This window comes from Pristis pectinata, chromosome 7 (assembly GCF_009764475.1).
Source record: "Pristis pectinata isolate sPriPec2 chromosome 7, sPriPec2.1.pri, whole genome shotgun sequence".
Taxonomy (NCBI): domain Eukaryota; kingdom Metazoa; phylum Chordata; class Chondrichthyes; order Rhinopristiformes; family Pristidae; genus Pristis; species Pristis pectinata.
Window position 1 is genome coordinate 57,477,422 of NC_067411.1, and position 72,089 is coordinate 57,549,510.

The window sequence follows — 72,089 nt, forward strand, 5'->3', positions numbered from 1 at the left end:
CGCAAACAGGTCAGTGAGTGGGCCAGGACTTGTCCGCACTGCCAGACGTCAAAAATCCAGCGACACACCAAGGTCCCACCACAGCAGTTCGAGCCTACCCGTAGGAGGTTCGACCACATACACGTCGACCTCGTGGGCCCTCTGCCGGTTTCAAGAGGAGCCCGGTACCTCCTTACCATCGTGGACCGGTTCACGAGGTGGCCTGAGGCAACCCCCCTGACTGACATCACAACTGATTCCTGCGCCCGAGCGCTGCTCACAACTTGGGTCTCACGTTTTGGCGTTCCGGCCCACATCACTTCAGACAGAGGCACCCAATTCACTTCCAGTCTCTGGGCTGCATTAGCGAACCTGCTAGGACGCAGCTGCACACCACCACGGCCTACCATCCTCAATCAAACGGGTTGTTGGAACGTTTTCACCGCCATCTAAAATCGGCTTTGATGGCCCGCCTGAAGGGTCCTAACTGGGTTGACGAGCTGCCTTGGGTCCTGCTCGGCATACGCACTGCCCCCAAAGAAGACCTCCGCACTTCGTCAGCTGAGTTTGTATACGGGGCGCCACTAGTTGTCCCCGGGGATTTCATACCTGCCCTTCGGGACCAAAGGGAACAACCCCCAGCAGTTCTACAAAGACTGCGCGAGAAGCTTGGCGCCTTGGCCCCGATTCCCACCTCATGGCACGGTCAAGCCCCATCCTGCCAGCCCAAGGAACTACGGGACTGTAAGTTTGTTTTTGTTCGCAGGGGCACACCTCGGGCGCCATTGCAAAAACCATATGAGGGACCGTTCCGAGTCATACGGAATAACGGATCCACTTTTATTTTGGACATTGGAGGCAGGGAACAGGTTTTCACGGCGGACCGCCTCAAACCGGCCCATTTGGATCTGCAACAGCCTGTCGAGGTTGCCACGCCACGACGCAGAGGCCGCCCCCCTAAGCGGCAGCTGGCACAGCCCACGGACGTTGGGGACTGTCTCGCCGGTTCTGGGGGGGGTTGTGTGGCGACTCACCGTCTAGTCGGGCGAACCGGATCGGCAGTCGGGTCGCGCGGCGTCGGAGCGACGAGGCCCAAGATGGCGGCGGGCCTCGTCTTTCCGAGCGACGGGGAGAACCCGCGCGCGGGAAAGTCCTGATGACGTAGGACTTACGTCATTGCTGGTTTTTTTTGGGCGGGAGTTTTTCTCCCTTAAAGGGCCCGCACAAGGCGGGAAAATAAACCAGTTCTGTTTGGCAATCCTCCGAGTAGAGTCTTGTTTTATTCCGCGGTAGCAACCGCTACAGCATGATGATTTGTTGAATGTACAGGCTGGAAAATAAGAACAAGTGAACCATATTTGGGAGGGAGGGGAAAATGTGAGGACTAAAATGTTGGAAAAAATAGGTGCAATCAAGGACCTTGTTGGGAGTGGGGTAGTTGCTATTCTCAGTTCAGTACATACAGGAAGCACTGGTTTGGAATCTCACATTATCACTACAGATCCAATGGATCAAAGAAAATGGGACAGTGGAATAAAATCATTAAAGGAAGTGAGCAGGAGGAAGTGCAGTCAAGGTAACTGTGGGAGTCATTGGTTTCAGTGTGGATGGAGATTGGCTGCCTGTGCCCAGGAAATATAATAGAGAAGAAGAGGACGGAAAGGGGTTGGAAATATGAAGGCCAGGTTGGGGTGGGAACATAGAACATAGAACAATTACAGCACAATTCAGGGCCTTCGGCCCACAAAGCTGTGCCGAACGTGTCCCTACCCTAGAAATTACTAGACTTACCCATAGCCCTCTATTTTACTCAGCTCCATGTACCTATCTAACAGTCTCTTGAAAGACCCTATCATATCAGCCTCCACCACCATTTCCGGCAGCCCATTCCACGCACTCACCACTCTGAGTAAAACACTTACCCCTGACATCTCCTCTATATCTACTCCCCAGCACCTTAAACTTATGTCCTCTTGTGGCCACCAATTCAGCCCTGGGGAAAAGCCTCTGACTATCTACCCTATCAATACCTCTCATCATCTTATACACCTCAATCAGGTGCTCCCTCATCCTCCGTCTCTCCAAGGAGAAAAGGCCGAGTTCCCTCAACCTGCTTTCATAAGGCATGCTCCACATTCCAGACAGCATGCTTGTAAATCTCCTCTGCACCCTCTCTATGGCTTCCACATCTTTCCTGTTGTGAGGTGACCAGAACTGAGCACAATACTCCAAGTGGGGTCTGACCAGGGACCTATATAGCTACAACAATACTTCATGGCTCCTAAATTCAATTCCCCAATTGATGAAGGACAATACACCATATGCCTTCTTAACCACAGAGTCAACCTGCGCAGCCGCTTTGAGCGTCCTATGGACTCGGACCCCAAGATCCCTCTGATCCTCCGCACCGCCAAGAGTCCTACCATTAATACTATATTCCGCCAACATATTTGACCTACCAAAATGAACCACTTCACACTTATCTGGGTTAAACTGCATCTGCCACTTCTCAGCCCAACTCTGCATCCTACCTATATCCCTCTGTAACCTCTGACAGCCCTCCAAACTATCCACAATGCCCCCAACCTTTGTGTCATCCGCAAATTGGAAAATTTTTTTGGAAAAAATATTTTCAGCAGGTGCCAATCAATATTTCCCAAATATTGATTGGCACCTGCTTAGTGCCAAAGGTTTAGACGGGGCAGAGTTTGTTAAGTGTGTCCAGGACAGATTCCTGTCACAGTATGTTAACAGGCCGACTAGAGGGAATGCCATATTAGATCTAGTTTTAGGTAATGAACCAGGTCAGGTGACAGATCTATCGGTGGGTGAGCATTTGGGGGACAACGACCACTGCTCTATAACCTTTAGCATTGTCATAGACAGGGATAGGAGCAAAGAGGATGGGAAGATATTTAATTGGGGAAAGGCGAATTATGAGGCTATAAGGCGAGAACTTGAGAGTGTAAATTGGGATGACATTTTTGAAGGGAAATGTACTGTGGAGATGTGGTCGATGTTCAGGGATCTCTTGCAGGATGGTAGGGATAAATTTGTCCCGGTGAGGAAGAGAAGGAATGGTAGGGTGAAGGAATCGTGGGTGACGAGAGAGGTGGAACAACTAGTTAGGAAGAAGAAGGCAGCATACATAAGGTGCAAGAAGCAAGGATTGGACGGGGCTCATGAGGAATATAGAGTAGCAAGGTAGGAACTTAAGAAAGGGCTGAGGAAAGTGAGAAGGGGACATGAAAAGGCTTTGGCGAGTAGGGTTAAGGAGAATCCCAAGGCTTTTTACTTGTACGTGAAGGGCAGAAGGATGACTAGAGTAAAGGTAGGTCCGATTGAAGATAAAGGTAGGAAGATGTGCCTGGAAGCTGTGGAAGAGGGTGAGGTTCTCAATGAATACTTCTCTTCAGTATTTTCCAAGGAGGGGGGTCTTGATGACGCTGAGGACAGTGTTGGTAAGGGTAATGTTCTAGAGTATGTAGCTATCGAGAGAGGATGTGTTGGAGCTGTTAGAAAATATTAGGACAGATAAGTCCTCGGGCCCGACGGAATATTCCCCAGGCTGCTTCGTGAGACAAGGGAGGAGATTGCTGAACCGTTGTCTAGGATCTTTGAGTCCTCATTGTCCACGGAGATGGTACCGGAGGATTGGAGGGTGGTGAATATTGTCCCCTTATTCAAAAAAGGTAGTAGGGATAGTCCAGGGAGTTACAGACCAATGAGCCTTACATCTCTGGTGGGTAAGTTGCTAGAAAGGATTCTAAGAGATAGGATCTATGATCATTTAGAGAATCATGGACTGATTAGGGATAGCCAGCATGTCTTTGTGAAGGGAAGATCTTGCCTCACTAGCCTGATAGGGTTCTTTGAGGAGGTGACCAGGAAGATTGCTGAGAGTATTGCAGTAGATGTGGTCTACATGGATTTTAGTAAGGCGTTTGACAACGTTCCACATGGTAGGCTTTTTCAGAAGTTCAGAGGCCAAGGGATCCAGGGAGGCTTGGCCATGTGGATTTAGAATTGGCTTGCCTGTAGAAAGCAGAGGGTTGTGGTGGAGGGAGTGCATTCGGATTGGAGGCCTGTGACTAGTGGTGTCCCACAAGGATTGGTTCTGGGACCTCTACTTTTTGTGATATTTATTAATGACTTAGATGACGGTGGGTTAGCAAGTTTGCAGATGACACAAAGATGGGTGGTGTTGTGGATAGTGTGGAGAACTGTCGAAGCTTACAGAGGGATATTGATAGGATGCAGCGCTGGGCTGAGAAGTGGCAGATGGAGTTCAATCCAGAGAAGTGTGAGGTGGTACACTTTGGAAGGACAAACTCCAAGGTGGAATGCAAGGTAAGTGGCAGGATTCTGGGCAGTGTGGAGGAGCAGAGGGATCTGAGGGTTCATATCCACAGATCCCTGAAGTTGCCACACAGGTGGATAGGGTAGTTAAGAAAGCTTGTGGGATGTTAGGTTTCATGAGTCGTGGGATCGAGTTCAAGAGCCGCGAAGTAATGATGCAGCTTTACACAACTCTGGTTAGACCATACTTAGAGTACTGTGTCCAGTTCTGGTTGCCTCATTATAGGAAGGATGTGGAGGCATTGGAAAGGGTGCAGAGGAGATTTACCAGGATGCTGCCTGGATTAGAGAGTATGGATTATGAGGAGAGACGAAGGGAGCCTGGGCTTTACTCATTGGAGGGAAGGAGGATGAGGGAGACATGATAGAGGTATACAAAATATTAAGAGGAATAGATAGAGTGGACAGTCAGCGCCTCTTTCCCAGGGTACCAATGCTCAATACAAGAGGGCATGTCTTTAAGGTAATGGGTGGGGAGTTCAAGGGAGACGTCAGAGGGAGGTTTTTCACCCAGAGAGTGGTTGGTGCATGGAATGTGCTGCCTGGGGTGGTGGTGGAGGCTGATATGTTGGTCAAGTTCAAGAGATTGTTGGATAAGCATATGGAGGGATTTAAGATAGAGGGATATATGGGAGAAAGGGGTTAGATAGTCTTAGGAGTGGTTTGAAGGTCGGCATAACATGGTGGGCCGAAGGCCCTGTATTATGCTGTATTGTTCTATGGTTCTATGGTTCTACGTAATTTTTTTAGTTCTGAGTTAGAACAAGAAGCAGCACTAAAATATTCATCAATGTACTGATAATATACATGAGAGAATGCCCATAAAAAACAGGCATTCCCAGGACTCTCACACTTATCCATTAGCTGCACTGTTTAAGAAAGTTACAGGGTTGCTTAATATAGAAATATAACCAGGCAGTTGGAGAATGTTGGTATTTGAAGGGGTCTAGCTGGTCCTCCACTAAAGGAAGGAATAGATAGTTTGCATTTTGTTCTTGTCGGGGATGGATATGTAAAGGGATTGGATACCCATGGTGAAAAGGGAGTAGTAAGGGTCAGGAAAATGGAAACTGGTTTGTTGATATTTATTCATGAGATATCGTTGGAGAGGATCACTAATTGAAATTGAGAGCTATCTTCTTGAGCTGCAGTTTATGATTTGAAGGTTTTCAAAAATGTCTTTTGTTGAAAGCTCCAGGATTTTGCCCTGCAGCAGTAAAGGAATGGTAATATACAGTGGCATTCTGCTAATGTGGCAAGCTCAGGACTTTGGTGGTGCAGGACTAGCACATTCTCTGGGCTATTGCATGTTATTTCAAGTTCAAGTTACAAGTTTAAGTTTATTGTCATAGGCATATATACCCAGGATATAAATGCCATAAAAGTTAGCCTTTTGCAGCAGCAACGCAGTACATTACAAACATGACAAACATAAGTTAATGGATTTAAATTAACATAAATTATACATAATAATGCTTCATAAACTTCAACACACTTTTAATTAACTTTTATCAGATTTTACACAAAAGTAATATATTTTCCACTGAACCCACTAAGTTTAAAGGGAGTGCAGGAAATAGAATCGGGCCCTGGTGTGTGAAAAGGAATGTGGTAACCTGGGCCCCGGTGGATGGGAATGGAATGCAGGAACCGTGGCCTGGTGAGTGGAAGGGAGTACAGAATGTGACCCCCAATGTGTGAAGGGGAATGTGGGAATCAGAAGCCGGTGAGCCAGATGCCAAACTGTTGGGATTTCTGGATAGTGAATATCCAGAAGTTGAGTGAGCTGAGGGGTACCTGCAGGTGAGGGTGTTCCTATGCACCCTGTTGCCCTTGTCCTTTTTGGCAGTGGGAGCTATGGGTTTGGGAGCTGCTGTCAAAAAAGCCTTGGCAGGTTACAACGTCACATATTGTAGGTAGGCTGGAACATGTTGAGCTGGTGGAAGGATTGAGTGGTTAGGGAGATGAATGAGATGCCGCACAAGTAGGCTGCTTCATCCTGTATGGTTTTAAGCTTCTTGAATATTTTCAGAGTGCACTCTATCAGGGAAGTGGGCAGAACTACTGACATGCTTTGTACATAGTGGAGAGAAATACATTCAGGAGCTGAGATGGAGAATACCCCATTTCTAGTGATAACCATACCCACTCCCACAACCATTCTCATCAATTCCCCACCTGCTTTCTATCCGAGGAGATGTGCACTGCCCACCTGGGTTCACTTTGAATGTTTGCTGCAAATCCCTCCTCACTGCATAATTGATGGTTTATTTCAGAGGCTGGATCATTCTCCCACTGTGTAAGACATGGACACACCAATATACAAAATAGGAGTAGGGGTAGGAGCAGGCCCCTCAGTCCCTTGACCTGTTCCACCATTCAATAAAATCATGGCTGATCTGATGGTTCTTTCAACTCTGTATTCCTACCTACTGCAGTAACCTTCCATCCCATGTTTATCAAGAATCTATCTACCTCTGCTTTAAAAATATTCAAAGACTCCTTCCATCACATTTTTGGAAAGAGGATATCAAATATTCATGACTCTCTGAGAGAAACTACTTTGGCCTTATCTTTGCCTTAAATGGGTGATTATTTTTTAAATAAACAATCCCCAGTTCTAAATTCTCCCATAAGAGGAAAAATCCTCTACCATATCCACCTTCCAAGGCCCTCAGGTTCTTATATACTTCACTCAGACCAGTTCTCACCCTTCTTACCTCCAGTAGATAAAAGCGCAGCCTATCTCATTCCCTTTACTCATGAGGGAACCTGCCCATTCCAGGTACGACTCCAGTAAACCTCTCAGAACTACTTCCAATGCATTTACATGCTTCCTGTATTGTACTTCAGTTATGGTCTCACCAATGCCCCCTTTAGCTGAAGCATTCCCTCATAATATATGTAACATTTTGTTAGCTTTCCTAATTACTTGCTGTACCTGCATATTAGCTTTTTGCAAAGCATGCACCAGAGCAACCAGACCCTTCTGTTCTCTGAAATCACTTCCATTTAGGTAGTGTTTCTTTTTTAATTTGTATGGCAGTATGAACTATTTGGCATTTTCTCACATTATACTCCATTTGCCAGTTGCTCCCAAACAACTCATCAATGCCATTACTTATTATAGTCCAATATCTATTGGAATGGAACTTCTGTGGATTTTTCCAAATTTTCTGAAGTGAGGCAGATTTGGGTGTCTCTGATGCTGACCCTTACTGATACCTCCAAAAGGCGCCTCAAAGCATTAGATCCTCCAAACACCACATCCTCCAAATCTAATGTCAAAGTCCTCTCTGTGGTCTATGTCCCCAGTATTAAGATTCCTAATTATATTCAGCCAGCTGGGTGTGCCACATGACATGTATGCCTGACATTAGGCTCCTGCAACAGACACTCTAATCTGAAGTTTATTGTGGCAAGAGTATACCAGGTGAACAGACGAAATGCTTCAAGAATGTTCTTAAAAAATGTTTGAACAACCTCACTGACTCGTGAGTATCCCTCAACTGTGACCAATCAAAATTGAGAAGAGCATCTGGGAAGTTGCATAAAACCTGGAGTACCTTCACAAAGTTCTGCGAAAATGGCAGAAGTAGTGCATCACCTTTCAAACTGCCCACTTCTCTCATTCCCCAGCCTTCCACTCAGTCAAGTAACACCTGCCCCTCCTGTGGCAAAAAGTGCAGCAGCCGTCTCAGAATCTGCAGAACTGAAATGGAAGCAAGTCATCCTTGAGCCTAAGGAACTGCTTAAGAGAGGTCCTGAGCAGCAGATCTTTACAAAAACCTGCAAAAGCTGCAAGTCTGAAACAAAAGCAAGCCTGGAAAATTACTGGAAAAGCTCAGCTGACACTCAATATTTGCGCAAAGAACAGATGAATCAATAACAGCCAGGAATTTAGGGAGAGCTGATTTGAATTTCCACAAATAAAGCATGACCAATAGCCAATGACTTCACTGCATAGATTGTATCAGGTCCCCAAACCTCCTTTCATGGAAGAAAATCTTCCATTTATGTTGTGCAATCACGACCACGCACTGCAGTCTAGGGATGAATCAAGCTGACAGCCAGCAGCCTGTAGGGAACCTTTAGCTGTCAGTACTTTGTGGTTCAGCTGGTCAGCTTTGCCACACATGGACAACTAGGGCACTTCACATCTAATCTGTCAGCATCAGGTCAGTGATGGCTGACATTCAAACAGTGGCCCTGTGGTGAGTGAGTTATTTTACCTGTTTTCCAATACTTTTAATTAATTTAAGGTGTATTCAATTACTGTTTTTACTGTTCTTAATGATTTTTAATAATAATTCTATCAGAATAATTTAGGACCAGTTCAAAGGCCTTTGAGAGTGGTTCACCATATCGTTAGGGTATTCAAGGGGAAGGTGTGGGGGGCAGGAAAGGGATAGAGCACACAACCTGAGTCCCGCCCGTAGATCAACATCTGCTACACCTCACAGAGCAGTCCTCATGAGCAGAGAATCAGCTCACTTGGCCGGCCACATCTGGAGCTGTGTCCAGGTGCAGCAGCATGGCAGATGCTGAATCAAAGCAGCAGGCTGGGTCCAGCAGGGTTCAACCCAGAGAAGCACTTTTTACTGTCTAGTCACAGTCGTATAAAGAAATGAGACAGCCCAGAAAGGTTCCACAAACAACGATTGCCAAATAATTGTTTGGAAATGCTAGTTGATAGGACAAACGTTAACCAGGATATCAAGAAGACTTTTCTGTTCTTCAAGAATAGTGGAATAGGATCTTCCAAATCTACTTAATGCCCACAACGTACCCTAGAAGTTTGATTTTATTCATTTGCAGTGTGCTGTATGGATGCTACATTTGCCCTAATGCAATGAAAATCACCCAAAACAGTAACAAATTGGGACAATCTTCCTTTTAAGAAATTGCCATCATAGTTTTCTCCCATCTGGAAGCAACAGCACATGATTTGCAATTTCACAGACAATAGCTGCTTGCCATATAGGAAAAAATGAACAGGGAGATGTAAAAGGATGGGGGGGGGGGTGGAGAAACAAGTGTTGGGGGGGAATCAGGGCAAGGGAGAAGTTGCGAAGGGGAAATTAGAGGGGGAGGGGTCAAATGACACACTAGTCCTTGATGGGATTCCCACGGTATGGAATGGTAGGTTAGTCCCCTGTGCTGATATTGATCCACTGTGACTGCAACAATTGGGCCACAGGTTGCAGTGTTTTGCACTGAGGTGCACATAAACTACAATCTTTTATTAGTGTGCAAAGGGGCAACACATCAAAATGAATGTGGGGAGAGTCAATGAACATAAAATCGCAGCCTCACTGAGAACCTTTTACATCATGTTAGTTTCTCATTTACTGTATGATTTGCTTCTTGTTTAAAAATGAAGTTTGAAGGTCACAAACTTCTGATCTAATTTCTGAACGTATGTCAATTCATTATGTGCAAACTATGATAGGGAAATGAGAGCCACACATAGAAGGATACGGACATAAAGTGAGCAAATAAGATTTGTCTACGTGGGCAAAAAGGTCGGCATGGATGTAGGGAGCCAAAGGGCTCATTTCTGTGCTGTACAACTCTTTAACTGTCTGGTTCTATAAGAGTGCTGCCATCTGAGTTAAGATTAACACCAAAAAATTAAAGGTATACCAAAAAGGAGGACTATTTCTGTATTGCTTCATCTCTGAGAATAAAGATTTGTTATTACCTGTGGGCTTGTGGGAGAACAAACAAAAGGAGTTGAGGTCTGCGTCAACTCTCCTGTACAAAGCTCCAATGCATGACCAGACTTGATCTCCATATCCAGGCCTTTGGCACGCAGCCTGAGCCATTCTTTAAAAAAGTGATTAGCGTTTGAGATCATGTGATGTCGTGCTGGATTTAGCTCTCCAGTCTCTATGGCTTACTCCTGTATACAAAGGTTTAAAGATTTATTACTTTAGCAAAGGCGGAGGTAATGTATATAATTAGACATCAATTTCTTTACTTTTTTTTAACTTTTGGAGGGATCTGGGCATTGCTGTCCTTATTTCCCATCCTTAAGTGCCCTTGTCAAGGTGGTGGTGAGCTGCCTTCTTGAATCATTGCAGTCCTTCTGCCAAATGTGTAATGCTGAAAAACAAATAACACTGCTCAACATAACCAGAAAATGCTGGAAATACTCAGCAGGCGGGCAGCATCTGTAGAGAAGAAACAACGTTAATTTCAGAACTGGAAAAGGAAGAAACACAGAGAGGGTGGGAGAGGAATGGATAGGACAAAAGGAATATCTCTGATAGGGTGAGGCCAGGGTTGTCATGGAGATAAGCTGATGATGAAGTTTTGTGACTGATAGGTTAGTAAGGGTTGTTGGAGAGAATGAACACAAAGAAAGAAAGGAATGCAAACCAGAGGTGTAAAAAAATGCCCAGCATGTCAGGTGGTGCTAGTGGAGAGAAAAACTGACACAAATACTATAGATGGATGACTGTCCACTTCTGACAGAGACAATAAAAGTGAGTTACCTGACATTGTTGAATTCAATATTGAGCCTAGAATGCTGCAAATTGCATAGAGGGAAGATGAGGTGCTTTTGCTCAAGCTTCTGCTGAGCCTTGTAAGAAAAGTTCCAGAGGTCATGAACAGATCAGTCAGAATGGGAATGGGATGGAAAATTAAAGTGGCAGGCAACTGGATGCTCAGGGTTGCCTCTGTGGATGGAATAGAGTTGCTCTGCAATGCAGTCATTGCAAGCACTTCCATTCAGTCGCAGGGTTAATCGAATGTGAAAGGCAGATGGGTAGATTTTCTTGTTTTGAGGTGGTCATTGCCCAGCTTTTCAATGGCCTAATTGTTGCTGGCCACTTCTTGGTCCATGCCTGAATGAAGTCTAGGTCTTGCTGCATGTAGGCATGGACTGGTTCATCTGTGAACGGAATTGAACATTGTGCAATCATCAGCGAACACCCCCAGTTCTGACCTTTTGCAACAATGCAGCAGCTGAAGATGGTTGGGCCCCAGACATTGCCCTGAAGAACAACTGCAGTGATGTCCTGGGATGGGATGATTGACCTCCAATAATAACAACCATCATCCTATGTGCAAGGTATGACTCCAGGCACAGAATGTTTGCCCCTTGATGCTCTTTGACTTCTGTTTTACCAGGGCCACACTCAGTCAAAGGCAGTCACTTTTCATTACACCACTGGAATTCATATTTGCATCCAAAGTTGTGGTGAAGTCCAGAACAGCATGGTCCTAGTGAAACCCAAGTATTGGTGAGCAGGTGCTGCTTGACAACACCTTCTACTGCTTTGCTTATAATAAAAATTAGAGTAATTGTGTGGTAACTAGCCAGATTAGATTTGCCCGTATTCCTATGAAGACAAAATACCTGGGCAACCTTCCAAATGTGTGTGAACATTGGTTATGAGTACTGCTGATGGCTGATGATCTCACCCACATCTTGTGCTATTGACCAAAGATGAACTTCTCCACTATAAGCTTTGTCCAGCATTTCGGTCAGTGCTTCAGGAATGTTTGCAGATGTGTATGCAGATGTCAACATCGGTCCATGTTGTGCATGTGGTTTGGTGTGACAGGAATGCTTGTCTCACCAGTGTAGAGAAATGAAAACAAGAATTGGTCATCTCAATAGGCTGAGCGTGGTGAAGGAATAATTGGAGGATAGGCACCAAAATCTACATTCACTTCAGTTTCTTAGGGGTTTTAATGCTGCTAAAAGGGACTTAGCCCAAGTTACTAGAGAAAAGGCTAGGATTTGTTTTCAACCACATTAGGGACTGGCTTTTATGAATAAATTGATTGTGTGGTTAAGCTTCCAATATTAAGGAATATAGCTGTCTAAGTACTTAATACAGTTGATTATTCCAACCACGAGGGAGATTTTCAATGTCCCAGAAAATGAATGTAAGCTCATGATTTAAGAAAATCCTGTTTCCGGAAGCAAAGTCTGAGCCTTGGTCCCCCCTCCCGCCCCCATGTAAAACACTTCCAGTTGCTGGACAGTCTGCAGGCTGTATACCACTCCCATAAGTGGGAAGTTGACCTTGCATTACATAGTGAAGTCAGTTAGGTGCAAGAGTGCCTGAACAACTGCAGACCCTTGTGACACCAGAGCGTGGATGTTAGGCAGCACAGTGGGCACAGCCAGTAGAGGCACTGCCTCACGGTGCCAGAGACCCGGATTCAATTCTGACCTTGGCTGCTGCCTGTGTGGTGTTTGCACATTCTCCCTGTGACTGCCTGTGTTCCTACTGGGTGCTCCATTGTCCTCTCACATCCAAAGACATGTGACGTAGGTGGAGTGGTAGAATCTGGAGGGAGTTGATGAGCATGTGGGAGAATAAAAAATGGGATTAATTAGGGTGGTGAATGGATGCTTGATGGTCTGTGGAAACTTGATGGCCCAAACGACCTGTTTCTGTGCTGTATCTCTGTATGATTCTATGTTACTTCTTACCTCATCACAAACGGTAACTGACCTGTGTAGCGACTCACCGTCCGAGCAAGCGAACCGGCTCGGTGGTCGGGTCATGTGTCGTCGGAGCAGCGAGGCCCAAGATGGCGTTGGGCCTTCGTCTTCCCCGAGCGACAGGGAGAACCCGCGCGAGGGAAAGGTTTGATGACGTAGCGTATACGTCATTTCTGTTTTCGGTGGGCAGGAACAGTCTCTCTTAAAAGGCCCACGCAAGGCGGGAAAATAAACCAGTTCTTGTTCTGCAACCCATCGACTACTGTCTTGTTTTCACATCGTGGTAGCAGCCGCTACATTGGTGACCCCGATGGTCCAAACGGATTTTGGACCCTCCACAATGGACGACAACGCAGCAGCCAATGCAGTGACACTCAAGCTGCCCACATTTTTGGGATGCTTTATCCCAGCATCTGGTTTCGACCAGGCCGAAGCGCAATTCCACCTTCGGCAGATCATCTCCGACTCCACAAAGTACTACCATGTGGTCAGCTCTCTGGACCAGGAGACAGCCGCCCAGGTCGGAGACTTCATCCAGTCTCCTCCGGAGGAGGATAAGTACCCAGCTTTCAAAGACCTTCTGATTCAGACCTTTGGCCTCTCCCGTCATGAGTGCGCCGCCTGCCTGCTTCATCTCGACGGCCTGGGGGACAGGTCCCCATCCGCCCTAATGAATGAGATGCTGGCATTGGCTGAGGGACACAAGCCCTGCCTAATGTTCGAACAGGCCTTCCTCGGACAACTACCCGATGACATTCACCTGCTGTTGGCCGAAGCCGATTTCAGCAACCCACGTGAGGTAGCTGCCCAGGCAGATGTCCTGTGGAAGGCCAAACGCGAGAGTGGGTCGTCTGTTGGCCAAATCGCCAGGCTGCGAGTCCAACGCCTGCTAAACCAGTCCCAGCAACCAAGCGACCACACCCCAGAAACACAGATGACGACACTGGCGACCAGCTATGATTCTACCATCAGAGGTGGGGCGCAGAGGCCCATCGATGCCGCCCACCCTGCAAGTTTCAGGGAAACGTCAGGGCCAGCCGCCGCTGACGGCTACGATGGCTGGCCGCCAACACAGCCTCCTATTCATTTAGGACAAGCAGTCCGGGCGGCATTTCCTCATCGATACTGGAGCGGAGGTCAGTATTTTGCCCCCGACCGGCCGCGACACTCGTAACAGGCAACAAGGTCCTGTACTCAATGCCGCAAACGGCACAACGGTACAGACTTTCGGTACCCGTACACTTCAATAATAATTCGGCGGCAGCCATTTTACCTGGACCTTTACCCTTGCTGCCGTTGCCCAACCACTCCTGGCAGCCAATTTCCTTCGGGCCCACAGCCTGTTAGTCGACCTGCGAGGGAAGCTGCTAGTGCACTCCAGAACTTTCCAAACCTACCCCTTGGGAGAAGCCAGCCTACCAGCCCCGCGCCTGGACTCCATTTCCCTGTCTGGCAACGAGTTCACCAAGCTCCTAGCTGAGTTCCCATCAGTTTTGGCACCTCAGCTTACAAATTCAATGCCCAACCACAGGGTGCAGCACCACATCATTACCACAGGGTCACCCCTTCATGCCTGAGCACGACGACTACCTCCAGACAAGCTCCGCCTGACAAAGGAAGAGTTCCGTCGCATGGAGGAGCTAGGGATCATTCGCAGGTCAGACAGCCCCTGGGCCTCCCCCCTGCACATGGTCCCCAAAGCCACCGGTGGGTGGGGGCCCTGCAGCGACTACCGCAGGCTGAATGACGCCACCACCCTGGACCGCTACCCCATCCCTCACATCCAGGACTTCGGGGCAAACCTACATGGGGCCCGCATCTTCTCCAAGGTGGACCTCGTTCAGGGATACCACCAAATCCCGGTCCACCCGGATGACGTCCCCAAAACTGCGATTATCACCCCATTCGGCCTCTTCGAGTTCCTTCGAATGCTGTTTGGCCTTAAGAACGCCGCACAGACTTTCCAGCGGCTGATGGACGCGGTAGGCCGAGACCTGGACTTCGTGTTCATTTACTTAGATGACATACTAATCACCAGCCGTGACCGCCAAGAACGCCTTCCCCACCTCCGCCAATTGTATTCCCATCTCTGTGATTTTGGCCTCACGATCAACCCAGCCAAGTGCCAATTCGGACTTGACTCTATCCATTTCTTCAGCCACAGAATCACCAGCGACGGAGCAACGCCCCTATCCGCCAAGGTAGACGCTATCCGCCATTTTGCCCGTCCCAACATAGTCAAAGGCCTGCAGGAATTCCTGGGGATGGTCAACTTTTACCATCAGTTCATCCCTGCAGCAGCCAGTATCATGCGCCCTCTGTTCTCGCTGATGGCTGGTAAGGGCAAGGACATCGCCTGGAACAACAAGGCTGCGGCTGCCTTCGTTAAGGCCAAGGACGCCCTGGCAGACACCACGATGCTTGTACACCCTAGGACAGACGTCCCAACCGCCCTCACGGTGGACGCATCCAACACCGCGGTGGGTGGGGTACTGGAACAACTAATCAAAGGCCGTTGGCAACCCTTTGCATTTTTCAGCAGGCACCTTAGACCACCCGAACTGAAATACAGCGCTTTTGATCGGGAACTTCTAGCGCTGTACCTGGCGGTCCGGCATTTCCAGTACTTTTTAGAAGGCAGGCCTTTCACTGCTTTCACTGACCATAAGCCTTTGTCCTTCGCCTTCTCCAAGGTCTCAGATCCCTGGTCAGCTCGTCAGCAGAGACACTTGTCCTACATTTCCGAATTCTCAACGGATATCCAACATGTCTCTGGAAAGGACAATGTCATTGCTGACGCACTTTCCAGACCAACCATCCACAGCCTGTCCCCGGGTGTCGACTACACAGCCCTGGCTGACACACAGCAAGCTAACGACGAGCTACCCAGCTACAGAACCGCAGTCTCGGGCCTGCAGCTCCAAGATTTCTTAGTCGGTCCAGGTCAGCAGACCCTCCTTTGCGACATCGCAACAGGTCAACCCTGCCCTATAGTTCCTGCGGCCTGGTGGAAACGCGTTTTCGACTCGATACATGGGTTGGCACACCCGTCCATCAGATCAACTGTCCGGCTGGTCGCCAGCAAGTTCGTCTGGCATGGCCTGTGCAAACAGGTCAGTGAGTGAGCCAGGACTTGTCTGCACTGCCAGACATCAAAAACCCAACGACACACCATGGTCCCGCCACAGCAGTTCGAGCCTACCCATAGATGATGCAGAAGGGAGGGGGGTCTTGATGATGCGGAAGGGAGTGCTGGTAGGGGTAATGTTCTCGAGGTTGTAGATATCAAGAGAGAGGATGTGTTGAAGTTGTTAAATAATACTAAGACAGATAAATCTCCGGGGCCTGACAGGATTTCCCCAGGCTGCTTCGAGAGGCTCGGGAGGAGATTGATGAACCGCTGGTAAGGATCTTTGAGTCCTCGTTGTCCACGGGGATGGTGCCAGAGGATTGGAGGGTTGCGGATGTTGTCCCCTTGTTCAAAAAAGGTAATAGGGATAGGCCAGGGATTTATAGACCGGTGAGTCTCACGTCTGTGGTGGGTAAGCTGTTAGAAAGGATTCTAAGGGATAGGATTTATGAACACCTTGAGAATCATGGACTGATTAGGGACAGCCAGCATGGCTTTGTGAAGGGAAGATCTTGCCTCACAAGCCTGATAGAGTTCTTTGAGGAGGTGACCAGGAAGATTGATGAGCGCAGTGCGGTGGATGTGGTTTACAAGGATTTTAGTAAGGTTCCTCACGGTAGGCTTGTTCAGAAGGTCAGAGGCCAAGGGATCCAAGGAAGCTTGGCTGTGTGGATTAGGAATTGGCTTGCATGTAGAAAGCAGAGGGTTGTGGTGGAAGGAGTGCCGTCGGATTGGAAGGCAGTGACTAGTGGTGTCCCGCAGGGATCGGTTCTGGGACCTCTACTTTTTGTGATATTTATAGATGACTTAGATGATGGAGTGGAGGGCTGGGTTAGTAAGTTTGCGGACGACACTAAGATAGGCGGTGTTGTGGATAGTGTGGAGGGCTGTCGGAGCTTACAGAGGGATATTGATAGGATGCAGAGCTGGGCTGACAAGTGGCAGATGGAGTTCAATCCGGAGAAGTGTGAGGTGGTACACTTTGGAAGGACAAACTCCAGGGCAGAGTACTGGGTGAATGGCAAGGTACTTGGCAGTGTAGAGGAGCAGAGGGATCTGGGGGTTCATATTCACAGTTCATTGAAGGTTGCCTCACAGGTGGAAAGAGCAGTTAAGAAGGCCAATGGGATGTTGGCTTTCATAAGTCGCAGGATTGAGTTTAAGAGCTGTGAGGTGATGATGCAGCTTTACAAAACTCTAGTTAGACCACACTTAGAGTACTGTGTTCAGTTCTGGTCGCCTCATTATAGGAAGGATGTGGAGGCGTTGGAAAGGGTGCAGAAGAGATTTACCAGGATGCTGCCTGGATTAGAGAGTATTGAATATGAGGAGAGGCTTAAGGTGCTAGGGCTTTATTCACTGGAAAGGAGGAGGATGAGAGGAGACATGATAGAGGTATACGAAATACTGAGAGGAATAGATAGAGTAGACAGTCAGCGCCTCCTTCCCAGGGCACCAATGCTCAAGACGAGAGGGCATGGCTTTAAGGTTATGGGTGGGAGGTTCAGGGGAGGTGTCAGGGGGAGGTTTTTCACCCAGAGAGTGGTTGGTGCATGAAATGCACTGCCTGGGGTGGTGGTGAAGGCAGATACATTAGACAGGTTCAAGATCTTGTTGGATAGGCATATGGAGGAGTGTGGGATGGGGGGATATGCAGGAGGAAGGGGTTAGGTAGTGTGAGGGTGGTTTGATGGATGGCACAACATGGTGGGCCGAAGGGCCTGTTTTGTGCTGTAAGGTTCTATGGTTCTAGAAGGTTCGACCACATCCACGTTGACCTCGTTGGTCCTCTGCCAGTTTCAAGAGGAGCCTGGTACCTCCTTACCATCGTGGACCGGTTCACAAGGTGGCCAGAGGCAACCACTCTATCTGACATCACAACTGATTCCTGCGCCCGGGCGCTGCTCACAACTTGGATCTCATGTTTTGGTGTTCTGGCCCACATCACTTCAGACAGGGTCACCCAGTTTACCTCCAGCCTCTGGTCTGCATTAGCGAACATGCTGGGGATGCAGCTGCACACCACCATGGCCTTCCACCCTCAATCAAACGGGTTAGTGGAACGTTTCCACCGTCATCTAAAATCAGCCTTGATGGCCCGCCTGAAGGGTCCTAACTGGGTCGACAAACTGCCTTGGGTCCTGCTCGGCATACGCACTGCCCCCAAGGAAGATCTCCATGCTTTGTCAGCTGAACTCGTGTACAGGGCGCCCCTGGTCGTCCCAGGGGATTTCATACCCGCCCTTCGGGGCCAAGAGGAACAACCCACGGTAGTCCTGGAAAGGCTACGCGAGAGGCTTGGCAACTTGGCACCGATTCCCACTTCACGGCATGGTCAAGCCCCATCCTGTGAGCCCAAGGAACTACGAGACTGTAAGTTCATTTTCGTTCGCAGGCGCACACCTCGGGCACCGTTGCAACGACCATACGAGGGGCCGTTCCGGGTCATCAGGAATAATGGGTACACCTTTATTTTGGACATTGGGGGCAAGGAAGAGGTCTTCACGACGGACCGCCTCAAACCGGCCCATTTAGATCTACAACAACCGGTCGAGGTTTCAGCACTGCGACGTAGAGGCCGACCTCCTAAGCAACGGCTAACACAGCTCACGAACTTTGGGGACCATATCACCAGTTCTGGGGGGGGGGGGGGGGGGGGGGAAAGTTGTGTAGCAACTCACCGTCCGAGCAAGAGAACCGGCTCAGCGGTCGGGTCGAGCGTCGTCGGAGCGGCGAGGCCCAAGATGGCGTTGGGCCTTCGTCTTCCCCGAGCGACAGGGAGAACCCGCGCGCGGGAAAGGTTTGATGACGTAGCGTATACGTCATTTCCGTTTTCGGTGGGCAGGAACAGTCTCTCTTAAAAGGCCCATGCAAGGCGGGAAAATAAACCAGTCCTTGTTCTGCAACCCATCGACTAGTGTCTTGTTTTCACATCGCAGTAGCAGCTGCTACACCTGGAATTTTATCCATAGCAATGGTCTCGCCCCTCCTCATCCCTTTGCTCCCAGCTCAGCACCCCTGCCTCTGCCCTCACTTCACTGTGTCAGTGTCACTCTCTCCCCTGAATCGGTAGATTCTACCCAAAAGCCTTTGCCACAACGCAAGCCTGACACTCTAGTGCAGTATGGAATCCATCTGCTTTCTGTGATGGCAGAAAAAGATCTCACTGCATGATTTTAAAGAAGCAGAGGGCTTCCCCACACTGTCCTGGCCAATACTGATTTACCAGTCAACAAACTAAGACAAATTTCTGGTACAAACTGGCTGCAGTGTTTGCCAGCACAACAGTGTACACAGTTCTGAAGTTCTTTGACTGTAAAGTGTTTGGGATGTCGTAAGTTTGTGAATGATGCTGCATAAGTACATCTCTCTTACTCTTAGCAGACCCTGTTGCAAAAACTATTTATGTCTGCACACTCTGGAACACTTCAGCCTTAAGGAGAACATACATCACAGTTACTCAGAGGCAAGATTCCATTTCACGAAGTGTCTTTACCAATCATTTATTTTTAATTATATTTTCCTTTCAAAAAGAAATTACATAAGGTCATCGAAGTACCAACCAGTCAGCCCCAAAGCTGACAGGTTACAGACATAGGTTTGTATGGATTGTCAATTTTTAAGCAGGTGCTTTGGATTTGATTTGTTTTCCTCCAATCAGAAAAGTTGTAACACTGCTGCAAAATTTTTAATGATTGCACCCACTCATATGGAAACCTTTCAGTGTTTGTATGTATTGATATGAACTAACATTCCCATCACTTGGTTTTTCTGACAGAGCTGACTGTTCAGGAATCATTTTAATCCAAACCACCCAACAAGTGGAGGGCTAAAATGTCCCAGTGACAGACCCTTGTATCAGGTTGTACTGAGCAGGTGGCAGTGGAGCCCCACCTGAATCCTCTGGGGTACTGTTGTGTATTTGTAGATTAGAGCTACTGAAGTCATTGGGCCCTGACCACAACTCTAACTGGACCTGGCAAAAGCAGGTTTAAGGTGGTTGCCCCTTTCCCTGTTGCTATGATCTTTGCTGTTGGCCTTCTACTCTGGAAACGGACTGACAGAGTGTTAATAAGGCTCATTGGCTCATTTCAGCACAGCCTTGTGCTGTTAGTGGCAGGCAGGAAATGACTTTAGGGAGGGCAGGCCTGGATTCTTCTACTGTCCAATGAGTACAGGCCCAATTTTCTCAACCTCTCATCATACATCAACCCCTCCATCCCAGGAATCAACCTTCCTTCCTTAAATCTGAGACTGATATTGGTGCAGTATTCCAAGTGTGGCCATAGTGTAAAATTGCATTGAAACCTCCCTCCACACCCTTTGCAGTAAAGATCAACATTCCATTAGCATTCCTAATTACTTACCATATCTACATGCCAATCCTTTGTGCTTCATGTACTCTGACCCCAACTTCCCTTGTAATGAAACATTTTATAGTATTCACTCCATTTGAACAGTAATTTTGTTTTTTTCATGCTTCCTTCCGAAGTAACGAAGCTCAGCTTCTTGCCCATCCCTGATCTTAACCACTCAAAATGGAGCAAGAGTATTCAGGATGACACTGAATGCCCTCAAGCCCATTATCAGGACCACAGAGAAGCCCAATGTAAGCAGCAGGAAAAGCCCCCCAAACTACCCAACCACCTGGCCTGCCTTCTGCCCCTCTGTGCAGAGTCTGCGGCTCCACATTGGCTTCATCAGCCACCTCAGAACCCATGGAACTGGAGTGGAAGCAAGTCATCCTCGTTTCTAAAGGGCCACCTGAGAAGAAGAAAAAGAGGGAATGAACTCACAAAGTAACTAAAAACAAGTAAAGCTGCCAATGCTGCTCAGTCTGCAGGGGTGATCCTGAGCTTCCTGTTACATGCCATTTTAATTCTCAATCCCACTCCTGTCTGTTCGAGGCTTCCTCCACTGCCATAGAGAGGCTCAACATAAACTAAAAGAATGACATACCTTCTATTTGAGCACTTTGCAATTCTCTGGAATAAACATTGAATTCTCTAGCTTTAGGTAAATTGTTCTCTCATTGTTTCCAACTATCATGCTGAAGCCCCTTTCCCACTTTGGTTCTTTAAAATATCCTGTAACAGTCATTACTTATGCTCCTTATCACTAGTTCAATCTAACAAATCCCACCTATCTGCACATGGTCTATATCCCTCCATTCCCTACTTGTTCATGTGTCTGACTAAATACCTCTTAAATGTTGCTATCATATTTGCTTCCACAACCTCTCCTCATGTCCAGCCTCTCCTTATAGCTGATGCACTGAAATCCAGGTGAACCTCTTCTGCACCTTCTCCAAAGCTTCCACATCCTTCCCATAGTGTGGCGACCAGAAGTGCACACAGTACTCCAAATGTGACCTAACCAAAGTTATATACAGCTGTAACACGACTTCCTGACTTTTATAGGCAACACCTTGACCGATATAGGCAAGCATGCTGTACGCCTTCTTTACCACTCTATCCACTTGTGTTGCCACTTTCACTTCCATCCCAAGATCCCTCTTTACATCAATGCTTCTAAAGGTCCTGCCATTTACTGTATACTTTCCTCTTGCATTGACCTCCCAAAATGCAACACCTCATACTTGTCCGGGTTAAGCTCCATCTACCATTTCCCTGCCCAAATTTGCAACTGACCTAAATCCTCCTGAATCCTTTGACAACCTTCCTCATTATCCACAACTCCACCAATTTTCATGTTGTCTGCAACATTTTTATCCAAATCATTTACATATATTATGACAACAGAGATCCCACCACTGATCCTTGTGGAACATCACTGGTCAGACCTCCAGTCAGAGAATCAATGACTAACATGATTGGTCTTCTTGGTCTTGGTCTTCTATGACCAAGCCAATTTTGAATACAACTTACCGACTCCCCCTGGATCCCATGTGACTTAATCCTCTGGACTATGATTTTCTTTCCTTTCTTTTATATTATATTCATCTACTAAGAGATCGTGAGATCTAAAGATTTTTTTTTATATTTTATTATTTTTTATGATTATCTAATGCCATGATTGTTCTCTTGATCTCTTTGTATTACATGTACAATCATCGATGTTATATATTAATCTGTATTAATTTGGAAACCAATAAAAAGATTGAAAAAGAAAGAAAAGAAAATCGGCCATATCTATTCTATCTGTTATAGACGACAATCTTAGAGACTTAGGCAGTGTTCCCTTCTGGTAAGCTGCCACTTAATATTCGATTTGTGTAGTCAGAGTAGTCAGTAGTGTTCACTACTCACTACTATTCTGTTGTGCACTGTAGTGTTAGTGAGACTGAGTGACGTTGTTGGTGTGCCTTAATAATATTGCTTACTTACCGTGCATTTACGCCACAGTGACGTCACTGTTAAACGAAAAGTGCGCAAGCGTGTAAATTTTAGATTAGTTTTAATGATTTTGTTTATCAGTAACGGTAATTAAACTGTCCAGTGTGTATTGCTGAGTATGGAGAAATTTCTGAAGAGAAAAGCTGACCAGAAACCGGAAGATTCTGATGACGAAGGGGATAAGGGTGACCGAAAGAAAAAACAACGCAAGTACGATCCAGAATACATTTCATATGGCTTCATCACAGTGGGGACAAATGTGGACCAACCTCTCTGTGTTGTGTGTTTGCAAACACTGTCCAACGATGCAATGAAACCAGTGAAATTGAAGCGCCATTTAACAACAGGTCATCCAGATATTGCCAGTAAGCCGAAGGAATATTTTGAGCGGTAAAAGGAGTGTACCTCAAGCAGAAAGGCAAAATGACAGCCTGTGCTACTGTAAATGAGAAGGGTCTTCACACATCATATTTGGTAGCATTACAAATAGCATGTTCCAGAAAGCCTCACACAATTGGAAAAGAGCTTATACTGCCTGCAGCAGTAGATATGTGCGAAGTTGTACTGGGAAAAGAATCCAGTCAAAAACTGAAAGCCATTCCACTGTCTGATAACACAGTAAGCAGAATAATTGACGATATGGCGGAAGATATACAGAGCCAGCTGATAGCACGTCTTCAGCAAGTCAGATTTGCGATTCAGCTCGATGAAAGTACTGATGTTGCCAGTGCTGCGCAGTTGTTGGTTTATATTCGATATTGCTGGGAAGGAGAGGCTTTGGAAGACTTTTTGTTTGCAAGGCGCTCCCAGGGCGTACAACCGGTGAAGAACTTTTCCGTGTGCTTGACACTTCTTTTGTACAATCGGCATTGGCGTGGACACAGTGTATTGGAGTATGCGCGGATGGTGCTGCCTCAATGACGGGACGGAAGTCAGGTCTAGTCGCACGAGTGAAAGAAGTAGCTCCACATGTAGCAGCAACCCACTGCATGATTCACTGTGAGGCTTTGGCTGCAAAGGATATGGATGAAAATCTTGCGGATGTGTTTTCCATGTGAATTAAAATCATTAACTTTATCAAATCCAGGCCGCTCAATCATCGTTTGTTTGAAAACATATGCCGTGAAATGGAAGCCGAGCATAAGCATTTGTTGCTACATACAGAAGTCAGATGGCTGTCACGAGGCCGCATTGTGCAGCGTGTATATGAATTGCGAGATGAACTGCTCATTTTTCTAAATAAGCATAACGGATCATTGACACAGTTCTTGACAGATGAGACGTGGGTTGCCAGATTAGCTTATCTTGCAGATATTTTCAACATTTTGAACAGCTTAAATCTATCATTGCAAGGACCTGGCTCAAATGTTCTGAAAACGCATGACAAAATCAGTGCCTTCCAGAAAAAACTCAGTATCTGGAAGGGAAGATGCGAGCAAGGCGTCTATGATATGTTTCCATTGCTGGCTGACTTTCTGACAGTGAACGAGACTAAGACAGGGACCATTGTGAGCACTGTTTTGAACCATATTCAACAGCTGTCACATTATTTCCATGAGTATTTCGGCGACGATGACACGAACATGTTTGACTGGATTCGAAATCCGTTTGAATGCATGTTTACTGATTTAACTGGACATGAGCAAGGAGAATTGGCTGAACTGTCATCTGACAGGACTTTGCGCTTGCAGTTCAACCGAATGTCACTGTTGTCGTTCTGGATAGCATGTTCCCAGGAGTATCCACTGCTGTCCAGCAAAGCCGTCAATGTTCTGTTACCATTTGCAACCACTTACTTGTGCGAAATAGCATTTTCTGCAGTCACTGCCATGAAAACCAAATACAGATCAAGACTGAATATTGAGGATGACATACGCGTATGTTTGTCGCACATACCACCACATTTGAACAAACTCTGCAGTGCAAAACAGGCACAACCTTCACATTGTACTGAACACTGAAAGACGCCGCTGGTAATTATCGGTGATTGAAATAGTCACCATTTCAATAGGGCCCATGTGCAGTAATTTAAGTATTGTATGCATGAATTATCGATTGTTTGATTTTGTGGGCTTTGGGGGTCCGCCATCTAACAAGGACATGTTCTGGGAGGCCGCAGCATGAAAAAGGTTGAAAACCACTGCTCATGACCATGCATCAGGAACATTCGGAAGCCCTGTGAATACAGCAGGAATAGAGCACTGCCTCAGAAACCCTCCACCTCTTTCAACCACCTCCTGCCTTGTCTGTTGAAAAGTCTGCAGATCCCACCTTGGCCTCATCTGGCACCTCAGAACACACACTAGAATAGAACTAAGTCATCCTTGATCCAAAGGGAACGCCTAGAAAGAAGAATTACAAAGAGTGCTGACATGCTCACTGGTATTTTGAATTACATACCTGGCCAATGTCTGTTGGGACATTGTTTATTGACTGCCTCACGCGTGACATTTGACCAAAATTGTCTGTAAACTGTTTAGTGAATCCACACTGACTCTATTATTGCAGTCAAAGAGGTTCTTGTGAAGAATTATTGGCCAATTGCAAAATTTATCCTATGATTATTTATAAATTACATTATTACAATTTGCTGAAATGTGTGTATAATATTTTTATTTCTAATTATGTTTTTGTTTCACGCTGCACATTTGACCTATCTGATGAACTTTTGAGTATTATGAAATAAGCTTGGTAAAGTAGTGTGAGGTTATATTAAATCCAGTGCAAGTTGCTCCAGATGGAATACTTTCTAATTTTGTGCATATGCCACATTTTTTTTTGTTAGAGTCAACACCCATTTAATGGATTGCAATGAGCTGATTCAGAGCAGGTTATTTTAGAAGAAAAATTACAGCACAAGCACTTGTTTACAAGACTCAAATGGAAAAAGGTGTCTCAAAGCTCTTTGCTATAAGGAGAAAAGGAATCCAAAGGAAAGCAATATATAAAACAAAAGGAAACTATGATCCACTACTGAAGGATAAACAGGAAGTTTTTAGGAAGATTTTCAGCTGGAGAACTTGTTTGACCGTTCTGGAGCAGCAGTTCCCTTTCAGGTATGATGAGTGTATTTAAAAAGCTTGTGTGTTTCGTGGGCTTTTCTTTTACAGAAGGAGCCCGGCAGCCGTTGGAGCAGCAGTTCCCTTTCAGGTACAGTGAGTGTATTTAAGAAGCTTAATAAGTGGAGGGCAACTTGAAGGGTTAAACAGAGTGTTGAGTGTCTGATTAGAGGGAGTTTGTACTTGAGGTAATTGGCAAGGACAAATATAAGGGGGAGTAACTGAAGAGGAGTGGCCAGTGTGTCAGTGGCTCAGGGTAGGAGTGGAGTTTTGAGGCTTTGGTGGGCAGGGGCAGGGGCAGGGGCAGGGGCAGAGGCAGGGGCAGAGGCAGAGGAAGAGGAAGAGCTTGCTCCCAGTGAGGTAAGGCTGGTAAGTTCCTTCAATTTAGTTAACTTAGGAGTAGGTAGTGATGGCAGCAGTTAGGGCAGTTGAGTGCTCTGCATGCAGTATGTGGGAAGTCAGGGACAACACACTTGTCCCTGATGACTACACCTGTAAAAGGTGCATGCAGCTGCAGCTCCTGACAAACCAAGTTAGGAAACTGGAGCTGGATGAACTCTGGATCACTCTGTGAGGCAGAAATAGACAGGAGTTTCAGGGAGATAGTCACCCCAAAAAGTCAGGAGGCAGGTAGCTGGGTGACTGTCAGGGAAGAGGTATAGACTGAAAGAGCAGAGCACCCCTGTGGCTGTTCCCATCAACAATAAGCATACTGTTGGTGGGGATGACCTACCAGGGACAAGTTGCAGTGGTTGAGTCTCTCCCACTGAGATGGGACCCTTGGCTAAGAGGAAGGAGGGAAAAGAGAGCAGTAGTGATTGGGGATTTGATAGTTGGGGGACAGATAGGAGGTTCTGTGGGAGAGATTGATAATCCTGGATGGTCTGTTGCCTCCCTGGAGCCAGGGTCTGTGATATGTCGGATTGAGTTCTCCACTCTCAGGAGGGAGGGTGAGCAGCCAGAAGTTGTGATCCATGTAGGGTCCAATGATGTGGATAGGGAAGAGGAGGAGGTCCTGCAAAGAGTTTAGAGAATTAAGTGCAAAGTTGAAGAACAGGACCTCCAAGGTTGCAATCTCAAGATTGCTACCCATGCCATGTCCTAGTGAGGCTAGAAATAGGAGGATCATGCAGCCAAATATGTGGCTAAGAAATTGGTGCAGGAGGGAGGACTTCATGTTTCTAGACAATTGGGCTTTCCACCAGGGAAAGTGGGTCCTGTTCTGACTAACATTCTTGTGGGTAGGTTTGCTAGTGTTGCTCTGGGGGGGTTTAAACTAGATTTTCAGGGTGAGGGGAACCAGAGTGTTAGAGCAGATAGTGAGGTGGAGGAGGAAAAAGGTCATGCGAGGACTGCAGCTATCGACAGAAATCAAAGGTTTGTACATGATAGAAATGTTCTCAGGTGTATCTATTTCAATGCAAGAAGTATTGTAGGTAAGGCAGATGAGCTTGGGGTGTGGATTGGCATGTGGGATTACGACATTATTGCTATCAGTGAGACCTGGATGCAGGAAGGGCAGGACTGGCAGCTTAATGTTCCAGGGTTCCGTTGTTTCAGACGTGATAGAGGGGGAGGGATGAAAGGGGAGGAGTGGCATTTCTTGTCAGGGAAAATATCACAGCTGTGCATAGTAGACAAGCCCTCTGGGCTGTCCTCTCTGACTCTATATGGATGGAGCTGAGGAACAGGAAAGATGTGGCCACACTAATAGGGTTGTATTATAGACTGCCCAATAGTCAGAATTGGAGGAACAAATCTGTAGTGCGATAGCAGACCGATGTAAGAAACAGTTGTAATAGTAGGGGATTTTAACTTTCCACATATTGACTAGGACTCCCACACTGTGAAAGGGCTGGATGGCTTGGAATTTGTCAAATGTGTTCAGGAAAGTTTTCTAAATCAATATGTAGAGGTACCAATGAGAGAATGCAATACTTGATCTCCTATTTGGGAACCAGACAGGTCGGGTGACAGAAGTAGGTGAGCATTTTGGGTCCAGTGATCATAATGTCATTAGTTTCAAGTTAATTATGGATAAGGACAGGTCTGGTCCTCGAGTTGAGGTTCTAAATTGGAGAAAGGCCAATTTTGTGGAAATGAAAGGATGTAGGAAGAGTAGATTGGGATAAGTTGTTTTCTGGCAAGGGTGTGCTCAGTAAGTTGAAGGCCTTCAAAGGCAACTTTGAGTGCAGAGTTTGCATGTTCCTGCCAGGATTAAAGGCAAAGTTAACAAGCATAGGGAACCTTTGTTTTCAAGGGATATTGGTGCTCTCTTTAAGGAAGAGGTGTATAGCAGGTATAGGCAACTAGGAACAAAAGAGGTACTTGAAGAGTATAGAAAAAGTAAGAAAATCCTAAAAAAAACAGGAAGGCAAAGAAGACATGGGGTTGCTTTAGCAGATAATATGAAGGTAAACCTGAAGGGGCTTCTACAAGTATAAGAGTAAAAAGATAGTAAGGACAAAATTAGTCCCCTAGAAGATCAGAGTGGTCATCTGTGTGGAGCCTCAGGAGATGGGGAGATCTTAGTTTTTTTGCATCAGTATTTACTCAGGAAGCTGGCATAGTGGATATGGAAGGAAGGGAAACAAGTAGTAGTGTCATGGAACATATAGACATTAAGGAGGAGGAGGTGCCTGCTGCTTTACAGTGAATAAAGGTAGATAAATCCCCTGGGCCTGACAAGATATTTCCTCAGACATTGAGAGAGACTAGTGTAGAAATTGCATGGGCCCTGGCAGATATATTTAACATGTCCTTAGCCACAGGTGTGGTGCCAGAGGACTGGAGGGTAGCTCATGTTGTTCCGTTGTTTAAAAAGATCAAAAAGTAAACCAGGTAATTACAGGCCAGTGAGCCTCACATCAGTAGTGGGTAAATTATTGGAAGGTGTTCTGAGATCAGATATACAAGTATTTGGACAGCCAAGGGCTGATTAAGGATAGTCAGCATAGCTTTGTGCATAGTAGATTGTGTTTAATGAATCTTGTAGAGATTTGAGGAGGTTACCAAGAAAGTAGATGAAGGAAAGGCTGTGGATGTTGTTTACCTGGACTTTAGTAAGACCTTTGAAAAGGTCCCACATGGGAGGTTAGTTCAGAAGGTTCAGACACTTGGTATCCATGGAAAGGTTGTAAACTGGATTTGAAATTCTCTGTGAGAGAAGAGAGTGGTAGTGGATGATTGCTTCTCAGACTGGAGGCCTATGACTAGTGGTGTGCCTCAGGGATCTGTGCTGGGGCCATTGTTGTTTGTTGTCTATATCAATGATCTAGATGTGGTAAATTGGATCAGCAAGTTTGCTGATGATACTAAGACTGGAGGTCTAGTGGGCAGCGAGGAAGGTTTTCAAAGCTTGCAGAGGGATCTGAACCAACTGGAAAAATGACCAGAAAATGGCAGATGGAATTTAATGCAGACAAGTAAGGTGTTGCATTTTGAAGGAAAAATCAAGGTAGGACATACACAGTAAACGGTAGGGCACTGAGGAGTGCAGAGGAACAAAGGGATCTGGGAGTTCAGATACATAATTCCCTGGAAGTGGTGTCACAGGTAGACAGGGTTGTAAAGAAGGCTTTTGGCATCCTGGCATTCTTAAATAAAAGTATTTAGTGTAGGAGTTGGGATCTTATGGTAAGGTTGTATAAGACATTGAGGCCAAATTTGGAGTATTGTGTGCAGTTCTGGTCTCCTAACTATGGGAAGGATATTCGTAAGATTGAAAGTGCAGAGGAGATTTACTAGAATGTTGCTGGGTCTTCAGGAGTTGAGTTACAGGGAAAGATTGAACAGGTTAGGACTTTACTTCTTGGAGTGCAGAAGAATGAGAGGAGATTTGATAGAGGTTTACAAAATTGAGGGGTATAGACAGTTGATGCGAGTAGGCTCTTTCCACCTAGATTAGAAGAGATAAGTATGAGGACAAGGCTTTAGGGTGAAAGGGGAAAGTTTAAGGGGAACTTCACTCAGTGGTGGGAGTGTGGAACAGGCTGCCATCTGATGTAGTAAATGCAGGCTCACTCTTGAGTTTTAACAATAAATTGGATAGATACATGGATGGGAGTGGTCTGGAGGGTTATGGACTGGATGCAGATAAATGGGAATAGTGGAATACTGTTTCAGCACAGACTAGAAGGGCCAAATGGCCTGTTTTCTGTGCTGTAGTGTTCTATGGAGCAACCAGCCATGGTTCACTGAATGGAGAATCATGGAAATAAAAGAACAAATTCACAAACATTTTATAAACATAATTAAATGTAAGGCAACTGTTGTTCAAAGGAGTCAGACGTTTATCAATTGGCCCATAATAGGTCACTGAGCATCAAGTTTACAACTACTTAGGAGAATTCAGGACATGTAATAAATCAGCAGCTCTTTGGAAATGTCTGAGAGCTTGAATTGTTGGTTTCACTCACAGAAAAATCTAAGTATTATGCTGGAAAGATCAAATAAGTCAGATTCTTTGGGTGAATTAGCAGTGGTATTCCTTGACTTGAAATAAATCATTTATTCAAGACTCTGATTATTTATCTTTAAATAATTTTGATGTACTCCAGAATAATTTATTCATTCCCAGAATGTGGGTGTTGCTGACAAAGGCAGCTTTTATTACTGTTTGCACAGAGTTGGTATGAGACTAAATCAGCATGGCAAGTTTCCTTTCCTAAAAGGCACTAGGCTTTTGGTGGTGGTGCAGTGGATAAACTAGTAATCTAGAGATCTGAGTTCAAATCCCACCACAGTAGCTGAGGAACTTAAACTCAGTTAATTATCTGAAGTTTAAAAAGAACAGCTGGTCTGAGTGATGTTCATGAAACCATCAAATTTTTGTAAACATCCATCTAGCTGCCTTTCAGGGAAGGGATCTGTTGTCCTGCTGAGTCTGGCCCTATCTGCATACAGACCCACCAATGTGGTTCCCTCTTTAAATAGCCTTAGAAATGGCCTCGGAAGCCATTCTGTTGAGAGCAATAAATACTGACCTTGTCAGAGCTGCTCATCTCCCAATGTTTGAAGTTTTTTTAAATGGACATACAAACAACCTGAATTTTATGATCCTTTTACTGAAACCAGAATGTATTCCAGTTTTAAAAAATACCAAATTAAAATCTTCAAACACTTGAATTGACATAACATAAATGTGGCAAGCTATAGACATAATTTCTATTCTGGCCTATCAGTGTCTCCAAACACCCTACATTCCAGGAGGTTTTTTATTAAAGTTCTGAGCTGCAGAATTCTGCCACTGATGACATGTATGGCTAGAGAGGGCTGTCAAACTACCTCAACAGTTAAAGTTTAGCTCTCAGACAGTGTTGTAAGAGAAAAAAACACATCCAAGCAACATAACACACAAGGTAATTCAAATTTCTTTGAACACTTTTGCTTGTTATTTATGAAGATATCTCCGAGGAAAAGTGGCTTTGACTAGATGGGGTTGTGATATCATGTAATCAGCAAGAATACAACCAAGAAAACCTGGCACCCTGGGGTAGGGCCTTTAAACCAGTAACATCACCCAGGTAAATTATCAGCTTCAATGGATCTAATTCCAAGTTCCAATGTTTTGATCCTGTATTAGTTCAGCTATGGAATTTCTGATCTGAAGGAATACTTTATATTCCAGGCAGGAAGGAGTTGAGGCCAAGATTGGATTAGAATATTAAATGGAGGAGCAAACTCAAGGGGTCACATAGCCCATCCCTGAACATATGTTCTGAGTTCACTTCAACATTAGTTAGGAGCTGTGTTTTCCAATTGCTAACTAAGATATCTCTCTTAGTCACATGTACATCAAAACACTGAAATGCGTCTTTTGCGTAGTATTCTGGGGGTAGCTTGCAAGTGGCACCATGCTTCCAGTGCCAACATAGCATGCCCACAACTTCCTAACCCATACATCTTTGGAATGTGGGAGGAAACCAGAGCACCCAGAGGAAACCCACGCAGACATGGGGAGAACATACAAACTCCCTACAGACAGTGGTTGGAATTGAACCTGGGTAGCTGGTGCTGTAATAGCATCACACTATCCACTACACTACTGTCTGCAAGCTGTGCCAGGAAAAGAGCTGATAACATCCTTGATTTACAAAGGGGATGATCCTGAAGAACATCTTGGTAAGTGAAATTTCGTAAATCAAAAAGGTTAGGAGAAATGCACTGTGGGTCTTTCAATACAGTGTCCCTTTGTGAAGGGAATAGCATCGTATTCATTACAGCAAAACGTTGTTACATAAATCAGACACAAATATGGAAAAGTCAAAGGAATTATAGCGGAAGTTCATAACTCAAACATTTTGTAAATCAAGTAATTGCCATTATATGAACCAAAAGTGGTGAAATTATTTGATTTAGTAATAAAGCATAGTCTTCAAAATAAAAGACATTCTTTTAAATACCATCACTTGCCTGTCCGCTGCAAGTTTTTATTTACACACTTATGTAAGATATGGAGGTAAGAATAGTAAACAGTCACCGGAGTCACACCTCCATCAAACATTGTAAGAGCTAAGTTTTATAGGTTCCTCCTGATTAGCCAATAGTACTTCTAATGCAACAGCATTGGAGAAAATGTGTTATTGTAGGTCATATTTTTTCCAGGGATCTTGGGCTCTTCCTCCAAAGTAACGGCAGACAATCAGGAGAAACCGCGGACCCCCACTCCCCCCGAGATAAATCTCCTTCCTCCCCCACCGCCCACAACTCCCCTCCACACCCCACTTGCTCCATTGAAAGTGCCAAAGGAGGCCCTTATTCCCTTGAAACATCTCAAAGATCTATTCAGAAGAGGTTACGGATATGAGGTTAAATGTTAGAGGTTTAGAGAATAGGTGAAACAGGACAACATTGTGAGGTTATGGGCTGTACAACCAGAGTTAGTAACTGAAGTCAGAATAAAGTCAACATTCAGGAATATGTTGGATAGGTGATTGAATTTTTTGCCTTTTCAATTCAATAGGCAAGGAGCTAATGACCACTGTATGTGGAGGCTGACAACCAATATTCCTGGGCCAAATGTCTCTTCACTTGTTATCATTTCTATGTAATCCTTTGGCTGGAAAACTCCTTGGCGCTTCTTCCACTCCTCTGACATTACCTTAGTAAATTTAACCAGGGTTTCCTCTGCATTCCTGACAAAGCTTTGCAGCCAGAGCCATAACAATTCCCATCCTGTTATCCCAATTTTAAGTTCTCACTCCTGCCTGCTGCAAAATCACAGTGCTATGGATTAATTCTGTTAAAACACATTTATTAGCAGTATACTGCCAGGGAGAATTCTCCTGACTCTCACATAGTCTTTATCAGAGGTCTCCACAATACAGAGGGGCAGACATAATTTATACAGTCCTTGTCACACACTTAAACAATACAACTACATTGATTTCAAAGAAAACCATCACACTTATTGTGTAAGACAAACCTCACACTTATTGTTTAGTATAATTGGCTTACAATCAAGTTCCAGACACAGTAATTACCACCTGGTCTTGAGTCAGGCTTGCGTGCATGGTAGTTTTATTAGTTATATGTACAGTCACAATTTCTTAACCCTTTACTTCCTCATTCCCTCCTTTTATCATATGATAACCTAGAGGAATGCTGAGAACAGGGTCGAGAGCTTATTAATAAAGACCTTGCAACAAGTATTTAAACAGGTCAGCACCACACAGCATGCTATAATAATAATGATTAACACTACTGCTCCATGCAGCAGGTATGATGTCCATGATCCTCCTAGCAGCCACCTCAACCAACCCTCCCCTCCTGCAAGTACCTGCCTAAAGCTATCTACTTGCTTCTGAATGGCATGGGAAATGTTGTAGGACTCATCCCTAACATTGGTGACACATTTGTCCCCTACTATGGCACATACTCCTCCTTGCTGAGCCATCTGGTAGTCCACAGCATACTGGGTCTGTTGGGCATAGTTGAAGTTCTGCCATTTCCTGGTTCACTGCCTCCAGGCCCTTTATGGTACTGTTTCCCAGCATGGTCAGCCCACAAGTAAGGTAGTTCCAGTTTTTTGCAGCTATAGTTCCTGCTGATCCGCATCCCCACCCACCCCGCTCCCCCCCCCACCGCCGAGAGAGAGTACTCAGAAACCCATAGCCTAATGACGATAAGGGAGAGCCCATTGTAGCAAGATCCCTCCGATCTTCACAGAACTCCTCACTTACTGACTGCACCACAAGTCTTCAGACATGATCCTCCTGGGGGCAGGGGACCGTGACCGGCCCAATCGTTCCTATTGCAAACCAGGCTGGCAGAGTGGGGGTGGCAGTAGTATAAGTACCATTGAAAAGGAACACATACCCTTCCTTGGCCCAGTAACAGGTTACATTACCTGTTTGCTGTGGACTGGGCATCTGAGAATACCAAGAGATTCCAGCAACATTCCTTCCATGATTTTTCAGATAATTTTCCCTGGTTTGCCATTTCAAAGAGACATTAGACAATTTCACATGGGTTCCGTTCCCTTCCCCGCAAACCCATCACTCCCCTGCAAGTAATTTAACACACCTAGTGGTGGCACATTCACACCTAAAACATCCTCCCCTAAATTCACATATTCTCTCTATACAGGTGGTGTGCATGATATCGTGTGCCGTACGATTGCTATCCCACAACCCCATCCTTTACCGTCGAAGCAGTGGGGGAAGGACTGGCAGCTAATTGTGCTACTGGGATCTGTTATCGTTCTTTGCAAACATTTACCTGGCAACACCCTCCCGTAAGTTCCCTTCTGCCCTATACACTTTGTTTCTGAATATTCGTATTTTAAGAGAGACCTGGGGCTCCAACTTGGTGTGGCTACAAAAAGACCTTCCATTGATTCTGCCGTGGGTAGCAAACAGTGCGATTTCCATGTAACTGCATATGTGCTTTGTAAAACAAGTTTTCCTCTAATGCCAACGCAAGAGTACCAGTAATGGTAAGGAGTCCAAATCTAAAACGTCATTTTCCTTCCGGTGGCCATCGTTTACAGTCACTCAGATGAATCCAGCGTTCCTGGCCCTGCACTTTCACAGCTGTAGGAGTTTGGAGTAGTATCTGGAAGGGGCCTTTACACCGAGGTCCCAATTTAGGGCGCTCCCAATCCCTTTTCAGTACTGAACCTCCAAATTCCAGGTCAGGCAACTCCACATCCTGTCCTTCCCATGGTTTAAAGGCGCTCTTCACCTGAGAATGAAGAAACTTTAAAGAGGACGTAAGCTGTCTGAAATACCTTGGTAGTTCATTCCCCATGATATTAAGGTCAACCTGGGCGGGGGGGCTGGATGTCAGCATCCCATGGGGTTCTTCCTGGATGCCCATAGACAATTTTGGCAGCCAACACCCCGGTGGCCAAGTTGGGGGGGGGGGGGGGGGTTAATTCTCATGGTATAATGCTAATGGGAGAACCTTCAGCCAATTTAGACCTGTCTCTGACACTAATTTAATTAATTTATTTTTCAGGGTGCCATTGACTCATTCTACTATACCTGCTTCCTGAGGGTGGTAGGTGCAATGGAACTGTTGTTCGATATGCAGTGCCTCGCACAACTCATTTATTCTCCCTATGAAGTGGGGACCATTGTCTGAACTTATCTGTCGGGGTACCCCAAACCTTGGTATGATCTCTGTAAGCAATAACTTTACCACCATTGAGGCCTTATTGTTGGTGGCTGGAAAAGCTTCAATCCATCTATTAAATCCATCAATAATAATAAGACAGTGCTTAGAGCAATGTACACGTGGTAATTCAATAAAATCAAGTATGCATTCAAAAGGACCCCCTGGCAAGGGGGTTTTGCCTGGGGTGAACCTCACCCCTTTCCCAGCATTGGTTTGTTGGCATATTAAACACGATCATATTTTGCCTTGTGCTGCTTCCTCCAATCTGGGGTGCCACCAGGTACGTATTAAAATGTTACTCATTCCCTCCTTGCCAAGGTGGGTGTCAGAATGCAGGCAGTCAATAAGCATTGGTAACAAGATATCAGGTGTACATACCTGACCGACTGGAGTAGTCCAGAGGCCATGTGGCGCAGAGTGCGTACACCCATGCGCCTTCCATATTTGTTTTTCTGAGTCAGGGGCATTCCCTTGTAAGTGCTGTACAGTGACTATGTCTGGGGTCTCCTGCGTTGTTGTTATTGGCTTACAAGCAACCGCCTGTTTTTCTGCAGTCGAAACGATATTAGTCCCCTGGTGTGCTGCCAATTTAGCCTCTGCATCTGCCCTGTTATTGCCCTGTGTTACTAGGGAGGCATCCGAGAGGTGAGCTGAGCATTTAATGATGACCAATTTATTAGGGAGGAGGATGGCTTAGAGGAGGTTCTTTACGTAAGCCTCATTCTGTATGGGTCTACCTGTGGAGGTCAGAAATCCCCTGTGCGTCCATAGTTGGCCAAAATCTTTTTCTTTTTCAATCTTTTTATTAGTTTTCAAATTAATACAGATTAATATATAACATCAATGTTTGTACATGTAATACAAAGAGATCAGGAGAACAATCATGGCATGGATAATCATAAAGAACAATAAAATATAAAAAATCTGTAGATCCAACGATCTTAGTAAATGAATATAATATAAAAGAAGAGAAAAAGATTTATTATACAAATATAAAAGAGAAAAAAATCCCCAAATCAATAAGAAAAATTATAAATAATATATCAAACTAAACAAAAAAAAATAAAAAAAACAAACAGGAAAAAAAAACTGGACAGAAATTTCTCAGTAGAAACAGAGCAATATTATGTCATCAACTCTGTTCCTCTAAGTTGAAAGGTTATTACAAGGGGATCTATATCATGTGAAAATATTGAATAAATGGACTCCAAACTTCCTCAAATTTAAGCGAAGGACCAACAGTACCACTCCTAATTTTTTCCAAGTTTAAACATGATATAGTTTGAGAAAACCATTGAAAAGTGGTAGGAGGTATTGGATCCTTCCATTTAAGCAAAATGGATCGTTTGGCCATTAATGTAACAAAGGCAATCATATGGTTAGCGGAAGCAGATAGATGGCCAGGCTCTATCCTTGGTAATCCAAAAATTGCGGTGATAGGGTGAGGTTGTAAATCAATCTTCAATACATTTGAAATAATGTTAGAAATATCTTTCCAATATTTTTCCAAAGGAGGACAGGACCAAAATGTGTGTCAAAGAAGCCACATTCGATTTACATCTGTCACATATAGGATTTATATTTTGATAAAAGGCCAAAATCATGGGCGACTCCAAAAGCATAGTGGGAATCAGTAAAGATATTAGCTACTTTGTCCTTGGCTAAAATACAAGCTCTGGTCTGGGCAAAGAGTTCTGCTTTTTGGGCAGAGACTGGGGGCTGCAAAAACGCAGGCTCCACAACATGGGAGTCGTCTACTATGGCGTAGCCGCAAAGGCGGATTCCCTGTTCAGAAACGGAGGAACTACCATCGACATACAGGTTTAAGTCTGCTGACTGGAAGGCTTTACCCGAAAGGTCCGGATGGGGTGTAGTCAAAAAGTGGTTACGCATTAAACAGTCATGTGGTGGATCTTCAAGATCCTCAGGTGGGGCCTCTAGAAAGGTGGCAGGGTTAATGGTGGTGCAGTATGCAAAAGTGAGGAGTGGGTTATTCAGGAGCGCTACCTCATATCTGTTTAAGCGGGCCTGGGTAAAGTGTTGTGTCTGATGGGAGGTCAGGAGTGTCATTATGGTATGGGAGGAATAAACAACCACTGACTGTTGCAGGGTTGTGTTGGATGGTGCTGTTACCAGGCAGTAGATCACTGGAAGCATCTGTGAGCATGGCTGAAGTCCCCTAGGAACAGGGTCCAGCTGAGTAGAGTACTATGCCACCGATCTTTTTCTATCCCCATGGGTTTGAGTAGGGATGGCTGTAGCGCAGTCCTCCAGGACATTCGCAAAAAGCTGAAATGGGCGATCATATAGAGGTCATCCCAGGGTCGGGGTGCTGGCAAGGGCCTGTTTGAGCTGATCAGAGGCCTCCTTTTGTTCCCCTAAGTTCAAAAGGTCCCATAGACTGGCTTGAAGCCAGGGGTGTGAGGTGCTTAGTAAGGAGGGCCACATTAGGTAGCCATTGTCTGCAGAAATTTACTAAACCTAAGAAGGTGCGCATACCCTTCGGTGTAGAGGGTGGTGGGGTAGCTGCCGCTCAGTTGCACTTAAAAGGGTGCCCAGAAACTTCACCTGGCGCTGGGTTTGTTTTACTTTCTGTGGAGGTATTACGTATTCCCAAGAATGAAGTGTGTTAAGTAAAATCCACCGGGTTGTTTCCACGGTTGGGCACCTGACTCATAATTAGGCACATCTCCTGAGGCCTCCAAGGGGTGTATATTTGGATCGTAGGATTAGTGCTCGCTTGAGCTGGATCGGGATTGGGAACACTCCTATTGGGGAACTGTCTTTTAGCCTTGGCTCCCTTTACCTCATTCAACATAGGTGATGGGTCGGGATCTTTAGGGTCATCATTATCAGTGATAAAATCGGAGTCATAATCAGTGTCCAACCAAGGATCTACTAAATGTCTGTCCCCTACCATGAAGTTCTGTTGCTTGTCTGTGGCCTTAGAACCATTCGTATGCAGGCTTCCTCTCTGTCTAAGCTGATTTCTAGTTCGGGACGCAATAGGGTCATGGAATTGTCCTTGGGATGGGACTTGGCTAGCAGTCGTTGGTGGTGAGAGCGGAACAGTTTGCGAACAAGTTACATTATATGGGGGCAGCAGTGAAATTGTGGGGTAGATAGGGGCTGTGGGTCGGACCATCCAATCCTCCTCATTTTCGTCCTTATCATTACTTTGGAACAATGGGCATGCCAGACATGTCGGGAGGTACCTCCACTTTATCCTTCTCTATTTTTTTTCCTGGTCTGCCCCTTTCCTGTCCCTTCTACGTGCATTATGTTCCCAACTACTCTGTTTAGATCTATTTGTCAGGTCTTCGGCCATTTTTCTCCAAGTAGACATTAATATTTTCCATTTTTCCCCTGTATTGCACTCCCAAATCGCCTTTTCTACCTTTAGACACTTATCCATATCCCAAGTTCCCCCTAATGGCCATATTTCATTTCCCAATTTCTTATTGAGGCTTGACAATAATTTACGGAAGTTATTCTCATTTTTTGACCATAAGGTACAAATCGCTGCGATTATCTATAAGATCGGTGTCTTTCCTTCACCCACTTCAGGTTCCTGACCTTCCCGTGGAGGATTTCCCCTCTTAAGAACCGGTCTAAGGCAAGGTGGTAGTACTGGAGATCTCAAAACTTAAAACTCAAAACCTTAAAATTCACAACCTTAAAACCCAAAACTGGGGACTTGAGCCCCTTACCATTATTACTCCGAGGACTCGAACCTCAGATAATTTATCTGGATGACTCTAACCTCTTACCTGTGGCACTCAGACAGGTTCGCGAGGAGTCTGTCAGAGGATTTTCGATAAGTGAAGGGATCGATCTGGTGTCCGACTCCGTGAGAGGGATCAAGGTGAATCTTACCTTGTGGGCCCTTCCGTCTCAGGTAGTCATTATCCCCGTCGATCGCTCATGCCACTTCCAAGACCTTGTCTTGGACTCTTGGCTGGCTCGCCAAATTGTATCCCAATTTTAAGTTCCCACTCCATTGTTATCCCAATTTTAAGTTCCACTCCTGCCTGCTGCAAAATCTCACAGTGCCACAGATTAATTCTGTTAAAATGTGTTCATTAGCAGCATACTGCCAAGGAGAATTCTCCTGACCCTCATGTAGAGTCTTTATCGGAGGTCTCCACAATACAGAGGGGCAGACATAATTTATACAGTCCTTGTCACACACTTAAACAATACAACTACATCGATTTCAAAGACAACCATCACACTCATTGTTTAAGACAAACCTCACACTTATTGTTTAGTATAATTGGCTTACAATCAAGTTCCAGACACAGTAATTACCACCTGGTCTTGAGTCGGGCTTGCGTGCGTGGTATTTTTTCATTAGTTATATGTACAGTCATAATTTCTTAACCTTTTACTTCCTCAACCCTATGTCTTAAACAGCATTTCATCAAATAATGAGTTAATTTAATAAGTTATGGTTAGCTTATCTGGAAAAGAATTGTCCTTAAGGCAACTTTGCCAGAATAGCTATTGGCCTTTAGATGTAGGACTGCTTTAGACTCCCAGCACCACTCTGTGAATTTCAAGTGATCTCAAACGGTGACCTATATAAGAACATAACTTCAGAAGCAGGAGCATGAGTAGGCTAGTTGGCCCCTGGAGTAAACTGCACCATCCAGTTAGAGTACCACTGATCTGATCATGGTCTCAGTTCCATTTTCCCATTCTCTGTTCACATTTCTTTTGAGACATAGAATCATAGAGTCATGAAGAGATATAAACACAGAAACAGACCCTTCAGCATATCAAGTCTGCACCGACCGTGAACAACCCTTTCTACGCTAATCCTACATTAATCCCATGTTTTGTATTCTAACTTGTAATTCGTAACTACCCACCCCCCCACCCCCCGAATCTACCGCTTGATGTTTTAATGTCAGATAATCTGCACCTTGAATATATTCAATGACTACCTGCACATCTCCCTGGTATAGAATATTGCAAAGATTCAGAACCCTCCGAAGAAAGAAGTTTCTCCTCACCTCCATTTTTAATGTTCTAGATACCCCTACTAGGGAAAATATCCTCCCATCATCCATCTGTTAACTCCCTCTAAATCTTAAATGTTTCATTCTTCTATAGAGGCAACCCCCACTTTATGGGGTGGTGGGGTTGCTTTCTTAGAAAACGGTGTGTACTGCATTTTCCATAACAAAGCCGTGTCATCATCATGTGCATCAAGAAATTCGAGTTGAAAAAGAATAAATGTTGTGTTTATTTACTTCTTTTCAAATATATTTCATAAGATGCAGGGAGATTGTGGAGAGTTGTAAGAATAATAGGGTTGTCATGGTAGGGGATTTTAACTTTCCTAACATAGACTGGGACTGCCATACTTTTAAGGGCTTAGATGGGGTGGAATTTGTTAAGTGCTTTCAGGAAAGTCTCCTTGGTCAATATATAGCGGGCCCTACTGGGGAGAGAGCAAAGCTTGACCTACTCTTGGGTAAGAGGTTGGGGCAGGTGGAACATTTTGGGACCAGTGACCATAGTTCTATTAGTTTTAAAATAGTTATGGAAAGGGACAGAACTGGTCCACAGGTTCAAGTTCTAAACTGGGGCAAGATGAATTCTGATGGTATGAGACAGGAGCTTGCAAAGGTTAATTGGAGTAGGTTGTTTGCGGGCAAGTGGGAGGCTTTTATAGGTGAGATAGTGAGAGCTCAAGGTCTGCATGTTCCTGTTAGAATGAAGGGCAAGTCTGGTAGGAGTAGGGAAGCCTTGATGACGAGGGATATTGAGGCCCTGGCTAGCAAAAAGGAGGTATAGGTCAGGTACAGGCAGCTGGGATCAAGTGAATCCCTGGAGGATTATAGGGGATGCAGAAGTGTACTCAAGAAGCAAATCAGGACGGCAAAAAGTGGGCATAAGATAGTTTTGCAGACAATATTAAGGAATATACAAAGATTTTATAAGCATATTAAGGGAAAAAGAGTAACTAGAGAGAGAATAGGGCCCCTCAAAGACCAAAGGGGACACCTTTGTGTGGAGCTGCACAAGAAGGGCAAGGTCCTTAATGAATATTTCTCCTCTGTTTTCACCGTGGAGAAAGGCATGAAGAGTTCAGAGCTAGGAAGAGTAAATGGGGAGGTCTTGAGGATAGTCCACATTATAGTAGAGGAGGTACTGGATATCTTAAAAGGTGTGAAGGTAGACATATCTCCAGGGCTTTACCAGGTTTATCCAAGAACACTGTGGGAGACTAGAGAAGCAATTGTGGGAGCTCTGACTGAGACTGTGTCATCATTAGTCACGGGTGAGATGCTGGAAGATTTGAGGGAGGCGAATATTGTGCTTTTATTTAAGAACGGCAGCAAAGAAAAACCTGGGAACCATAGACCAGTAAGTCTAACATCTGTAGTAGGTAAGTTACTGGAGAGGATTCTGAGGGATAAGATGTATGTACATCTGGAAAGACGGGTTGATTAGGGGTAGTCAGCATAGCTTTGTGCATGAGAGATCATGTCTTATGAACTTGATTGAGTTTTTTGATGAAGTGACCGAGAAAGTTGATGAGGGCAGGTGGTTTATATGGACTTCAGTAAGGCCTTTGATAAGGTTCCACATGGTAGGCTGCTCTGGAAGGTCAGATCGCATGGAATCCAGGGAGAGCTGGCGAATTGGATACTCAATTGGCTTGATGGTAGAAAGCAGATGGTGATTGAAGGTTGTTTCTTGGACTGGAGGCCTGTGATTAGTGGTGTACCTCAGGGGTTGGTGCTGGGCCCATTGCTGTTTGTCATGTTTATCATGGATTTGGATAAGAATGTACAGGGCATGGTTAGTAAGTTTGTAAATGACACAAAAATATGTGGTATAGTGGACAATGAAGGTTATCAAAAATTACAGGGGGATCTTGCTCAGCTGAATAAGTGAACCGAGGAATGACAAATGGAATTTAATTTGGATAATGTGAGGTGTAACATTTTGGAACGTCAAATCAAGGTAGGACTTTCACAGTGAACAGCAGGGCCCTGGGAACTGTTGTAGAACAGAGGGACCTTGGCGTACAAGTACATGGTTCACTGAAGGTGGAGTCACAGGTAGACAGGGTAGTGAAAGTGGCTTTTGGCATGCTGGCCCTAGTAAGCCAGGGCATTGAGTATAAAAGTTGGGTGGTCATGGTGCGGTTGTACAGGACGCTGGTGAGGCCGCACTTGGAGTATTGTGTTCAGTTTTGGTCGCCCTGATGTTATTAAACTGGAAGGAGTGCAGAAAAGATTTACAAGGATGTTGCCAGGACTTGAGGGACTGAACTATAGGGAGAGGTTGGACAGGCTAGAACTTTATTCCTTACAGCGTAGGAGACTGAGAGGTGATCTTAGAGAGATGGATAAAATCATGAGGGGCATAGATAAGGTGAATGCACTCAGTCTTTTTCCCAGGGTTGGGGATCAAGAATGAGTGCATAGGATTAAGGTGAAAGGGGAAAGGTTTAATAGGAAATTAAGGGGCAACTTTTTTTTACACAAATGATGGTATCTATGTGGAATGAGCTGCCAGAAGAAGTGGTTGAGGCAGATTCAATGGCAACTTTTAAAAGATACTTGGACAAGTACATGGATTGGAAAGATTTAGAAGGTGATGGGCCAAAGCTGGCAAATGGGACTAGCTTGGATGGGGCATCTTGGTCTTCATGGACCATTTGGGCTGAAGGGCCTGTTTGCATGCTGGATAACTCTGACTCTGAAAGTGAATTTTTATTCTGTATCCCAGATTCTTTGGTAGTGATTTGTGAATTCTGTAAAGGTGGATTTTGGTTATCTGAACTGCCATAATGCAGGGGTCTCCTGTACTTCAGTAGGTATATGTCCACCCTTTCTCCCTAACCAACCCTCCATCCCAGGAATCAACCTTGTGAACCTTCTCTGCACTGCCCAATGAAAGCGCCCTCCTTAAATATGGAGAGTAACACTTTATGCAATACTCCAGATGCATCGTCACCATACCCAGCGAAGTTGCATCAAAATTTCCCTATTTTTATACTCCATACTCCTTCCATTAGACTTCCTAATTACTTGTTTTACCTGAATGCTAGCCTTTTGCGTTTCATGTACTGTGATCCATTGGTACCACCACATTTTGTCCTTCCAGAGTGGGTAACCTCTCATCAACAAACTTGGCTGCAGTACACACAGTCCCTTCATTTAAGTCATTAATATAGATTATGGACAGTTGAAGCCCTAGTGCTGTTCCTGTGACACCCCACTAATTACTGATTACCAATCCAAAGATGAGCCATTTATCCCAACTGTTTTCTATTAGTTAGTCAATCCCTTATCCATGCCAGTATAATATCCCCAATACCATGACCTTTTATCTTATGAGGTAACTTGTTAAATAACACCTTATTGAATGCCTTCTGGAAATCTAAATACACTATATATACTAGTTCTCATTTATTCATACTGTTTATTAACCTCAAAGAAGTCAAGCAAATTTGTCAAAGGCAGTTTACATGAGACTCTGCTTGATTGTTGTAAGATTTTCTAATTTACCTCCTTAATAATGGATTCCATCATTTTTCCCAATGAACTATTGGTTAACTGGCCAATAGTTTCCTGTTTCATAGAGTCATAGAGTACCACAGCACAGAAACAGGCCCTTTGACCCATCTAGTCCATGCCGACCTGCCTAGTCCCATCTACCTGCACCCGGACCATATCCTTTCAAACCCCTCCCATCCATGTACCTATCCAAACTTCTCTTAAATCTGTCTTCTCTGTCTCCTTCCTTTCTTGAATAGTGTATTCTGCACCAAATGCTGCCTCTGCTCTGTGGTTAGAATATTGGAGTTAAAAGGGTTGAACTGCAAGCATAGGCTCCACAGTACAGTCCAATATTTCTCAGTTCATAGGACCAAGGAGTGAAATAATTGAGGTGTTTAAGATGATTAGAGGACTTGATGGGGAATCAGAACATGGGGCACAAACATAAAAGGCAAAGTAGACTGTTTTGGGGGTGACGCAAAAAAGCATTTCTTCACACGAGGATTAATGAAAAGTTCCAATGCGTCAAGCAGTGCACTAAAGTTGTACAGTAAGCTTTGAATCTAGTAATTGCACTAATCTGATCATGATGTTCAGTTGGTTTACATGATGAGTAATACTAAGATTGGAAAAATAACAAGGCAGTCATTTAATCCACTGCTCTCATACTGAAGAAAAGCAAAAAGCTACAGTTGGAAATCTGAAACTAATGTTGGTCTTTTGCAAGTCAGAGAGGATGTTACACATTTTCAAGGAGGCTTTGGGAACTTTTTCAGATCATTTCTTTCATCCACCTGGTAATCTCTTGCTGTGACAGAGTATGCCTATTTTGGAAGTCTGGTGTTGGGAAAGCGAACAATGTGGCCTGGAAGATGATAGCTGTGTATAATTAGATCCGTGATTCTGGAGATGTTGGCCTGGGAAATGTTGGGAGAGAATGCTGTCTTTGATCTACCTACAGTGTCACTCCAACAAAGTTGGTGGGATCTCTCCAGTGCTTTCAAGTTTTAAAAGCATACCAGGGAGTGGGTATCACTGCCACCCGTGAAATTTGAAACTGACAAATGCTTTATTGACGCTGATATTTATTTAGACTGCAATTTTAATTTAATGATTCAGTTGACCTAGTGTTCACCCAAATGGTTTACATAAAATAGACTAATAATAGAAGCACCCACTTCCCTCCAAACTTGATAATTAAACATTAAGATGAATGAAACCATCAGCCAAGGTTAGAGCAAAAAGGTCATGTGAACTCTCTCATTCCTTAATGTGAGGGCTAGGAGCACAAAATAACATTATCCTGTAACTTAGGGAAATGATTTCTTTTATCCCCATTGAACATAAGTTCCACATTTAATGTAAGCAGCTCTTTATCCTGATTTTCAAAAAAAGTCTAGACAAAAAAAGACCAGACAAATACAAGCTTAGATTTAAACATCTACAATTCATGCATGAGTTAAAAGTTCTTTTGACTCCAAAATCCATACTCTGATTAATGAAAAAGACGTGTTGTACCAACTCTTCAAAAAGAGATTTAAATATAATTAAGGTTGGCTCACACTTTGAGTTTTTACTGTGCCAAGTTATACTTACATTGCACATGTGCTTTCCTTGGCTGATGTATTTTTCACAAGAACAAGATCATCTAGTAAGAGTGGGCAATGTTTGTCTCCTTCATTAGCACCTCCTCCTCCTCTCTCTCTCTCTCTCTCCTTTGTCATCTTCTTTGACAGTCCTTTGTGATTGAGGATAACTTGTTTCCACTCCATGTTTGTAAGTCCTGAGGTGAGTGATGGGGCCTGCAGGTGGGACAGGAAGTGTTTGCTGGTGCAGATGGGTGGGTAATTCAGGAAGCGATGTGTTCCTTCACCATTTAAGCAGGGATTCTGTGTGCTTCAAATGCAGGAACTCAAGATTCTCAGTGCCATCCTAAATGTTTCTTCACCACTGCAGGAGTTCCTCAGGGTAGTGTCCTAGGGCCAACTGTCTTCAGCAGGTTCATCAATAACCTTCCTTCAGTCGCAAGGTAAGAAGTGGCAATGTTCACTGATTGTACAATGCTCAGCACCATTCAAATCCCCAAATAATGAGGCAGTCCACATTCAAATACAGCAAGATTTGGACAATATCCAGGCCTGGGCTAATAGGTGGCAAGTAACATTCATGCCCCACAAATTCCAGGCGATGGTGATATCCAACAAGGGAGAACAAATCCCCCACTATTAATATCCTGGGGGTTACCATTGACCAGAAACTGAACTGAAGTAGCCTATATACGCAATGTGATGAGAAGAGCAGGTCAGAAGATAGGAATCCTGCAGCGAGTAACTCACTTCCTAACTCCCCAAAGCCTGTCCTCCTCCTACAGGTTCAAGACAGGAATGTGATGGAATACTCTCCACTTGCCTGTATGAGTGCAGCCTCAACAACACTCAAGAAGCTTGGCACCACACAGGACATTGCACCCTGCTTAACAGGCACCCCATCCACAAACATTCACCTCTATAATACTCCTCAGGACCCTGGCTTAACTTTCCAAAATGCATCATGTGGCACTTGTCTGAGTTGAATTCCATCTGACATTTCCTTGCCCACTTTCCTACTTGATCTAAATCCTGTTGTAAGCCTTGACAATCTTCTTCACTGTCCACTGTACTGCCAATTTTGGTGTCATCTGCAAACTTATTAATCATGTCACTTACTTTCTTATTCAAATCGTTAAAATATATGACAAACAACAGGGGACCCAACATCGATTCCTGTGGCACATCACTGGTCACAGGCCTCCAATCTGGAAAACAACTCTCCACTGCCACCCTCTGACTCCTTCCACTGAGCCAATTTTCTATTTATTTGGCTAGCTCACCCTGGATCCCATGTGATCTCACCTTCCACACCATCCTCCCATGCAGAGCTTTGTCAAAGGTCGTGCTACGTAGACAATGTCCACCACCCTGCCCTCATCAATCCTCTTGGTCAGTTCTTCAAAAAATCAAACAAATTCAAGAGAAACCATTTTGAATGCACAAAGCTATGCTGGCAATCCCTAATCAGCCCTTGCTTTTCCAAATGCAGATAGATCCTGGCTTGCAGCCATTTTTAAAATAAAGGCACATATTTAGCCACCTCCAGTCTTCCACTACCTCACCCATGGTCAATGACGATACAAGAGTCTCTGCCAGGGCCTCAACAACTTCTTCCCTTGCTTCCCACAATGTCCTAGGATACATTTGGTCAGGCCTTGGGAATTTATCCATTATTGTGCACCCAACACCTCCTCTTTTGTAACATCAATATGTTTCACAACATCTCTGAACTCACTAGCTTCCATGACCTTCTCCAATGGTAAGTACAGATGAGAAGTATTCATTTAAGGCCTCACCTATATCCTATGGCTCCACACATAGAGGACCACGCTGATCCTTAATGAGATTTATTCTCTCCCTAGTCACTTTTGCTCTTAATATACTTATGGAACCTCTTACAATTCTCCTTTTTTTTTGCCAAGAATATCTCATGTTATCTTTTTGCCTTCCTGATTTCCTTCTTACATCCCTTATGCACCTCAAGGAATTTGTTTGATTCCAACTGCCATGCCTGACATATGCCTCCTCTTTCCAGACCAGAGACTCAATATCCCTCATCAACAAGGGTTCTATACCCTATCTACTTGAGTTGCCACATTCTGGGAGCTATGGATTTGGACCACAAGATCCCTCTGTACATCACTGCTGTTAAAGGTCCTGCCATTAATTGTATATTTTCCTCTTATGTTTGACCTCCCAAAGTGCAACACCTCACACTTGCCCAGATTAAACTCCATCTGCCATTTCTCTGCCCACATCTGTGATTGAATCATATCCAGATGTGTCCTTTGACAACCTTCTTCACTGTCTGCAACACCAATTTTTCTTTCATCTACAAATTTGCTAACCAACCCATGTACATTTTTGTCCAAGTCATTTATATATATGTCAAACAACAGAAGTCTCAGCACTGATCCCTGTGGAACACCACTGGTCACAGACCTCCAGCCAGAATAACACCCCTCCACAACTACCCTCTGTCTTCTATGGCCAAGGCAATTCTGAATCCAAACTACTGGGTCACTATGGATCACATGCATCTTAATCTTCTGGATCAGCCTACCATGAGGGACCTTGTCAAATGCCTTACTAAAGTCCATGTAGACAACATCCACTGCCCTACCCTCATCAATCACCTTGGTCACCTCCTCAAAGAACTCACAAGTTTGTAAGACATGACCTGACCTGCACAAAGTCATACTGACTGTCCGTAATCAGGCCATGCCTTTCAAAATGCACATAAATCCTATCTCTAAGAATCCTCTCTAATTGCTTCCCTACCACTGATGTGAGGCTCACTGGCTTATAGTTCCTTGGATTTTCCCTATCTCCCTTCTCGAACAAAGGAAAAACATTGGTTATTCTCCAGTCCTCTGGGACCTCGCCTGTGGCTAGAGAGGATACAAAGGTCATGGTCAAGGCCCCAGCAATCTCCTCTTGCCTCTCTCAAAAATCCCATCAGGCCCTGGGGACTTACCCACCTTGATGATCTTCAAGAGACCCAACACCACCACCTCTTTGATCTCAAAGTTCTCCAACATATTAGTATACCCCACACTGATCTCACTATCCTCCATTTCCTTCTTGGTGAATACCAATGCAAAGTACTCATTTAGTACCTCACCCACATCCTCTGACTCCAAGCATAAATTCCTTCCTTTATCCTTGAGTGGTCCCACCCTCTTACTAGTTATCCTCTCAAAACTCATCATTTTGAGTTTTTTTTGTTTCTTTTCATTTTAAAGTAACTTAATTTATAACATTAACACAATGCTTAAATTAAAATGTTGTCAACTGTAAGCAGAATGTGATCCAGCCCTACAGTACCCACTGGTCCTGGAAGGCCTCCAGTGAGCCAGCAGATACCACCTGCTCCCTCTCCAAGGACAGCCAGCATGGATGAAACCTTGGAAGAGAGGTGGGCAGGCAGTGAGCATTGGTGGACCTCTCAATGGCCAGCTGCCTAGACCCATGAACGGCCACAGTGTCAAGGCCCAGGAGTAGACCACTGTGGAAGTCTCGACTGACTCACCCCACTCCCCACTGGCTGTCCAAAGATAAGGAGCATGGGGTTTAAATACAGACTGATTCTGAGGAGCAGTTCTTTCAAAAACTTAAGAGGGGCTGCAGCCTCTCATGTTACATATATGTATGGAACATAGACTTGTCCAGGCCACAGAAAAAACAGGGCGTCTGGGGGTCGATGAAACATTTAAGAATCTGTTGCTCCATTGTTGCCTTGACTCCGCATGCTACAGCTTGACTCTTGACTTTGACCCCTACAACTTGAATCACTTGACTCTGCTTCCAATAAAAAAAGCTGTAGACTGCATTCTTGTCTCATGAAAAGTTAACTACACCCATCCTACCTCCTGAACCTCCTCTGAAGAACAAATAATAGTCATCCTATTTGCTTGACATTTTGTTAATCTAAATTGTAGTTTGTTGTTTATCATTTCAAATGAACATAAGGGGAAGTTCCAGATTTTTAATTGGTTAATATAATCTTGCTGCTAGTCCACGTGTTAACTGAAATGCCTCCATTGCAGACAATCTGATTTTTGCACTTTGTGCGGGACATTGACACATTTCTGACTCTCTGTTGTCCCAGCTCTTCCTCAGTATTAGCTTATCCTAATTGGTCAATGATCCACTATGTAATTAACTTCTGACTTGCATTATCAGTGTGTTTAAATGGTGTAACTCTAAATGGTTTGCAATCGAAGTGGTTAACATGGCCAAACAAAAAGATGTTTATTTTGCTCCTGTCCAATATTCTGACATTGTGCTCAGTGCAGCATGCGTGACCTGATGAGAATTTGATGCAAATTTTATGCTTCTCGATTCTGTGCCCCTACAAAGAAACCACAGAGTTTGGTTTGCTGATTGTACAGTGTTAATCACCTGTGAGGTTTTGTGATTTGTGTTTATGTCCCCTATAGTATGGAAAGGTGCTTCCAGGGAAGTCATTCCTCTTCATAACAATCTTCTGGAAGCACCATTCCTTGCAATTACTCTCCAGATGAAAAGCCAACAATTCAATTTTCCCTTACATCTTAAGGCAGTAAAATCCTGTCAACATTCACCAGTGTCCATCAAATGGGAAAACTGCATCACAGCCCAGGGAAGCAATGGCAAGGATTTAAAAATAGATGTCTATGGCTTGCAGCTCACTGTCAAAAGATACCTATGTCACAAACCAGCAACAAAAGAAACACACTGAGCATGATTCAGTGTTAAAAACTATTTTATTAATCACTACTTATGATAATACGTAAAATAAAAGTAAAAATGTTAGTATGTTAGAATTCAAAAATGTTAAACCTCGAACGTTAACCCCAAAACTAAACTCTTCGTGTGTGTGTGTGACAAAGTCCAAAACTCCCAGTTCCTGAATGGTTCTTAAAGTTCAGTTCCGCAAGCCATAAGGTGAAACATGAGCAAGGGCTTCTTCAACAACCACCGTTGTCTGAAGATAAGATGTAGATGTAGAAAAACATAGAGAGAGTACATACGAAATCCAAATGTTCCACGATGGAACCCAAACGACACTTCAGTGTTTACTCGGTAGTGACTTCCTCACCCCGAAAAGCATCCGAACCGTGGTCGTCCACACACAAATACCTGTTTCCTTCTACAGGTCAGCAACAAAGTGAACTCCACCGGATTACTTCCAACTTCCATACATGGATTTCAGTGGCAAACACAGTTATTGTTTCTCATCCATCGATAGAGAAAACAAGCAGGCTGGTGTCTCTCTCCCTTCTCTCTCTCTCTTTCTTCTTCTTCTAACTTCTTCAACAACGTCATTACGTCCTTTATCTTCTATTGACGTAAGCACGCCCCACACACACATACACACACACTCTCTATCTTAAAGGGACTTTCACTGAGTCCGTAACACCTAACATGTGGCTATCAGACAAACTGAGGCACAGATCTGGTACAAGTATTTCAGAAAACTTCTGAAATTAAATAGGTTGATTTTCTTATTTATGTTATGAGCTCAGTCAAAGGGCTACAGGAGAATAAGGGGAATTGGACTGAATGCTCTGCTGGGACCCTGTATAGACTCAGTGAGCTGAATGTTCTCCTTCTGTGTTATAGTAAGAATATGAGAAATTATTTCTACACATCAACAGCACCTTCCCAAGAAAGCCTCTGCTTTCTGAATATGGTAGACTGTTCATCAATTACTCCAGCAGACCTTGATGAAACCACCCAAGTGGCTGAATAAAGCATTTGTTCCCAACTACCTCCCACATCTAATGCAGAGAGACTGTGAGAGAAAGGCATTAATGTGAAAACTCGTCTGCTACATGGCTATTGAAAATAATTCAATTCCATAGAATTTCACATCACAGAAATTTTTAACGTGTGTCAACAGGTCTAGGCGAGTTGCTGCAGTGCAACTGCTGTCTGGTTAATTGTGCAGACTGCAGCCATTGTGTAGCAGGAATGAAGGAAATGGATGTTCAGGGGTGCCAATCAAATGAATGTTCCTGGAACTGATCTCATCCTGGCATCACACTTCCAGCCTGCTTTGAAGATGATGAGAGATAAATCCTCTGGCTGACCTGATTGGAGATTTTTTTAGAGAAGGCAACTTGGAGACACCATGAAGCTCACATGTTTGATGTATTCTACATCAGTTTTAGCAAAGCTATTGACAAAATCCCACATAGCAGACTTGTCAGTGAAGGAAAAGCAACACAAAGTGCAAAGGATCTCATGGAACTCTACAAACCTTGTGGCACAACCTTTCAGTCCCACAGTATGTTGACCATTACCTTTTGTCACAAAGACAACTGGTTATTTGGTGTGCCAGTATCAGATTTACAGAACTTCTGCCTGCATCCTCTGTTCTCGCAATCATGAATGCTGGGTGAATGGGGTATGTTTTGATTCCCATACATTAAATTTTATCAAGACCTTTGAATGGCTTGGAGTTTGAACAATGGGACCTGTGGGTTAGAGCCAGATTCAGCATTACTTCCAGCAGCTAACCCACCTGCTTTCAGGAGGTCTGTGGTCTCCACTTCTTCTAGGATGGTGATCGCTGTCACATCCCATTCAGTGTTGAGTCCCATGATCAAATCCCAATCGCTCCCCAACCATATTGGTGGCATTTCTTGCTCTCTCCACCCACTTTACCTTCTACACAGCCCAACCCCATGCTCCTCCAGGATCTTCTCTCCCTTCCTCACAAACCTTTGTCACCCTCCCCCACTGACCCCTCAATGTGATCCTCTCCCTGCTCCTCTGATCTTTCCCTTGACTATTTCCCCTTTTCCACCCCCTCCCCCCCAACCACTCCCAGACAACCTCCACAGCCTCCCATTTCCTCCATGGCACATGTCTGCTGTATTCCCCCATGCAGAGAAACTTAAGCCTTGTGTGCAGTACAGTCTAGGAGCCTGGGGACATGAAACAAAACCAGTGCAAGACCCACTCCCCATGCATTGTTGCTTTAATGTGTGTTTAGGCGCATTATGACTTCCAGCCTCTGCTTTTAAATATCCCCTCAGATTATATGGACAACGATGATGATGATTTCTAGAACAACTCGGCAACACCATCACATGCACAGCTGACTGAAAAACTAAACCTCGTCAAAGCAAAGGAATCGCCAACTCAGAATGCTTTGTGAGCTTTACTCCAACAAAAAAAAAGGTCATTTATTAGGTTTGCAACAATGTGAATTCATGATGATTGGTATTGAGTCCTCACTGAACGTTTTAACCAGAATCTGCTTGTGTGTGGAATAAATTGCAGTTCTTGCTAGATTTTTTTGTCAGTTTTGTTTTGGAGTGAGGACTGTAATTTCTTTCTCTTTTTGCTGTCAGGAGATAAACAATGTTTTGTGTTTCTTCAAATTGTGTGAGCGCCAAATGCATTCACAGCAAAGCTGTTTCTAGTGTCTGTGTTAAATGGGCAGCTGGAAAAAATCACATGGAACTGGGTCATTAGCGATGTCAGAATGATCACGCTGTTCAGAAAGAGAGGCACAGTCACAATAGAACATTTCAACCTGAAATCCCAGGATTGCCTAAACTTTGGCAAACATTCTATAGAGCAGGATTCTATCAGTTAGGGCATGAACCATCAGCCCTGTCACAAGTTAAAGAAATGTGTTTGTCCCAATTTTAGGGACAGACTGCCAAGAGCTTCTCACCCATCTAAAGGCAGAGCCAACACACTCCAACTGCAAGATGTGAAGAAGGGTAGAGGAACTTAATGAATGCCCTGCAGGAAGCAAAAAGATGTTATATTAGATTCTCCTCCTTTAGTGAACATTTGGAGCTGTGTCACAGATCCCATGGTAAAACTCAAACAACATCTTGGTTGAAGTCTGTCTTATGTACTATTAAAACTAAGGAGAGTGTAGCTATTTAAATTCCCCAGACTTGTACTCAGAAGAGTATCTGAAGGTGGGGAAAGGCTCAGGAAGAATACTGGTTTGCGCATACCAACTCAATAAGGACTCTGGCCTATTTTTACACCACATGAAAACTCATTGGATCCTAACCTTGCCTAAAACCCAGCTTCTACATCCATCCACCTGCCCTGTGGGAGGTACCTGCAACTTTCTGATCCCTAGAATTTCAGTCCCTTGTATCCCACTTGAAGCATATCCCAGCTGTAGTCTGCTCCAGCACGGTAGGAGCGGACCAGTCTTGGCAAGGGCCTGACAAGCTCCAAAGCCAAGGGTTCATTGGTACAGAGCCTCTCATATGGATAGGGTTGTACTTGAAACATAAGGGACAGGTTGTGGATGGGGAATTTTGGCACTCCCATTTCCTGTCGCCATTTCATGGTTCAAGGTGCAGAGATCCTTTCACCAGTCTCTCAGCCTAACACGTATGTCCTGAGCCATAGTTTTCCACAAGTTGCTGTCAGCATCATACCTCTTCATGTTTGCCTTGATGAGATCCATGAAACAGCTTCTCTGCCCTTTCTTGAGCTCAGGTAAAACACTGCTTTTAAAGTCCAGAGGATGGCAAAGTTAATGGGGGTTAGCCATTGCTTCTACAATAGTGCTTGCCTGGGGCAGGATCTGGTGTTGATCCATCTGCCTTTGAATGAATATGTGTGATTCTCTGCAGTGGTGTTGAAGATACTTTTCATATCCTTTGAGATGACTCCTATATTTGCCCACATCCCACTTCATTGGGTAAGGAGGGTTTTGCTGCTGTTTTTTAAACCATGAGTTGGGCTTTCGATTGAATGTTGTGGTCATTGAAAAGCAGACAACCAAATGCTGCACTTAAGACAATATTGCCTTTCTCCAATGTCAGCTACACTGACAATCTGCAAACAGTGATTCTCGGTAAAGGATTCATTTGAAACCTCATTGGGTTAAGACAAAATGCAAAGACAGTTGCCTCATTGCCTAATGGAAATGTTGTGTTCTTGACATCCTTTATTCAAAACCTATATTTGTTAAACTATCTGACACCAACTGGTTGCAATCCAGAAACAAAACTGTCCCAAGCTTCACTCTGCTCCCTCAAAAACCGTATATTTGCCAAGTTATTTAGGAAATTGGTATAGACTCAAAAGATTAGGATTCTCAATCAATAAGCTCCCAATGAGCAGTTCCCAGCCCTGATAATTCAGATACTTAGGAAGGCTCTAGAGAACATTAAACATTTCCCACATCTTGAAGCCAGCTTTAGCAGTGATGCCCATTTCCCAACAATCAATTAAGCAATTCCAAAGCACACACCATTAGCCCGTTATTGGAATTCTGCCTGGTTGAAGTATTCTCCTTTACTTGCTGTAAATACTCTTAATTTGGCACCTCTTCAGACCATCTAATTTTGTCAAGAACAGACTTGATTGATTGGAAATCATAAAACTAAATTCTGTCAGGATAATTTGCCTTCTTAACATTCATTATAAAATGATGATGACACATTATTTATCTGTCTGAACAGCCTGAGAATTTTGCGTTGTTGTTTTCATTCCTCTGGGAATGTTACTTTGGCAGCCACGACTTAGTAAAAACATTATTGGAAGAGCTCATATTTCAATTACATCTTTCATAACCTCAGGATGTCTCAAAAGACTTCAATTACAATAAAGTATTTAAAAAGTCGTCTTCTTTGGCTTGAGGATGACTTGCCAATGTGGAATCCACAGACATTTGGGGAAGGTAGTGCTTAATGAAGTCGGTTAGTTGTTATGTGTTGGATGGGTGTCTCCCACATCCCTTACAAGAGGCTGACAATATGATTATTGCCAGTTGGGCAGAAATACTGACTAGGGATTTCAAGTAAATGATAACTAACCAGAGTTCCTTGTCCAGTAGTGAAATGCCTTTATTTAAGACTGAGAGATAATAACATTTTAATGTAACAGCTGACAGTAGAGTCCCCTTCCCAACTTTTTACCTCCCCTTGCTATGAGTTAAACCAGAGGTCAATCTGCCAATGATCCCATGAGAAACAACTTCCCAGTGAATAAAAAAACAGAACACTGGAAGTACTCAGCAAGTCAAGCAGCATCTGTGGAGGCAAAAGGTGTATCTTAACGTTTCAGGTGCAGATCCTGCATCATTGACTTACACCTTTTGCCTCCTCATTTGATGCTTGACCCACTGAGTTCTTCCAGCATTGTTTGTTGTTCTAGATTCCAGCATCTGCAGTCTGGTTTGTCTTCAAACTTCCCATGAATGACCAGTTCACTTCCCTGACTGAAGCTCCTATTTAAGTGATCCACTGCCACTGTTCCCAGGGGTGAAACAGGAGTGGTTGCATGAGAAAGAGAGAGAGGAGTTGCAAACCTGTCCACCTGGGGAATTTGTGTATCCAAGTAGCTAGCCTTCATAATACTGTGTGTGCATATTTGCTTTAATTTTTATATATTTTATTTGTGAAGCAAGTCTATCACAAATTTGATTTCTTAAGATTACCGACATAAAAATGTCTAATGTCAATCAGAATGAGAAGCTGGACCTACACAGTCTGCAGGGCTACATGGACCAGGCTGGCAGTACCAGCCAGCACTTGGGGTCAGCACTTTGAAAATGCTGATGTGAAGTTAACTGAAGCATGTGATCCAGCTCTAGTAGAATGAACAAAACCAATGAACATTCACCACAGAAAGTGCGCAAGGCATTTATCACTATGGTATTCACTAAACAAGCTTAAGATGGACTTTTCCACTGGTTTAGTGGTGAAGGCAAGAGTGCCTGCAGATAGCTTCACAGAATTGCTTGTTCTTTTTGATTTGCTGGTGACCTCTCAAATTGTCAGAACTGGTTTAATTTCTGCCAGCTCCAACATATTCCCACCACCAGTCACATCAACCCCTGTCCTCCCCTTTCTGCATTTTACAGGGACCCCCCACTTTATGACTCCCTGATCCATTCTTCTGTCCCCATCCACCACTTCCAATCCCACGGCACCTTCCCATGCAACTGGAGGAGATGCAACGCCTGCCCATTCACCTTTCCCCTTCCCACCGTCCAGGGACCCAAACCATTCCAGGTGAAGCAGTGATTCACTTGCACTTTTTCCAATCTAGTCTACTGCCTTTGGTGTTTACAATGTGGCCACTGCTATGCTGGGGAAACCAAACACAGATTGTGTGATCACTTTGCAGAGCAGCTGCGCTCACTCTGCAAATGTGATCCTGAGCTTCCTGTTGCTTGCTACTTTAATTCTCAGTCCTACTCCCACTCCAACCTGTCTGTTTATGACTTCCTCTACTGCCACAGTGAGAGCCAATGTAAACAAGGGGAACAACTCTTCTGTCCGAGCACTTTGCAACCCTCTGGAATGAACAGTGAATTTTCCAACTTCATGTAAACTCTCATGTTTACCATTATCAATGTTGTGTCCCTTTCTTATTTCCTTTCTTTAAAATGTCTTGCTAATGGCCTGTACTCATGGTCCTTATCATCTGATCTGTCTTAGCCTATCTCCATATAGTCTTTTTGTCCTACACTTCCTCCCCCAGCTCTGCACTGAAAACTGTTGTTGTCAGCAAACAGTGATGAATATAGTGAAAAGCCTTGGTAAACGTCACTGGGGATATAATTTGTTACATTCTGCCAATTTGACAATGTTCTTTTCCTTCTTTCTCTTTCTTCCTCCCTCTTTCTCCCGTCCTGCCTTTTTTTTCTTTTCCACATCCTTTTCTCTTCCCCCCATTCTTTCTCTGCCCATTTTGCTCCAGCTACAATCTCCCCCTTTCCTCTCACTTTCTCTTCTTTTTCTCTCTGTTCTCTTCCTTGCTCCTCAACCTCTCTCTCTTTCTCTGTCAGCCTCCCAATCTCCCATCACATTCTCCTTTGTTCCCTTTCTCCCATATCTTCCCCTCCCCCCAGCTCTTCTCTGAGCTACAAAAGTTCCATGAATTCACAGAAAGTATTAATAATCTGAGAAACAAAGGTAATCTTATGCCCTCTCTCGTTTAGACCAGAGTAGTGTGATCATATACACTGAATCAATCGTGGTTTCCTTTAACAAGCAGGCATCCAAACTAAAATTCTACACGACAGACAGCATGAACAAAAGTACCATCAGAAATGACTTCTGGGTCTCTGTCTGCAAAGTAAATATTAGTCTGTGTTGAATTCTATTCATACAAAATAGTGAAGGTGTGCCTGTTTATTGAATAAGTGGGGTAAGGTGAGCTCTTCAAACTGTTGATGCAGTGAAGTACAGTCATTAAAGCACATTTCAAACTCCTGGCCTGAAGTTGGATTTGGATACTTAGCCAGCCCTGATGTCAGCAACTATTTCCAAGTGGTACTTTGACATGCATTGTTTCCACTGTTCCTTGTCCAAGCTGTACAAAAGAAGAGGAAAAAGATGAGAAATGACAGCCCATTATTAATTATGAGGCGAGGAATGAGCATGGGGCCAGAGGATAAGCAGCAGGCAATCCATTGTGTGGTGTTGTTTTAGCTCTCAGTGCAATAGTTCCATAGCCTAATCTCTAGTAGTCAGGTTTATGTGCTATTGGATCAAGGGGAAAGTAGTCAGGGCAGGTGAGAACATTTCTGTCTGGAACAAAGAGGACTAGTTCTTCACCTGACCAAAAGACAGCATTTAAAGGACTATTCTGGTTTCATCCTTGTTGAGCTCCTGGTACCTGGAATCCACGAGGGAGGTAAAGGAGCATGGGATGTGGAATGTTGCCAGAATCAAGCAATAAAATGACATTGGGATCTTCACTTAACTGAGGCTCTGAACTGTCTCTGAAACTCGGGAGCCAAGTCAGTGGCCAGTGACTTTGTGGCACCAAACTAGAGGGCAAGATGTGGCTTCTGTTTTGCCTTGAGTGAGCAACCTTGCCACAGGGTAGAAGGTCCTACTACAGAGAACTGAAGGCATAATCTGCTCTGACATTTCAGTGCAGGACTGAAGAGTGTTGCATGGTTAGAGGTACCATTTTTCAAATGAGACTAAGGTTTGCCATCTCAGGTGAATGCAAGTAATCCTGCAGCACCATGTTGAAGAGGTACAGGGTGCTTCTTCCCAATAGTCTAGTCAATCCTTCAGTTAAGATCTCTAAAACCTCACCACTTATCTACTTGCTGATTGTGGGATCTTGTATGTGAATTGGACTTTACTTATGGTGCTTTTCTTCCAAAGATCTTTCCAAATTACTAGTCTGTCTATCTGTACAAAATACCATAGCATAAAGTGTTTTACAGCAGGTGAGAAAATCTTTCCAACGTAAATGAGTGAACTCGCATGAGAAGCATGTTTGGCTGCAGTTTGCAACTAAATTTAAATAATAAACATATTATCAAATAAAACAATTAATGGGACAGTTTTAATGCTAAATAGCAATCCTACTCTGAACATCACTGGCTGGCTTCCTACTTGCACTAAAGGACAGCCATCAGTAAGTTAACTTCAGCAGTGTAGCTATTGCAGTGGTCTTGTGGAAACTGGAACATCAGGTTCACTCTAGGACCCAGAGAAACCACAGGGGCAGAGAAACAGAGAAATGTCAAGAATGGAGATAGAAACGTAGCTATTGATTAAAGATAAAATTCCCTTTAGAGTGTCAAATGCAATCATGTACCACATAATCGAGCAGGTAAAGATTGAGCTTCAATGGATCTCTGAGATTTCATGTATCATACAGACAATTTTAGTGTATTATTGAAAACAACACAAATCTTTCTAGTACTGCAAAGTCTCTCCTTTAAAATAAACTGATTAAAATACAACAGCCTAGTTTGTTTGTGGCAACTTGTTTTAAATTCTGAAACTTACTGACCTAAGTACAGCAATAAAACCTTGCAGGAGAGGACTAGACTTTCCATTCAGTAAGTATGAATGGGTGTTACGTTGCTAGGTTGCAGTTCAACACATTGGCTGAAGAATGGTTTTGAGTTACACCGCAGCAGTTACAGGAAAATGGCCAATGTTCAATAAAAGTCAACAACAAACTAATCAGAGGAATCATAAAAGATCAGTTTGTGATGAGATTAGTACCGTAATGCATAAAACTAATGCCAGAGACAAAGTAAGATTGACACTTGTGATCTCTGAGATCTGTAGTCAATGTCATACTTTGAGAGTCGCACTACCAGCCAGTATCCTTGTCTCCATCAGCACCATCACTTGGTATATCCTATCCCACCAGCTGGAGTCCATCAAATAACAATGATGCCAGGAGCACTAAGCAATGAGTCTGGAACACATAAAGTTGTGTGACCTCACTTGAAACATAAAACTGAAACCATTTGAATTTCTTAATTAACTCTGCCAGAATGAACATATTTATTTGGAGACCAATCTTATCTGTGGACTCAAGCTGACAGGACTAGACATACTAAAGGATGATGGTAGAGGAGCCCTGGATATTGGCTGGATGTGGGATGCCGAGGGCATGAAAATTACCACTGGGCTGGTCATTGGAACAAGTCTCAGAACTCACATGTCAATCTTGCTCTGCCCTGATGTTCATTTTTGTGCATTCCTTTGCAAATCTTTCTTACAATTTGACCTGCAATGATTCTCTGATCAGCATGTTGTTACACTAATTAGTTATTGGCCATTTTACTGTAACTTCTCTGGTATAGCTCAGAACCATTCCCCAACCAATGCTGTGAAAGGCAACATGGCTTTACTAACATTCATTCTAGCCTCTGAATCAGAAGATCATCAGATCAAGTTCCACTCATGAGACTTGATCTGGGCTAAGCTCCAATGTACGACACTGGAAGTGCTGCACCAGCAAAGGTGCCAGCTCTGGGAGGAGATTTAGCATCAAGTCCCCATCTGTCCTTTCAGATGGATACAAGAGATCCTACAAAATTATTCAGCAAGACCAGCAAAGTTCTGCTTCATAACCTGTCAAAACACTTATCTCTTAGTCAACATCATTAAAAACAATCATCTGGTTATTTATCCCTATTGCTGCTTGTGGAATTTTACAGTACACACTTCCCCACATTACAGCAATGACTGTGCTTCAAAAGTACTTAAAAGAATCTTGGGATATCCTGAGGTTATGAAAGAAATTAAAATACTATTCCTTTCACTGAAATTATATAAAATTAATCATTACTGTCAAAAAAGATGCCAAAAGCCTTTGCTGAATGTATAATGTGCTGCTTTTTGCACAAAGAAGTGGAATGTGATGTTGAAACATGCAGAGGAATGCAATGGTGATGTGAATTACAACACTTCCCCTGTTAATGTTTTCCGCTGGACAAAGAGCCAGCAGGAGGTATAGCGACTTATTCCGTCACTCATGTTTTTCAGTTTATACATCAGCAATGCCCGTTGCCTCTGTGAGTGAGACTATTGACATGTTGTTTACCTATTTTCCAGCAATGATTTGCTAAACTTAGTTTTGTGCAGTAGAAGTATTTTTAAGTTTAGAAATAAACTCTGTAAATTGTTTCACAAGAACTTTTATCCAGCCATTCTGAAGGGTCAGGGTCATGGCTGTAACAGAAATGTTACCTAACGTCAAATTAAATAAATGCTTTTAGTTTGCTTCCATATGGCATTTCGAGTGGTAACTTGGAAAACACTAGAACTGAATTCTTCTTGCTGTCTTTCTGCCAGCAAAACTCGGTCCAGATAAGGTTATCCCTCCCCTTCATGTGTGAAATGACTGACAGTCTGTCCACATGCACTCCACTGTCAAGGGAAGCCTTTCACTACCCCTGTCAAGTGTTATTTTCTTTTGGTAAGCAGTGAATAAAGGGGTTTGCATAATTTGGTCTCAATCCAAGGTTGGCCAATTCAACAGAGACAGGAACAAATCCAGATGCTGGAAATCTGAAATAACCACAGAGAATGCTGCAATTACAGAGCAGGTCATGCAGCATCAGAAGAGGAGAAACAGAGTTAACATTTCACCGAGGATCTGAATTGTTCCAGTTCTGCTTCCCTCTCTACAGATGCCGCTGAACCTACTGAGCATTTCCAAACCTTCTGATCCCAGCAATTCAATTAGAATTTCTCACGAAGGTTTAAGAAACATGCATCATTATGCACACAATCATATTTAATGGGGCTTACTTAAATCCAGATTAGTGGGCATTGCTTGCATGTGACTGGGTAACATAGCATTTGATCACCAGGTGATTCTGAGACCTTCTTCTCCCTGCCTCAGATGGTCTTGTAATCTGCCATGCCAGAGAGCGATCTCCAGTTTTCTGCTTTTCCTTGATCTTCTGTGAGCATGAATAATGCTGTGTGCTCAAATGGATGGATGGCAAGAAGTAATTAATGACAATGAGGGAGAAGCAAACTTTGTAAAAGATCGTACTCAATGTCAGTGGTTGATGGAAAAATGGATATATTAAATGAGATCAAATGCATGGAAAGAGGGGGAGGAGTGATCTGCAAGAAGAGTTGGTGTGACGAATTATGTACTGGAGTGTAGTTAAGCAGGCAAATTGAGTGTTAGAGTAACCTACATATTAGTATGTCATTGCATTTGCCACTGTATTTAACTTTCCTGATCTCATCTGCACTGAAGCCAGAAGCAGAACCATATTCCTGATGCTGACTTCCATGGCAACCTCTGCTTTTGGTACTTCAATAGGAAATTTGGGTCTTGAATCGCCTCACTCAAGAAACTTGATTGAGTACTTCCAGTTGAGATTTATCTTGCGCACTAAACTCGATATTGTGTGGGCCAGGCAGAGCATTACATCGTTCCCTGAACTTTGCTCCTTTTGGAATGAAAATTAGGCAAAGTTGGCCTGGGTGTAGCCAGTATTGGAGAGACACAGCACAAGTAGGTCTTCACAACACAGTGCTAGATTGGCACTCCAAGATATTATGTCCTATCCTTAACAATGATCCATTCGACTCCTTCCCCAGCCTGACACCAGGGTACCAAAACCTCCCAACACCCTTCAATCTCCCAACTAACACTCCGGTATTGACCTAGAACCTCCAATCTTTCTCCACCAGTCAAGTGCAAAATTAGAGTCCCTGATCCCCTGAGCTGATGTATACCCCGCCCCCCTAACCCAGATCTTACCCACTGACAGTCCTTCATTCTGATTTTTGTGGCAGCCTTGGTGCATCAGCATTCCAGGCATTACCTACCACTGTTCTGTTCAGCAGCCACCTTCAGTATCCATCAAGTATCATGCCAGCAATTCACCTTTAACTAGTGGCTATGAATTTGAGTTGCACTCACCATTACTGTATCTGAACGGCCCGGGAGGTTGGTTAAACAGGCTATGAAAGTCTGCAGAAAACTTTGGGTCAGCTCCGCAGGGAGATCCCACCCTCAGCCCTCTGGCCCTGTCTCTCCCAATGTATGAAGTTAAAATTCAGATCACAGTGTTTGATCAAATCCCTACAAATTGTCAAATAGTTGCAACCAATGGATCACTTTTCCCAAGTGTATTTGTCAATGGTCAATATTAAAAAGAATTTAATTTACATAATACCATTCAAAATCCAATAACTAAATATTTTATTTTAGTGCTGTCATTGTTGTAATGTTGGAAGTGTAGCAGCCAAATAAGCAACAAACAAAATCCCACAAATAGCAAAGAGATAATGACCAGGTAATCTGTTGTACAGATTTGATTTGGCGATGAAAAATATGTCTTTTGTCTTTCAAAGGTGCATTGCATCAAATTTATCCCATTTTTTAGGTTTTTGTTCACTGTTAGGAAATATATTCACTGTTAGATTAGTACCGGAATTGTCAAAGAATCACTAACAGCAGGACAGACCTTAAGAGATTTTCCGTCAAGTTACAATGTTCATCATGCAACTTGTGCACTGTTCCAGAATGAGCTCTCTGCTAATACAGCAGCAGACTGAGCTGTGCACCATACAGACTGAGCTCTCTGCTAATACAGCAGGGTTACAGCAAAAAAGCTGAAATACCTCTAGGCCATCTCCTTCACAAGGATCTTCCACCCATATTGCCAGTGATCACCTAAGTAAGTGGCTTGAATTTTTTTGCATTAGTCTCTTTCCAGGCCACCATTCAAAATATCCAAAGTCACAGCCAGTCCACCTCCCACAAAATTTAGAAACATAGAAACATAGAAAACTTACAGCACAATTCAGGCCCTTCGGCCCACAAAGCTGTGCCGAACATGTCCCTACCTTAGAGACCTATAGCCTTCTATTTTTCTCAGCTCCATCTACCTATCCAAAAGTCTCTTAAAAGACCCCATTGTATCCGTCTCCACCACTGTTGCCGGTAGCCCATTCCACGCACTCACCACTCTCTGAGTAAAAAACTTACACCTGACATCTCCCCTATACCTACTCTCCAGCACCTTAAACCTATGTCCTCTTGTGGCAACCATTTCAGCCCTAGGAAAAAGCCTCTCATCATTTTATACACCTCTATCAGGTCCCCCCTCATCCTCCGTCGCTCCAAGGAGAAAAGGCCAAGTTCCCCCAACCTGCTTTCATAGGGCATGCTCCGCAATCCAGACAGCATCCTTGTAAATCTCCTCTGCACCCTTTCCATGGCTTCCACATCCTTCTTGTAGTGAGGTGACCAGAACTGAGCACAGTATTCCAAGTGGTGTCTGACGAGGGTCCTATATAGCTGCAGCATTACCTCTTGGCTCCTAAATTCAATTCCACGGTTGATGAAGGACAATACACCATATGCTTTCTTAACCACAGAGTCAATCTGTTCAGCTGCTTTGAGCGTCCTATGGTCTTGCACCCCAAGATCCCTCTGATCCTCCACTATACTCTGTATAATACTATACTCTGCCATCATATTTGACCTACCAAAATGAACCACTTCACACTTATCCGGGTTGAACTCCATCTGTCACTTTTCGGTCCAGCTTTGCATCCTATCTATGTCCCGCTGTAAACTCTGACAGCCCTCTATACTGTCCACAACACCTCCAACCTTTATGTCATCCGCAAACTTACTAACCCATCCCTCCACTTCCTCATCCAGGTCATTTATAAAAATCACAAAGAGTAAGGGTCCCAGAACAGGTCCCTGAGGTACACCACTGGTCACCGACCTCCATGCAGAATACGACCCTTCAACAACCACTCTTTGCCTTCTGTGGGCCAGCCAGTTCTGGATCCATAATGCGATGTCCCCTTGGATCCCATGCCTCCTTACTTTCTCAATAAGCCTTGCATGGGGTATCTTATCAAATGCCTTGCTGAAATCCATATACATTACATCTACTGCTCTCCCTTCATCGATTAGTCACATCCTCAAAAAATTCAGTCAGGCTCGTAAGGCAGGACCTGCCCTTGACAAAGCCACGTTGACTATTCCTAATCACATTATACCTCTCCAAATGTTCATAAATCCTGCCTTTCAGGATCTTCTCCATCAGCTTACCAACTACTGAAGTGAGACTCACTGGTCTATAATTTCCTGGGCAATCTCTACTCCCTTTCTTGAATAAGGGAACAACATCCACAACCCTCCAATCCTCTGGAACCTCTCCCGTCTCCATTGATGATGCAAAGTTCATCGCCAGAGGCTCCGCAATCTCCTCCCTTGCCTCCCACAGCAGCCTGGGGTACATCTCATCTGGTCCCGGCGACTGATCCAACTTGATGCTCTCCAAAAGCTCCAGAACCTCGTCTTTCTTAATATCCATATGCTCAATCTTTTCAGTCTGCTGCAAGTCATCACTACAATCACTAAGATCCTTTTCCATAGTGAATACTGAAGTAAAGTATTCATTAAGTACCTCTGCTATTTCCTCCGGATCCATAAACACTTTCCCACTGTTACACTTGGTAGGTCCTATTCTTTCACGTCTTATCCTCTTACTCTTCACATACTTGTAGAATGCTTTGGGGTTTTCCTTAATCCTGCCCACCAAGGCCTTCTCATGGCCTCTTTTGGCTCTCCTAATTTCCTTCTTAAGCTCCTTCCTGTTAGCCTTATACTCTTCCAGATCTCTAACATTACCTAGCTCTCTGAATCTTTTGTAACTTTTTCTTTTTCTTTTGACTAGATTTATTATAGCCTTTGTACACCATGGTTCTTGTATCCTATCGTAACTTCCTTGTCTCATTGGAACATGCCTATGCAGAACTCCACACAAATATCCCCTGAATATTTGCCACATTTCTTCCGTACTTTTCCCTGAGAACATTTGTTCCCAATTTAAGCTTCCAATTTCCTGCCTGAGAGCCTCATAATTCCCTTTACTCCAACTAAACGCCTTTCTAGTCTGTCTGTTCCTATCTCTCTCCAATACTATTGTAAAGGAGATAGAATTATGATCACTATCTCCAAAATGCTCTCCCACTGAGAAACCTGACACCTGACCAGGTTCATTTCCCAATACCAAATCAAGCATAGCCTCTCCTCTTGTAGGCTTATCTACATATTGTGTCAAGAAGCCTTCCTGAACACACTTAAACTCCACCCCATCTAAACCCCTCACTGTATGGAGATGCCAATTGATATCTGGGAAATTAAAATCTCCCATCACAACAACTCCGTTATTATCACACCTTTCTAGGATCTGCTTCCCTATCTGCTCCTCAATATCCCTGTTACTATTGGGCAGCCCATAAAAAACACCCAGTAAAGTTATTGACCCTTCCTGTTCCTAACCTCCACCCACAGAGATTCTGTAGACAGTCCCTCCATGATGTCCAACTGTTCTGTAGCCATGACACTATCTCTGATCAACAGTGCCACTCCGCCACCTCTTTTGCCTCCCTCCCTGTCCTTTCTGAAACATCTAAAACCCGGCACTTGAAGTAACCATTCCTGTCCCTGGGCCATCCAAGTCTCTGTAATGGCCACCACATCGTAGCTCCAAGTGTTTATCCAAGCTCTAAGCTCATCCGCTTTGTTCACTATACTCCTTGCGTTAAAATAGACACATCTCAAACTGTCTGTCTGAGCACTTCCCTTCTCTATCACCTGCCTATCCTTCCTCTCGTACTGACTACAAGCTTTCTCTATTTGAGAGCCAAACACCTCTTCCCCAGTCTCTCCAGTTTAGATCCCACCCCCCAACAATTCTAGTTTAAACTCTCCCCAGTAGCCTTAGCAAACCTCCCTGCTAGGATATTGGTTGCTCTGGGATTCAAATGCAACCAGTCCTTTTTGTACAGGTCATACATGCCCCAAAAGAGGCCTCAATGATCCATAAATCTGAATCCCTGCCCCTCACTCCAATCCCTCAGCCATACATTTAACCTCCACCTCATTCTGTTCCTATACTCACTGTCGCGTGGCACAGGCAGTAATCCTGAAATTACTACCTTTATGGTCCTGCTTCTCAACTTCCTTCCTAACTCCCTATAGTCTTATTTCAGGACCTTTCCCCTTTTACTACCTATGTCGTTGGTACCAATATGTACCACGACCTCTGGCTGTGCTCCCTCCCTCTGCAGGATATCTTGGATGCAATCTGAAACATCCCGGACCCTGGCACCTGGGAGGCAAACTACCATCCGAGTTTCCTTCTTGCGTCCACAGAGTCGCCTGTCTGCCCCCCTAACTATTGAGTCCCCCATCACTACTGCCCTCCTCTCTCCTTCCCTACCCTTCTGAGCCACAGGTTCATTTGTATGAGTAAAATGCCCCTTTTCCGCTGTTACAACCAACAGCACAGTTAGTTTATCAAGTGCAGGGCACCTATTTGCAGGACTAATCCAAAGGCCAAAGGAGAGGTGAGCTGTTTCGAGCACCTGACAATCTAACACCTGGCCTCATCTTTTGTAATAGGGGCTTCAAGTCTCCTATTTTGGCTGCATTCTGAAAGTGCGTATCTGGGGTATCAAACTAGAACTTAATTTTAAGGTAATGTATTACAGTGTCAGAATTTCTTTAAATTCTTATTGTGATCCTATATTGATAATATTAACCACATCTGTCAAGCTGTGATGAAAAACTAACGTTTACCAGATTAATCAGTGACTCCTTTATTCTGCCTTTGACGCAAAATGCTACAAATAGAACAGATTAAATGATTACTTTTTCATTTTCCCACTGACGCAATAGACTGTTAGATGGAATACATTAAACAATTACTTCTTTTATTCTATAATCACATCTTGACACGAGGTCAAAAGGCCAAACTAAATTCTAAACAAAATGGAAATGTTTTCTAAGTGACCATTAGAATTTAGAAACTAGTTTCCTAAGGAATCTGCATGATTAGGGGCATTTAGCAATTCTAATACTTTCATGTGAGCCAAAGTACAATTGCATTATTGGAGAAGGATTATTTGTGTTCCACAGACAGGCCCAGCTGGTTGAAGCATAGTGTCCTGCAGGGCGTTTGATAATCTACAACTAGTTTTTCAGATGATACATTAAAACCAAATCTCAGTTTAAACAGGTGTAAAGTCACCATAAAAGGAAAATTGAACTCTCTAATGTTTCTCTGACCTAGCTGTGTGTTTGCCCATTTCATTACTGAAATAACAACTGCACTTCAGAGTTGGCTGCACTTTTGGATGTCCTGAGATTGTGGAAGTGCTCTGCATGTGTGAATTCCTTCCTGTAGCTACTATACATTGTGTTCTGTGACGACATTAATGTAGCAAAAGAGTTTGGGACTACCCACCTCATTTCATTTAGAGCTCTTTTCAATAAATCAGTTATTTATTCCATGGTATCCTTTGATGGGTTGCACAAACCTACAACAATGCACAGACAAAACATAGAATATTTTTTCTAGACTTTATTCAGAAATCTCAATTTCCTGCAACTGATATACTTAACTGATATACCTGAATGGCTATTCATAAGCATTAGACAACATAAGTGTTTATGCTCAATTGTGAGAGGATAAATGAAATAATGATAAAGGTAACTAAATCAAGTTATAACCTGGATGCAGGCATTGGTCAAAGCAGTCCAGTTCTTCAGCTGGCTGAGCTTGTGGTGAGGCTGCAGGTGAGGAAGATTTATCCTGGACTTGCATGTTCTCTTTACTCTTCCTCAGGACATAGGCAGTGCATGCAAGAACAGCAACCATTGTCTGCCTCTCACTACCCTACAGAAGGTGATGGTGGGGCCTCCTCTTGAATCACTGTGGCAATATTGTTAAGTTGGCAGTAGAGATTCAGGAGGTACTGCTGATGTAGCCTTGATGAGTTGCTGCAGTGAATCAGTTTGCATTGCAGAAGCATGTGCTGGTGAAGGAGGGATGGGTACACCAGCTAGTGGTGATAATTAGACTCCTTTGTCCTAAATGGTGTCAAGCTTCTTGCTGGAGTCATATCTATTGAGGCAAGTGGAGTAAGCCAGCTGACTGAATGCTATTATTACATCCTAAAAGTCATGAGGCAGGTAGTTGGGTGACTGTTAGGAAAGGGAAGAGGTATAGACAGAAAGAGCAGAGCACCCCTGTGGCCGTTCCCATCAACAGTAAGTATACGTTTTGGATACTGCTGGCAGGGACAACCTACCAGGGACAAGTTGTAGTGGTTACGTCTCTGGCACCGAGGCAGGACCCTCAGCACAGAAAGGAAGGAGGGAAAAGAGGAGAGCAGTAGTGATAGGGGATTCGATAGTTAGGGGGACAGATAGGAGGTTCTGTGGGAGAGATCGAGAATCCCGAATGGTCTGTTGCCTCGCTGGTGCCAGGGTCTGCGATATCTCAGATCGAGTTCTCGATTTTCTCGGGAGGGAGGGTGAGCAGCCAGATGTCGTGGAGGAGGTCCTGCAAAGAGAGTTTAGAGAATTATGTGCAAAGTTGAAGGACAGGGCTTCCAAGGTTGCAATCTCAGGATCGCTGCCCATGCCACGTGCTAGTAAGGCTAGAAATAGGGGGATCATGCAGCTAAATATGTGGCTAAGGAGATGGTTCAGGAGAGAGGGATTCATGTTTCTGGACAATTCAGCTTTGTTCCAGGGAAGGTGGGATCTGTTTTGAAGGGACGGTTTGCACCTGAACTGGAGGGGGACTAACATACTTGTGGGTAGGTTTGCTAGTGCTGCTCCGGGGGGTTTAAACTAGATTTGCAGGGGGTGGGGAACTGGACTGTTAGAACACATAGGAAAATGGTCATGCGAGGACTGCAGGTATCGACAGAAATCAAAGGTTTGTACGTGATAGAAATGTTCTCAGGTGCACCTATTTCAATGCAAGAAGTATTGTAGGTAAGGCAGATGAGCTTAGGGTGTGGATTGACATGTGGGATTATGACATTATTGCTATTAGTGAGACTTGGTTGCAGGAGGGGCAGGACTGGCAGCTTAATGTTCCAGGGTTCCGTTGTTTCAGACGTGATAGAGGGGGAGGGATGAAAGGGGGAGGAATGGCATTACTAGTCAGGGAAAATATTACAGCTGTGTGTAGACAGGACAGCCCGGAGGGCTCGTCTACAGAGGCCATATGGCTGGAGCTGAGCAACAGGAAAGATGTGGCCACACTAATAGGGTTGTATTATAGACTGCCCAATAGTCAGAGGGAATTGGAGGAACAAATCTGTAGTGAGATAGCAGACCGATGTAAGAAACAGAAAGTTGTAATAGTAGGGGATTTTAACTTTCCACATATTGACTGGGACTCCCACACTGTGAAAGGGCTGGATGGCTTGGAATTTGTCAAATGTGCTCAGGAAAGTTTTCTAGATATATAGAGGTACCAACGAGGGAGAATGCAATACTTGATCTCCTATTAGGGAACTAGGCAGGTCAGGTGACAGAAGTATGTGTAGGTGAGCATTTTGGGTCCAGTGACCATAATGTCATTAGTTTCAAGTTAATTATGGATAAGGACAGGTCTGGTCCTCGAGTTGAGGTTCTAAATTGGAGAAAGGCCAATTTTGTGGAAATGAGAAAGGATCTAGAAAAAGTGGATTGGGATAAGTTGTTTTCTGGCAAGGATGTGTTCAGTAAGTGGAAGGCCTTCAAAGGTGAAATTTTGAGAGTGCAGAGTTTGCATGTTCCTGCCAGGAATAAAGGCAAAGTTAACAAATATAGGGAACCTTGGTTTTCAAGGGATATTGGTGCTCTGGTTAAGAAAAAGAGAGTAGTGTATAGCAGGTATAGGCAACTAGGAACAAATGAGGTACTTGAAGAGTATAGAAAATGTAAGAAAATACTAAGAAAGGAAATCAGGAAGGCAAAAAGAAGACATGAGGTTGCTTTGGCAGATAATATGAAGGTAAACCCAAAAGGTTTCTACAAGTATATTAAGAGTAAAAGGATAGTAAGGGACAAAATTAGTCCCCTAGAAGATCACAGTGGTCGTCTATGCATGGAGCCTCAGGAGGTGGGGGAGATCTTAAACAGTTTTTTTGCATCAGTATTTCCTCAGGAAACTGGCATAGTGTATATGGAAGGAAGGGAAACAAGCAGTAGTGTCATGGAACATATAGAGATTAAAGAGGAGGAGGTGCTTGCTGCTTTACAGCGAATAAAGGTAGATAAATCCCCCGGGCCTGACAAATATTTCCTCGGACCTTGAGAGAGACTAGTGTAGAAATTGCAGGGGCCCTGGCATATATATTTAAAATGTCCTTAGCCACGGGTGCGGTGCCAGAGGACTGGAGGGTAGCTCATGTTGTTCTGTTGTTTAAAAAAGGCTCTAAAAGTAAACCAGGTAATTACAGGCCGGTGAGTCTGACATCAGTAGTAGGTAAGTTATTAGAAGGTGTTCTGAGAGATTGGATATACAAGTATTTGGACAGCCAAATAATGATTAAGGATAGTCAGCATGGCTTTGTGTGTGGTAGATCGTGTTTAACGAATCTTGTAGAGTTTTTCGAGGAGGTTACCAAGAAAGTAGATGAAGGAAAGGCTGTCGATGTTGTCTGCATGGACTTTAGTAAGGCCCTTGACAAGGTCCCACATGGGAGGTTAGTTCAGAACGTTCAGTCACTTGGTATCCGTGGAAAGGTTGTAAACTGGATTTGAAATTGGCTGTGTGGGAGAAGACAGAGATTGGTAGTGGATGATTGTTTCTCAGACTGGAGGCCTGTGACTAGTGGTGTGCCTCAGGGATCTGTGCTGGGGCCATTGTGGTTTGTTGTCTGTATCAATGATCTAGATGATAATGTGGTAAATTGGATCAGCAAGTTTGCTGATGACACTAAGATTGGAGGTGTAGTGGACACCGAGGAAGGCTTTCAAAGCTTGCAGAGGGATCTGAACCAACTGGAAAAATGGGCCAGAAAATGGCAGATGGAATTTAATGCAGACAAGTGTGAGGTGTTGCATTTTGGGAGGACAAATCAAGGTAGGACCTACACAGTAAATGGTCGGGCACTGAGGATGCGGAGGAACAAAGTGATCTGGGAGTTCAGATACATAATTCCCTGAAAGTAGAGTCACAGGTAGACAGGGTTGTAAAAAAGGCTTTTGGCATCCTGGCGTTCATAAATCAAAGTATTGAGTATAGGAGTTGGGATGTTATGGTGAGGTTGTATAAGACATTGGTGAGGCCAAATTTGGAGTATTGTGTGCAGTTCTGCTCACCTAACTATAGGAAGGATATTTGTAAGATTGAAAGAGTGCAGAGGATATTTACTAGAATGTTGCCGCGTCTTCAGGAGTTGAGTAACAGGGAAAGATTGAACAGGTTAAGGCTTTATTCCTTGGACCATAGAAGAATGAGGGGAGATTTGATAGACGTTTACAAAATTATGAGGGACATAGACAGAGTTAATGCTAGTAGGCTCTTTCCACCTAGATTAGGAGAGATAAGTACAAGAGGACATGGCTTTAGGGTGAAAGGGGAAAGGTTTAGGGGGAGCATTAGGGGAAACTTCTTCACTCAAAGAGTGGTGAAAGTGTGGAACGGGCTGCCATCTGATTCAGTAAATGCAGGCTCACTCTTAAGTTTTAAGAATAAATTGGATAGATACATAGTCGGGAGAGGGCTGGAGGGTTATGGACTGGGTGCAGGTAAACTGAACTAGCGGAATAATGTTTTGGCACAGACTAGAAGGGCCGAATGGCCTGTTTCCTGTGCTGTAGTGTTCTATGGTTCTATGGTTCTATCCTATTTCAACAGTGAATATATTCAACAGTCATGAGCAGGCAATGACAGGTTATCTGATTACCTTTCACTGAATAACATGTTGATCACCCTGGAGAAAAGAGGATTATTTTA

General features: G+C 44.1%; 1 long non-coding RNA gene across 2 annotated transcripts; it reads left to right on the forward strand.

The window, feature by feature from the left end:
* Positions 1 to 8,422: 8,422 nt before the first annotated feature.
* Positions 8,423 to 52,647, forward strand: LOC127572729 (uncharacterized). Of its 2 annotated transcripts, XR_007956665.1 has the most exons (6): positions 8,433 to 8,552; positions 25,080 to 25,350; positions 33,943 to 34,090; positions 34,816 to 34,970; positions 45,408 to 45,528; positions 52,117 to 52,647. It is a non-coding gene; the product is annotated as an uncharacterized LOC127572729 (long non-coding RNA). The 2 variants fall into 2 exon arrangements; XR_007956666.1 differs by lacking the exon at positions 25,080 to 25,350 and having other exon boundaries at positions 8,423 to 8,552.
* The last annotated feature ends 19,442 nt before the right edge of the window (positions 52,648 to 72,089 follow it).